This window comes from Tripterygium wilfordii, chromosome 17 (assembly GCF_013401445.1).
Source record: "Tripterygium wilfordii isolate XIE 37 chromosome 17, ASM1340144v1, whole genome shotgun sequence".
In the NCBI taxonomy this organism is placed as follows: Eukaryota; Viridiplantae; Streptophyta; class Magnoliopsida; order Celastrales; family Celastraceae; genus Tripterygium; species Tripterygium wilfordii.
In genome coordinates, this window is record NC_052248.1 from 1476035 (window position 1) to 1528738 (window position 52704).

At 37.7% G+C, this 52704-nt stretch overlaps 9 protein-coding genes and 1 non-coding gene across 16 annotated transcripts; 3 read left to right on the forward strand and 7 right to left on the reverse strand.

Annotated features, from left to right (window-relative positions):
* Positions 1–521: 521 nt before the first annotated feature.
* Positions 522–2397, reverse strand: LOC119983189 (protein SLOW WALKER 1). The gene has a single exon (XM_038826895.1). It carries the CDS (start codon positions 2304–2306, stop codon positions 726–728), a length of 1581 nt encoding a protein of 526 aa, XP_038682823.1. The 5' UTR covers positions 2307–2397; the 3' UTR covers positions 522–725.
* A 284-nt stretch (positions 2398–2681) lies between these two features.
* Positions 2682–4870, reverse strand: LOC119982122 (pentatricopeptide repeat-containing protein At2g22410, mitochondrial-like). Its single transcript, XM_038825329.1, has one exon. It carries the CDS (start codon positions 4803–4805, stop codon positions 2793–2795), a length of 2013 nt encoding a protein of 670 aa, XP_038681257.1. The 5' UTR covers positions 4806–4870; the 3' UTR covers positions 2682–2792.
* A 216-nt stretch (positions 4871–5086) lies between these two features.
* On the forward strand, positions 5087–13488 carry LOC119982752 (nodulin homeobox). 2 transcript variants are annotated; one of them, XM_038826283.1, is made up of 17 exons: positions 5087–5261; positions 5671–5735; positions 5843–5968; positions 6054–6212; positions 7380–7463; positions 7537–7665; positions 7882–8100; positions 8677–8808; positions 8926–9021; positions 9221–9382; positions 9654–9942; positions 10047–10172; positions 10267–10336; positions 11182–11245; positions 11596–12132; positions 12245–12279; positions 12769–13488. In XM_038826283.1, exons 2-17 carry the CDS (start codon positions 5694–5696, stop codon positions 13298–13300), a joined length of 2802 nt encoding a protein of 933 aa, XP_038682211.1. In that variant the 5' UTR covers positions 5087–5261; positions 5671–5693; the 3' UTR covers positions 13301–13488. The 2 variants fall into 2 exon arrangements, with proteins under 2 accessions (XP_038682211.1, XP_038682212.1); XM_038826284.1 differs by lacking the exons at positions 5087–5261; positions 5671–5735; positions 5843–5968 and having other exon boundaries at positions 6090–6212; positions 6304–7463.
* Positions 13489–13793: 305 nt separating this feature from the next.
* On the reverse strand, positions 13794–13870 carry TRNAA-UGC. The gene has a single exon. It is a non-coding gene; the product is annotated as a tRNA-Ala (tRNA).
* A 312-nt stretch (positions 13871–14182) lies between these two features.
* LOC119982912 (histone H2AX-like) lies at positions 14183–14941 on the reverse strand. The gene is made up of 2 exons (XM_038826514.1): positions 14689–14941; positions 14183–14602 (listed from the first exon to the last, which is right to left on the reverse strand). Exons 1-2 carry the CDS (start codon positions 14890–14892, stop codon positions 14381–14383), a joined length of 426 nt encoding a protein of 141 aa, XP_038682442.1. The 5' UTR covers positions 14893–14941; the 3' UTR covers positions 14183–14380.
* A 1137-nt stretch (positions 14942–16078) lies between these two features.
* Positions 16079–18014, reverse strand: LOC119983160 (protein VAPYRIN-LIKE-like). The gene has a single exon (XM_038826855.1). It carries the CDS (start codon positions 17740–17742, stop codon positions 16333–16335), a length of 1410 nt encoding a protein of 469 aa, XP_038682783.1. The 5' UTR covers positions 17743–18014; the 3' UTR covers positions 16079–16332.
* Positions 18015–22541: 4527 nt separating this feature from the next.
* LOC119981746 (zinc finger CCCH domain-containing protein 1-like) lies at positions 22542–24782 on the reverse strand. The gene is made up of 4 exons (XM_038824860.1): positions 24523–24782; positions 24144–24203; positions 23209–24035; positions 22542–22897 (listed from the first exon to the last, which is right to left on the reverse strand). Exons 2-4 carry the CDS (start codon positions 24184–24186, stop codon positions 22790–22792), a joined length of 978 nt encoding a protein of 325 aa, XP_038680788.1. The 5' UTR covers positions 24187–24203; positions 24523–24782; the 3' UTR covers positions 22542–22789.
* A 6343-nt stretch (positions 24783–31125) lies between these two features.
* LOC119982541 (gibberellin receptor GID1B-like) lies at positions 31126–33941 on the forward strand. Its single transcript, XM_038825987.1, has 2 exons — positions 31126–31731; positions 32446–33941. The coding sequence occupies exons 1-2, from the start codon at positions 31693–31695 to the stop codon at positions 33439–33441; spliced, it is 1035 nt and encodes a 344-aa protein (XP_038681915.1). The 5' UTR covers positions 31126–31692; the 3' UTR covers positions 33442–33941.
* Positions 33942–40371: 6430 nt separating this feature from the next.
* Positions 40372–46353, forward strand: LOC119982588 (LEC14B protein). 2 transcript variants are annotated; one of them, XM_038826056.1, is made up of 10 exons: positions 40372–40891; positions 41027–41544; positions 41878–41997; positions 42883–42960; positions 43122–43298; positions 43449–43526; positions 44637–44812; positions 45102–45263; positions 45490–45550; positions 45931–46353. In XM_038826056.1, exons 2-10 carry the CDS (start codon positions 41122–41124, stop codon positions 46120–46122), a joined length of 1467 nt encoding a protein of 488 aa, XP_038681984.1. In that variant the 5' UTR covers positions 40372–40891; positions 41027–41121; the 3' UTR covers positions 46123–46353. The 2 variants fall into 2 exon arrangements, with proteins under 2 accessions (XP_038681984.1, XP_038681983.1); XM_038826055.1 differs by having other exon boundaries at positions 40372–40582.
* Positions 46354–46765: 412 nt separating this feature from the next.
* Positions 46766–49695, reverse strand: LOC119982030 (receptor-like cytosolic serine/threonine-protein kinase RBK2). 5 transcript variants are annotated; one of them, XM_038825185.1, is made up of 7 exons: positions 49399–49695; positions 48566–48956; positions 48210–48464; positions 47931–48085; positions 47657–47733; positions 47437–47575; positions 46766–47347 (listed from the first exon to the last, which is right to left on the reverse strand). In XM_038825185.1, the coding sequence occupies exons 2-7, from the start codon at positions 48936–48938 to the stop codon at positions 47066–47068; spliced, it is 1281 nt and encodes a 426-aa protein (XP_038681113.1). In that variant the 5' UTR covers positions 48939–48956; positions 49399–49695; the 3' UTR covers positions 46766–47065. The 5 variants fall into 5 exon arrangements, with proteins under 5 accessions (XP_038681113.1, XP_038681112.1, XP_038681114.1 ...); XM_038825184.1 differs by having other exon boundaries at positions 47437–47572; positions 47654–47733; XM_038825186.1 differs by having other exon boundaries at positions 47437–47572; positions 47654–47733; positions 48210–48461; positions 49399–49694.
* Between the last annotated feature and the right edge of the window lie 3009 nt (positions 49696–52704).

A 52704-nucleotide genomic window follows, 5' to 3' on the forward strand; every position in this document is an offset into this window, starting at 1 on the left:
ACTTGAATTTGGCACAAGATCCATACAAAAACCAGCAGAACATGCAAAATGAAACCAAAACACTGGATACTCTCTCCAAACCACTTTGTCTTTCACCTTACTCCTCCCTAATTTATCAAACTACCTCAGCTTTTTATACAACTTAAGTATAAGTTCCCAACAAAATCATACCAAATAGTTCCAAAAGAACCATACGTAGATCCTTGAAAGCTAAAAGAACGCTGATCTGAAGCGAAAAAGAATATCAAAAATGGTACCTAAACTCCAGGTATTTTCTCCAAACCACTTTGTCTTTCACCTTCCTCCTCCCTAATTTATCAAACTACCTCAACTTTATACAACTTAAGGTCTATACACACAACGAAATCATACCAAATAGTTCCAACAGAACCATACCTGGATCCTTGAAAGCTAAAAGCAAACTGATCTGAAGCAAAAGTGAATGCCGATTGCGGTTTCAGAGAACAGCTGATTCTCCACTATATATACAGTTAATAGTTTCCACTCAAATATTCAAAAGATGGAATAAAGTCATGTATAGACCTTGAGGCAAAATTAATTTCAATGAAAATTCAGAATAAAGCAAACTGATTTAAGGCCTTGAAAAGAACCTAAATGTTACATTTTGGATAGCACAAAATTGTGAAATTCTCTCATCTAAAGGGAAAACCAAGTAATTTAATAAATCATAAGAACACTTCACCTATATGATGATGTTGAAATGTTCATCTTTTTCCAGCAATCCTTAATAAAGGAGAAATTATACCCTCTATTTCCTGCAAAGACTGTTGTATCCTTAGCTCCTCTTCAACTGATCGCTTAAGCTTTCTAATGTGATCCTTCAAGGTATCAGAGGCTCTAATATCTTCAGCCCTCATCTCAAGGACCTTCTTTGTCAAACCCATCAACAAACTGGCATATCTTGGGACTGTTGAGTACTTGTGCAAGAACAACAATAGCAACCCAAGCTCTTCCCCATCCAAATTGGAAACACATTTCAGCAACTTCCTCCTTGCCACCAATTCCTCCATTAGAGCCACCACATTCTCTGGATTCTTTGCAGCCAACACTGAAACCAGTGCTTCTTTATGCCTAAACTTCTTCAACAACTTATCATGCTCTGCAAGTTTCACCTTCTTTGGCCTCATCACCAAGTAATCCCCCTCAGATGGTTTCTCACTCTGGCCACGGTGGAAATATCGAAAATATGTAGGCCTCAAAACACGCCTCTCCGGCTCCTCTGAGCTCCCAAGACGCCAAAAATCATCCTTCACAGTCTCCCCATCTTCCTTCACTTTCCTCTTCCCAGCATATATAATTCCATTAGAGGTCCCAATCACTCGTGTCATAGAATCAGGTGAGAATGCAACAGACATAAGAGGAGCTGGAAATCTCATAGAATGGGTAACTTTCATGTTGGCATAGTCAAATACTTTCATGTAGCCATCCAAAGCGACACTCAAAATCCTGTATTGCTGTGACTCTTCTCCACTATCCTTACCAACTTTGCCCACACAGATGGAGGTAACAGTCTTGTTATGGCTCTCCATTGAATAGACCATCTTCCCTCCTCCAATCAGATCCCAAATCTTCACAGTATTACCACCAGCCGTAGCAATCAATCCTCCAGAGGGCAAGAAAATCACATCCTCTACAGGCTTTCCATGATTCACCTCCATTACAGACTTTGAATTCTCAACCCGCACATCCCAAACCTTCACAGTGTGATCATAAGACCCCGTGATGAACATGTCCCCATTGACTGGGTTACAATCGCCACACCTAACATAATCCTTGTGCCCCTGCAAGTCCAAAAGCACCTTCTCCTCAGCAACATCCCAATATTTGACGATTGCATCATCGCCGCCCGAGACCAAGTGGAGCTTATCTAAATGCGGGTACTTCACGAAGTGGACAGGACGGGCATGGGAACGAAGGTGACGGAGCGGGTTACGGGATTTGACATCGAAAACCTTAATGCGGCCTGAAAGGTCGGAGGCGGCAAGGAGGGCGCCGTCACAGCGGAAGGAGAGGGACGAAACGACGTCGGAGAAAGAGGAGATTGAGGAGGTTGGGGAGGGCAGGGAGAGAGATGAGTAGACGGACAAAGAGGCGGAGTGGGCAGCCGCGAAGAGGTGAGGTGAGGACGGGGAGAAGGATATGGAAGGAACGGAGGAGATGAGGTCTCCGATTTGGTGAGTCTTGAAGGAGGACCAGTACTTGGACTCTGGAGTTTTCGACGGAGTTCTTGATTTAGGTTTGAGTTTCGGTTTGGTGGGAAAGGTCTTGGAGGCTGATTCTGCCATAGTTGGAGTTGGAAACGAGCTGCAACAATGGAGGGTTTAAGAAGACTTTGGTTTTTAGGGTTTGGGGAATTCGTTTTCTACCTTAGGGCTTAGGCGCAGAGATCTTTGACGACGTCGTATTGGGATTGTTCCCTTTTATATCTTTTGGCATCCCTAAAAAAACATTTGATTTAAAAGAAAATAATAAAATATGTAGACAATTACAAATAAGAAAATAAGGAGTATAAGAAGGACAACGTTTTTACTCGTGGAAAGACTAAAGAGTTAAGACCAGCATAAACAGATTGCAGTCATCCTTCTTATTACAATTCAGCAGTTAAGACCAGCATAAACCATAACCTGCTACCCCTAAAATGTCAAGCAGCACTCCACAGCTTGTTCCAAGTACACAAAAGATCAAATAAATAAAAGAAGCAATGAGTTTTAAGCTACAGTGGATCAAATTTATATAAATTGATACATACAGAATCATCCTCTCAAATTTCATTAAATGAGAAGTGTTTGGTACATAGTTTCCAATTTGGACAACAATGTTATTTCACTTAATGCTTCATAGATCTCTTTGGACAGAGGATGTGATTTATCAGCAACAAAGAATTCATGAACCTTGCCCTCAACCTCTATCAAACTACACCCGGGAGTCTTCTTGACACCCCTCTCCCTCATCATACTTCTAACCATCCTCACATCACCCCATCTTCTCCCGTTTGCACAAATGTTGGCCAACAGAACATATACCCCACTATCTTCAGGATCCAAGCTTAAAAGTCTAGTCGCAGCAACCTTGGCCAGCTCAACATTCCCGTGCATACTACACGCGTTAAGAAGGGCACCCCAAGCAGCTTCGCTAGGTTCCATTGGCATTTTCATTATTAACTCATAAGCTTCTTCCAGGAACCCAGTTCGACCAAGTAAATCGATAAGGCAAGCATAATGTTCCCCTTTGGGAACTAACCCAAAATTTCTTTCCATGTTTTCGAAATAATCTCGGCCTTCAGTCACCAGTCCACCATGAGTGCATGCCGACAAGACACCCACAAAGGTAATGTCATCAGGCTTGACTCCAGCACTTGTCATTTCTCTAAAGACAGCAATGGCTTCTTTGGAATGACCATGGGAAGCATAGGCTGCAATAATGGAATTCCAAGATACCAAATTTCTCTCCGACATTTCACTAAAGATTTTTGCAGCTGCTCCTAGTATGCCACATTTGGCATACATGTCTACAAATGCATTTGAGAGAATCACACTAGGCTTTATCCTTTGATGATCCATATAGTAGTAGTAAATCCACTGACCTAATTCAGAATAACCCAATTGACCACAAGCCGAGAGCACACACACTAAAGTGCTCTCCATTGGAATCAAACCTGCCTCTACCATTTCATGAAATAATACTATGGCTTCCTTTGGCTGGTTATTTTGTGAATAACCTGCAATCATGGCATTCCATGATACCTCATTTCTCTCGGGCATCTCATCAAACAACTTTCTCGCATCATCCAACTCTCCAAATTTAGCGTACCCATTGACCATAGTTGTCCATGAGAAGACATCCCTAGCTTTCATGTTGTTAAAATTCTCTCTAGCTGCACTGAGGCAACCGCATTTCACGTACATATCTGAGATTGCATTCATCAAATTAATGCTACAAGTCACTTTCTTCATTTTTATATATTCATGTATAGATTTCCCAATTTCCAAACTCCCCTTTTGTGAGCAAGCCGCTATCACTGCAACCATAGTAACTTCATTAGGCTCTACATCGCTCATCAACATTGATTTAAACAGCTCCAAGGCCTCATTCACACAATTGTGAGTGGTGTACGCATCAATCATTGAGGTCCAAGAAAAAACATCCCTACAAGTCATTTCTTCGAATACTTTGCGAGCAGAACTCAAACGCCCAATAACTCCATAAAAATGGATCAATCCATTCTGCACCAGCGTATCAGAATCGAACCCCATCTTCCAAATTCTGCAATGAACGAACTTTCCTTCAAAATCTCTAAACAACTGCCCGCATGCCTTGAGAACAAAAACGAAGCTGCGGCTGTCCATTTCGACACTTTCATGAACCATTCGGAAGAAAAATGACAATCCTACAGCCGGCATTCTGGCCCTAGAGTAGCCTCTAATCATAGTATTCCACATATAAGTGTTGGGGTTTTCAATCCGGTTGAATAGAAGATCGGCATGACTCATGTCTCCAGAGTCGGACAGAGCACAAAAGGCTAAGACCCGGCTTAAAGGGAATGTATGAGTAATGAGACCCGTCCGAGTCATCTGTGCTTGAATTTGCTTTAGTTGGAACATGGAAGTGCAGGATTCCATGACTAAAAGAACTGGGTTCGTGATTATTACCTTGGTTTGGGACTTCCATTCGGGTTTCTTTGAAGAGGTTGAAGAGAAATTTTTGCAGGATTGAAGAAGAGTTCTGGATCTTACAGTAGAAAAACATATTTGGTGCTTCCGAACCCGTCTAGCAAGTGTTTTCATCCGAAGATGGATTTCAGCATGTCCACACGAAACCCCCTGTCGCTCGAAGCTAGACGAAGAAGAGGTAAGCGGGGCCAGGCCAGTGAAGGTGGGAGTCTGGGCCGTTTTACTTCAGGCCTGTGATTATGGGCCAAACCTAGTACCCAGTAATCAGCCCAATCTAATTTTCTAACGGGTTTGGATTTGGGCTCTAATATTAAATTAATAACCCAGCCCGATGGGGGGCCCAGGCCCAGCTCAATGATTTATCAGAGAGAGCTGGATGCAGAGAAAAACAGAAACGAAATGAGTGTAATAACGTAGAGCCTTCAGAGCTCTGAAATCAAATCTCTGCGTCTACGTGAACTCCCAAACAGCGAAAGCTAAAAAGCTGCGAATAATTCCTTCTGTATTTTTTTCTCTCTTTTTTTGGCGCTCAAATCTTGTTTTTCTGGAGCTCATCGAGACGGTTATAAGGTCAGCTACGTCAAACGATAATTTTGAGTTTAATTTTTTTTTTTGATTTATTTGCATCGTGAAGTTTGTATTACAGTCTCTGACAGTCTGCAGTTTAGGGTTTCAACGTTCAATTTTGAAAATCTAGGGTTTGTTGACGTGAATTCTTAAGCTTTCTTGTCGCACAGTTGTTGTTTTTCATGTGTATTTATTTGTATGAATGTTTACTGCAGTTGCCTCTCGCCTGCAAATTATTGTTTTTGCTGTTAATTCTCTGTTTTTGTATGTGCATGCGTGTGGTTGCTTTGATTTTATTCAATTAGTTGCAACTGTTGGACCTTGTAGCCGTTTGTGAAAATCAGTGGATATAAATTGGGCTATGTAATCTCAGGTGATACTGATTTGCTTAAATTCCGTTCAATTTTTTCAGTGTGTCGGCTCTTATTTTTGAGAATGAGGCAAGATAGGGAAGAATCATCACACAGCAATGAACAAGTAAGTCTTTATCGGCTGTATAGTAGTTTTATTATTTTGCACATCTGTTTGGTTCTTAGCTTTTTATTTTTTTAGAGATTAATTCAGATATTTGCTATCATGAACAGGCTATTGACTTGATTTCAGCCGTGAAAGAGTTGCATGGGCTTAGTTCACAGGAGCTTAATAAACTACTAAGGGACTCTGAAAATTTTATGATTCACCGTCTCACCGAGAACAGTGCATCATTAAAGGTAGAAATACAAAATTCTCTTGCCATCTTAGACATTTCCCTGTTTCTCATTTCTCATGTATTTCTATTTATTTATTTATTTCCAGATTGATGTGGAAAAACTTGCGGGTTTTCTTCCTTTGCACCTTATCGCAGTGCTTATATCTTCTGACAGAGATCAAACCCTGTTCAGATATTTACTATGTGGTATTCGGCTTTTGCATACCCTATGTGACCTGGCACCTCGGCATGCTAAACTTGAGCAGGTGGCCTTTGCTGATCCTTGCTAAAGTTCCTGATTTGTTTGGTTTATGTTGTTATCATCCTTTTTTGTTTTTGTTTTTGTGCTGTGAGCAGGCATACATTGCGGCACATATCCATAGATGTATGATTGTCTAAGTACAGGGGAGAATTTGAAACTGTATTTGTGGTTAACATTTGATGATATTTTTTTTCTTTTTGTTTTCATTTTCTGATGCTGATGATAGGATGGAGTATGTTAAGATTAGTTACTTTGTCATTCAACCAATAAGTTAACCAAACTTATTGGGTTGGGATGTTTTCACATCATTTATATATATTAACCAAACTTATTGGGTTGGAATGTTTTCACATCATTTATATATATTCTAACTCTCCCCCTCACATGTGGGTTGGACAATCCGACGATCTAGCAGTGCACAACAAACGAGGCCCAATCCTAGGGCTACTCTCATACAAGGCCCACACTTGGGGCAACAACAAATGGGGGTTTAAATTGTGGAATTTGAACCAAGACCTCCCGCTTTGAGACCATGTTAAGTTTAGTTATTTTGTCATTCAACCCAATAAGTTAACTTGTTGGGTTGGAACGTTTCACATCATTTATACATATTCTAACAGAGTATGGTGTAGCTGTCCATCTCCATGAGCCGACCTACACTCATGGTGAGACTTTAACTTTTAATGAATCTTTACACACACATTTCATCTTCTGAATGGAAATTGTTTAGAAACAAAACCGATGTCTATTATGCAGCTTATTCCTACGGCTATCCGTTGACTTGTTTGGAAGGAGAAGAAAAGCAGAATCTTTGAAGACAGAGAAACTTCTTTTGATATCTTCATGGATAGTTGGCTTGGCAAAGAAAAACTTTGGTGTAATGCTTATGTAGTCTGATGAGAACCTTTTTTATTTGTATTAGCATATCTATCTTGTAACTTGTTTGGTTTGCATCTCCTTGGCGTTCCTTTTTTTTTTCCTTACATTTGTCTGTTTTAGGGCATCCACTGTACTTGCTCATGGGGATCTTACTGAGAATAATGCTTGCTTCTTCTCTCCCACAGTTCACATTTGGAACTGATTTTTTCTTCTTGAAGTTTACTTTTGGGACTAATTTCGGAAAGAATAACATTATTTTCTTCTAATTTTATTTTCTGGTTACTGTCTACAGATTTTGCTTGATGATGTAAGAGTGTCGGACCATATGCTGGATCTGGTGTTATATTTACTAATTGTTCTTGGTGGTTACCAACAGGTATCTTTTGGTGCGTCCTCCAGGGCTATTTCTTCTGTAATGTTTATTACGTGAGACTTTTTTCGCATTGTAGGAAGATCATAATTCAAGCCCTGTGCCTCTCTTGCATTCTGCTCTTGTGGCAAGCACTTTATATCTTTTGACAGGGTTCATATCCTCACAATGGCAAGATATAGCCCTAGTATTGGTTGCACATCCAAAGGTAAAATGCTTGCTTTCCAATAGGGAAGATGAGTCTAATTATGGATTTTGCATGTCAACTGAATCTTTATCTTAGGACTTGTTTTTTTGATAGTTGCTATTCTGTTGGCTGAAGCCACTTTTCAGACTATAGCTGGTAGTAAAATCTGTTTTACATCTTTATGTTCTGTATGCTGAAAGATGTTTAAGCATATTCTCAGCATAGCTCCCGTTCCAGGTTGATATATTTATGGATGTAGCTTTTGGAGCAGTTCACAAAGCCATTAGGTTTCTTCATATCAAGCTTTCAGGTGAAGATGCTGAGTTTTGTATGAGATTGAGTCCAATTCCGGAACGAATAGTTAGCTATCTCTGCCAACAATGTGAAGCTTCTTTACAGCTTCTGCAGTCGCTTTGTCAACAGAAGGTGTTTCGGGAGCGCTTACTTAGGAATAAGGTTCTGAACTAGAACTCTCGACTCTATTTGTTTGGCACAAATTAATTTTTAGAAGAAATCAATTTTGTGTTTTCCGTAGTTTTTGATGCTAAAAGATTGGATTTTTATGTACCTTGAATTGGTGTGTAAGGATTGCTGGCCTACAAAGGCAGCAGGCACATGTTGAGGGGGCTCAATGGAATAGTTCCAGAAAATGGGACTTGAGGCCATCACTAAAATCTAAGTAATATAGATGCTTTTTTTTTCTGTGGTGTTAATTAGGGTTGGTTGAGGGTGGGGTTGAGAGGAGAGGACAGATTACTGGCTTAGAGAAACTAACATAGCCAGAGAAGCACAGGTATTCTGCATTCTAACATATTGATTGGGCAGAAAGAGATGTTTTTAATGTAAACAAATGAAGAACCTCACCATAATTTGTAACTTGTTATTGCAACGGTGATAGATTTGATGCAAATGTTTCTAAAGTTTTGGATTCTGTTTGATGACCTTTTCTTCTACGGGGACATTGTCTTCTCTATAATGGAATTTAGAGTCATTTGACAAATTATAAAATATATGGTTTTGATACTATTTCAGGAACTATGTCGACGGGGAGGTGTTCTTCATCTTGCTCATGCAGTCTTGAAGTTAAACATTGCACCGGCGTTCATAGAGTCTGCCACGGTTGTGGCTGCTGTATCTAGGCTTAAAGCTAAAGTCTTGTCTGTTGTAAGTCTCAAGATTTGAAAAGTTAAAGCGATGTTAGTGAACTATTGCTTCTATTTTTTCATAGCTAAATGAATAAACATAATTTATTGATCAAACTCCCAAATTCTCTTTATGAAGCTGTTGCATCTGTGTGAGGCAGAAAGTGTATCCTATCTTGATGAGGTTGCCAGTTCCACAGGAAGCATGGATTTGGCAAAATCTATTGCATTAGAGGTTTGTTTTCTGATGGTAATTTGAAATGTATCATGTTTAGATCAATATAAAGGTATTTTTAATAGATTAAGGCTTAGAAATCAAACCTGCGAATTCAGTGGTCTTTTCACTCCTACCAAAATAAAATTCTTTGAACAGAAGGATATTGACTACATGAGCAGTCCTTGATAACGCAGATTCTCTTTTTCTGTTTATGTAGGTTCTGGAAATATTGAAGACTGCACTTGGTAGAGATCCCAAACATCTCAGCACTTGTTCTGACATAAAGTACCCAATGGGGCTTTTGCAACTCAATGCGATGCGTTTAGCTGATATTTTCTCAGATGATTCAAATTTTCGATCTTACATTATGTCATACTTTGTAAGCTGTTACCACTTGACTTCTGATTCCATGCAACCCTCATAAATTACTGCAGTGACTTTACTTATAAACTATCTTAATCTGATGTCACGAACATGTACAAATTTCAATTATTGATTGGTTACACAGTTTGTCTTGTATTTGTATGAAAATTGTTTGTTTAAGTTACTGCATCATTTTCGTTGTAAATTTATGTGGGTGCCTAAGGAGTTGGTACATAATTTACGTTGTAAACTACCTTAACTGTCCTTTTCTTTTCTTTCGCCCACAGACTGAAGTGCTCACTGCTATGTTTTCACTCTCTCATGGAGATTTTTTATCTATGTGGTGTTCCTCTAAACTCCCAGTAAAGGAGGACGATGCTACGCTGGAGTATGATTTATTTGCAGCGGCTGGATGGGTTTTGGATACCTTTTCTTCAGACCTATCTGAGGCAATAAATTTAGAGATAACTTTAATTCCCAGCAACATTCAGCCAGGTTACTATGCGCATCAGAGAACATCATTGTTTGTCAAAGTGATTGCGAACCTTCATTGTTTTGTTCCCAACATCTGTGAAGGTCAATTTTCTGCCCAAAATTCTTGTGGATTATCAAGAGAAGTTTGATCTCCAATATTTCTTTTCGCTTTATTATTAAATTAAACCTTTAATTTCAATCCACAGAGCAGGAGAGGAACTACTTTCTGAACAAGTTCCTGGAGTGCTTGCAGATTGATCCATCTAAATCTTTACCTGGATTCTCCTTTACTTCTGGCACTCATAAAGCTGAGACTGTTTGTAGGAATCTGCGTAAGCACCATTCTCTTGTTTTAACTAGTTTTCCCCCCTTTCACAGTACATAATTACAAAATCTTTGTTCCTTATCTTTAACTTGTATGCCTAGGTTCGTTGTTAAGTCACGCGGAATCTTTAATTTCCAGTTATCTGAACGAGGATGATGTGCAGCTCTTAAGGTGGCTTGAGCTTCAACCTTTCTTCTTTCTGCCATTTTTCCACTTTATTGCTCAACTTTTGAAAGTTGCATGACTCCAAGTCAAATATTGTTATATTTGGAACTCAAAGTTTCTAGATGGATTCGCATGAGATTTTTAGCATTATGGCATGGCTTATATGATGAAAGACGACTAGTAATGGCTAACTAAATGGATAGGTTGGCAAATACATTGACATGACATTACTTATTGATTGATGCTGTGTTCTGGCCATAATATACAGGACTGAGAAGTTAGTATTTAGTCATAGTTGGGTGTTCTGAACAAGTATGTGTGTTCACTGCCATATCTTGAATTGACATGAACTCGATCAAAAGGACTGTGTCCTAAGGGGACTCTTCTACCGCTAGTTGCTCACTTATTGACCCACAGGGCAATTGAATGAAATAATCTATATCACTAGAAGATGAGATGTATGCAGCCTTACTCCCAAAATAATGGAGAGGTTGTTTTCAGGAATAAACCCAGTTGCAGTGCAACAACTTTACCGCTAGGTGAATGGGTCATGGAAGAATTGGCAAAAATACCTGATTGTGAGCGGGTTCTTTGGAACCGTAATTTGATTACAAGACCAGTCTGGTCTAGTGCCCAGTTTATTGTTTCAATCTCCTAGGTTGGTGCAAGGTTGATAACTATCGTTTTGAATTGACACACACCTCCCTCTCTCTCTCTCTCTCTCCATACATGTATTTGTATGTAGTTGGTGCACAAACGCATAAATATGTGAAAATTACATTTGATTTCTTGCTCCATGCACTACTGTTTCTTTTGTCCTTTCTTGTGATTAATTTTCTTCTGGGTTGCAGGGTATTTTTTAACCAACTACAATCACTGATTGCTCCTGTTGAAACTGAAGAAAATCAAATACAAGTAAAGTTTTTTGTCTGATAGTTATTTGTATTGTTCTGATGTTATATTCCTAAACATCTTCACTTTGGAAGGATGAAATTTCTTTAGTGTTAAATTGTGAATAATGTTCAAACTTCAATGGTGGAGCGAATTCAGATTAATGCTGGAATTTCATCATTAATTTAGTGATGATGGAGGAAAATCACGACATAAATTTTGTTCACGATGATTGCAAATTAATGTTAACGCTCGTTCAATTTTTATCTTTGACAGAGCATGGCTAATTCGGAGTTTGTCTTTCCATGTTCTTATATTATCTTTTCTCTTCGATCCTGATTTTGGGAACTGAAGTAAATTGTATTTTTCTATAGGAGGCTCAAAGTGCCGTGGGTTCATCACCTCAGCTAGGTAAAGGACCTCCAAATCTTGATATTAGAAATGGAAGCTTGAAAGAGGAAATGTCAGAGAATTCTGCTGTCCAGGAGAACCAAGTTAATGTAAAAAATGAGCCAGATGATGACGTGACGAGAGAAGATAGGAGGGAAGATGGAGATATATCTGGTGGGACTGACTCTGGAGTTTTGAGAGAGATTGACAGAGAGATAGTGCATGTTGAGACAAGTGGTTCGGATACAAGTTCCACAAGAGGGAAAAACTTTGTTGGTCAAACAGATAATGGTGAGTATCCAAAAGCAGGTGATTGTGGTAAGGAAAGTGGATTTGATGCTGCCAAAGAGGATGTAAATGTTGAGTCTGTTCAGTTTGGCGAGAAGCAGCCAAGAAAAAGGAAGCGAACTATAATGAATGATAAACAGATTTCACTAATGGAGAGGGCCCTACTGGATGAACCTGAAATGCAGCGAAATGCAGCTTCATTGCAGTCATGGGCTGATAAATTAACTCTTTATGTGCGTATTATACATCTCAACTTTCTATGTAATGTAATTTAATTTGATTGTTCATCCCTAGACCATGAAACATCTTGTTCCCTAGAAGTAACAGTGCTCTCTCTTTTCCCAGGGGTCTGAAGTTACACCTTCACAGATAAAGAATTGGTGAGTAGTAAGCCTTTTCGTTTCATATTAGTACATACTCCATCTTTTAGAGATTTTCTTTTTATGAGGTTAAAGTGCTTTCAGTAGTCAATATGATGTTCTTATGTTAAGGTGAATATTCCCATGGTTAGTATCCATACCATTTGGCTGTGTTATGGCTGTTACAATTTCTTCCATGAAGAAGTTAGAATTTTAAGTTTCTAGTTGTTGGCATCATTTATCTTTCGTATTTCTGTCTTGTTGCCTTGTTGTGATAGTCTGCTCATAAGCAAAAAAGATATGCTCTTTATCTTTTAATAGTAAGGGTGGAATCGTACTTTACTGAACTGGTAATGGTTCATTAGTTGTAGCAATGATAAAATATGCATTTTGGTTTCTTCTTTTTCATGGTATACAATATACCAATATGGGAAACTAGAGATCTCATGACACTACATTTCTGACTGTTGTCCTGACAGTTACTTACATGATTGAATCATTTATCGACAGGCTGAACAATCGGAAAGCAAGGCTAGCCCGTGCTGGGAAGGAAGCTCGTGCACCTGCGGAAGTTGAGAATTCTTTACCAGAAAAGCAAGGTGTGCCTTTGCTTGGGCATGCACTTGACTCAACTGAAAATCCTGATGAAGATTTGGTTCCATCAAGCGGGAGATGTCCTCGAAGCATGTCCAGAATTGGTCTTACTGAAAAATCAGAGAGTAACTTGAAAGAAGTTGTTGACACTGGTGCCGCCAGATTTCTTCGGTGCAAGCCAGGTCAGTATGTTCTACTTGTAGGTGGACAAGGGGAGGAGATTGGTAAGGGAAGGGTACATCAGGTGCATGGTCAATGGTCTGGAAAGAACTTGCAGGAATCTGAGACGTATGTTGTGGATGTTACTGAACTTAAGGCTGAGCGACGGGCAAGGCTTCCATACCCATCTGAAGTCTCGGGCACTTCATTCGAAGAGGCTGAAACAAACATAGGGGTAATGCGAGTTTTGTGGGATTCAAAGAAAATGTATGTATTGCAGTCACAATGAGCCTGCTAATAATACAAGTAAAGACTCCATTTTCATTAGTAGGCTTTTTGGTTACTGGCAGTCTGTCAGATCTACCCAACATAGGTTTTTTAGAGAATCTCGTAGCTTTAACTTATAATAGCGGTGGGTTAATGAATATTAGTGAACTCAAATAAAATGCTTCAGGATGACAAGGCTGGGATATCTTATCTTGGGTATGCTGAATAAGCTTAATCATCATTAGACATACATAGTCCTGGTATATTGACCGAGACCGTAACAGATGTATGCCCTAATTTTTTAGATGATGTTAATGACCAAAAATAACATTTATCCGACATTATATAGTAGGAGCAAAAAACTGAAGCGTTATGAATGGTCTTATTTTAAGTTAACAAATGTTTCTCTTTATTTTTGTGATTGATATTTGGTAGGAATTAATCATCATAGGATTTTTGTTTTTTTTAATTCATCATAGGGTTTTTGATTTAAATTAATGATGAAAAAATTTGAATGGAGATGCAGGGGATCGAACCCTGTATGTACCTCTCGCATGCAAAGCGAGCGCTCTACCATTTGAGCTACATCCCCAGACACCGTCGTTTACTTGCCGTACACCAAAATACGTATGCTGCAACAACCAGAATTCTAGCCATCTCAGAATACACCCAAGGCTGAAACAGGAGATCGAAACATTGAAAATATAATTGTTCAATTGTTGAACTCTGGTTCAGAACTCGGCAGTGAAAATTTAAAGCTGAAACATTGACACGAAATCAGGCAAAGGGAAACTCTCCGGCTACTGGTTCAAGCACTCCGATAGTGACAGTGTCATACTTTGAGCACTTTTCTCAACGGAGACCTAGAAATGAAATATGCCAAATATCACGATAAGAACAAAGATTTTCTAATAAAAAATTTGCAGGGGAAGTTCAAGTACTCTGTAAATTCATTGGTTCAAGAAAACAACAATGGAGATTTCTTTGAACAGAACAATGGAGATAACCGAGCATATATTTCATCCAGATATTGACCTAAAATGAGATTTACATATCAGAAACTAACACTACCAAAACCCAGAGATGAACAATTCAATTTCCCCTAAAACTCTTGAGATGCCGATCCGATCTCGCCCTTTCCTTTCCCGCTCTTCCTCGGCAACAGATTCTGGTGAATGTTAGGCAAAACGCCTCCATTAGCGATTGTGACAGAGCCCAACAACTTGCTCAACTCCTCATCGTTCCTCACCGCGAGCTGGATATGCCTCGGCACAATCCTGTTCTTCTTGTTATCCCTCGCAGCATTCCCTGCCAACTCCAAAACCTGCAAAGAAACACCGACAGAGAAACAACAGCGTCAATCATATGATTCAGGGAAAAGTAGAGATAAATGATTAAGGAGAGACAAACCTCTGCGGCGAGGTACTCAAGAACAGCTGAGAGGTAGACAGGCGAGCCAGATCCGACCCGTTCAGAATATTTTCCGGTCTTGAGGAAGCGAGCAATTCGACCAACCGGGAATTGGAGGCCCGCCTTCTGGGACCTGGAGACCGATTTGGTGGCCTTGGGCTTTCCCCGGCCTCCCCTGGTGGTGGTAGCAGCGGCAGAGCTCATCGTATGGAAACCTGGGAATTTCGAAAAATCGAAGAGTGAATAGTTCTGAATTGTGAAAGAAGCGGGAGACGTGCCTTGTACTTATAAGGATTTAGAGAAAGCGTTTTGATTGGTTAATTTGCTTTCACGCGGATCGCCAGCATGGACTACAAATTTTGGGATTTATTCGGGAAACTAAAAAGGTTTTCGTGGATAAATTTTATTGGTTGATGGTGGTTTCACCGGATTGCCAGCCCAGCAAAGATTTAGGGTGTGTTGGAAATGTTTTTATTTTTTGTTTCCAAAAACTTATTTTAAATTTAGATTTTGAAAATAATTTTAAGAAATAATGATGAAAACAAAATTTATTTGATAGAGGATTTTACACGGGAAAAAATAAAAGAATTTTAAAAAACATCAATCTTATTTGAATTTTAAAAAACAAAAAACAGTTTTGAACATTGTAACCAAACAGACCCTTAGCTTTATTTGATATTTTTGATTAATGGCGAGCAAATTGAAAATTTTGATGGCTTTTGGACGAGCACTGCTATAAGTCCTAGAATTGAAATCACTGGTGTATAGCCAATATTTAAAGTGTATGTAAGACCCATTACTAATGTGTGGCGTTGGGATGTTATCTTTTTTACATAACATTTGACACTAGTTCCTTGATATAAACCTTGTCCACTTGAAATCTCATGACTCGAGTGTCTTGATAATTCTTTCAACTTGTTTTTCTCTAAGCATATCTCATTGTTTACATAACGATCAACTTCGTTCAACACCCTAACAATGAAATTAAAAAGTGAAGAAATATGATCATGTTTCATTGTTGCCGCTACTAAAATTAGTTGCAACAGGTGAACAAAGGAATTGATATAACATGCAAAAGTATTATCATGCATTGTTAGTGTTTAAATCCATTAAATTGACCAGCATATTACTTGTTCCGCCGTAATCTTGATCTTGAATGTCACAACACTACATATTCAACCCCGAAAAAGTTTCAATCGCATGTCCATTTCAATTTACATATTTTGTTATCTTCTAAATTTTCTAAGTGATACCAAATACTTTTCGTTAGCGTAACTCATTTCACCGCACCGTAGTAGATCAAAATACAACACCGTCGTTATAGTTGCCAACAACATGTGGTAGTCCATTTGCAGATGTGATAGCATTGACATCAAAGAGTAAACCACAATTAACTTAAAAAAGAGTCGAAAATCTGAAAAATTTATCTCAAAGTGTACACTCCAATTGATTTGGATGCCATTGTTAGGCATCCCAATGAGAATCACATTTTTTTTTATCGGGGAAGGGGATGGGGCTTGAACTTGGGGTTCGAGATTACATACGATCATACTCGTCAACGGAGCTACTCGGGGTTCACCAAAATCACCTGTTTAAACAGTATTTACACGCAGAATTGAAATTCTCGAACAAACTGAACAGCAATCAAGCACGATCCTCGTGACACAAGGGGAGAGCAAAAGGAGCGGGAGTTTGAAAGCAATCCAAATTACGAGGAACCAAACCCTTTAGACTCTTCAAATTGGCTTTCGCTCCATGAGCGATCAACAACAGCGATACCTGCACCTGCCCTGCCTCCACCGCACAATGCAGCGGCGTGTACCCTGCATCATCAACAACGTCGATCTCTGCGCCGTGGCTGAGAAGGATCTTCACGCTCTCAACCCGACCCTTGAACGCTGCTCTGTGCAGAGGCGTCCACCCATTCTGGTCTCTTCCGTTCACCTTAGCTCCCTCGCTCAAGCAACTCTTCATTCCGTGAACGTCATCCACTCTCGCTGCTCGATGCAAAGCGTCTCCTAATTGCAGCAAATCGTACAGATTCGAGTGTCCGTTTTCCACTGCAATCATGAAAGCTGTCTTTCCTTCTTTGTTGACTGCGTATTTTGCGTAGCTGGAGCATTTCAACAAACACTCGGTGGCCTCCAAGTGCCCTTTCTCGGCAGCAAAGTGAAGCGCGGTCCACCCGTCGCAATCCGATAGGTCGGTGTTTCCTCCAATAGAGACGCAGTATCGAATCATCTCGACGTGGCCGGAACCCGCCGCCACGTGAATCGGTGTTCTACCGTGCCAATCTACTGAGTTTGCATCGATGTTTTTGTAATTCGTGATTAATACCTCCATCAGGTCTACTCTGTTCATCGCCGCTACTTCCTGTAGAACTCTATCAATTGTCTCGTCAATTATGCAACCAGAAGCGACCAAAACCCTAACAACGTCGATGCTTTCAGCCCTGACTGCTAGTGAGATCATGGATCGTCCATCGAGATCTTTGCTATTCACATCTCCACCGTTCTCGATCAAAACAGCGACCAATTTTTCATTAGCTGATGCCACAGCGGATCGTAGAGAGTTCGTGAGTTCTGATTCTGTACAACCACTGATTGCTTTGCTAAAAAGGGAATTAAGCTCTGGAACCTGTGTATTATTGAAGATGAGATAGTCGACGACATGGGGGCCCACGAAGGTGATGGGAATGGTAGCGTCTCTGAAGACGTGTGACCCAGGCTTGGCGAAAAGGCGGCGAAGATCGTCCTGATTAGCCTTGCCGGTGGGAAGCATGGATGATCGGACGTTAATGACGTCGGCAGTGGTGCGAATAGGGGGTTTATCGGACGGCTTGGAGAGGAGGAGGGTGTAGGACGAGGTAGAGAGGGGCTGAATTATAGAATATGGTTGATTGAAAGAGAAGAAAGATGGGTTTGAGGTGGTCAAGGAGACTCCTACTGACATGGTGTGCATGAGGTTGGTTAAACGGAATGTTACCGTGCTCTTTTGGCCTCTCCTGAATGTCAGTTCCACCTCCTTCACGTCTGGTTTCACCAGTCTGTCCATGACAATCGAAGTTGAGAGACTGGGGTTGGGTTTGTTCAATGGAGAGACGAGTGAAGAAATCACAGGGGAAGAAGACGAGGAAGGTGAGATGGTAGAGCTATTATTATGATTGTGTCATTATCAAGCAGATTACTTAAAAGGGTTGTTAATCTATTGTCGTGGTTGTTGGTTTAGGTGTTATATTGTGGGGTGACGAGGAAGTGGGGCTTTGACAATGACAGGATGCAAAGAGCTTCTTCTTGGCTTCATTTGAATATGAATCAGGACTTTTCAAAGGCACCATCAATGGAGGTACTTTTTATTTAGTCTGATTGATAAAGATCAACAGTAGCTAAGTCAATCATTTTTGGTTCTTTTGCGTCCTAGTGGGGCTGCGTTTCCTTCAAATTTGACGGCAATAGCATTTTGACAAAGCATCTCATGTTGGATTGTTTGGAACTGAAAGCCTATAAGCTTGGTTTTTTGTATTATACGTGCAAGATAATCTAGTATAAATTCACCAGTGAAGATATATATGATCATTGTGAAATAAGTGGTCATTTTTTATCTACAATAGCTGAGACCGAGCGCCATGGCGTGCACCCATTTTGTTAGGCTGAATGTCGCAAAATTGGTAATTGAGGAAGAAAATGTTTCCCAAAGTGATTTGGATATTCTTGGTGAGTAACAGAACTTTGTGATTCATGCTACTTTAATAATTCTCTGGTTATCTAATGGGAGTCCTGGTATAGATGCATTTGCAATCTTCTTTGGTTTTGTCTGCAAAATTATTTAGTCTTCATTGATAGTTGTCTAATTAGTCTTTTGCCATTTCACATAAGACGAGAGTCGACATTTTACCTTTCCTTGTAAATTCCAGTCTTTGACAAGCACATTATGAACATCATCTTGAAAACAGATATTAGAGCGGGATCCACTTTTTTGGGAATATGAGTCGAAGCAATAAGCAATAACAAGAATATCTTTAGTGGAACATATTTCACAATCCTTAGAGAGATAGTTCAATAATAGACTAAGGGATAAGTAATTCGATCCTAAAAATATATGGACCATTTTTAGGGACTTTGTATATCTGGTAAGAATTTACGAAACACTTTTTTGGTTGAGTCTTACAGAAAGCCGTATAAAGGCTCTTAAATTTATTCATCCTTTTCCTTAATTAATTGTCTGATTAACATTGAAAGTCATTAAAGCACTAAATTAGCTCAAAATGCTATTTGTGGTGTTATTCACTGCACTTACTTTCAAGTTTGAACAACAACTCTTTTTGATTGCTCCTGTTAATTTGTTTCTTATGTAATTTACTAAGGTACTCTAACAGCCTAACGTTTAATTTAAAGTTCTCCTACATCAATCTATAATACTTCTTTGTGGAGTGTGATCCCAATAAAATGGTTGTGTCTGATGGGGATAAAACTACAAGTTGAATCTGCCTTATGTCCTCAAGTATGCTACCATACTCATCTTATTTGATGCAAGATTGGCCACAACATAATGCTTATAGCGAGTCTAGCAGGTTTTGCTAGTCTAGTTTTTCTGTTCTGGTAGTTATGATTGAAGCATGCCATCCTCAATATTAGGTGCTCCAATGGATGACTTGATGGTCTTTTTTTAGAAGCACATATTCATTTAGGAACATTATGCCGGCAATATCAACCATTGAAAATGATGGCCACTTTGACTCAAGCCGTACAGCACATATAGAAACTGTGCAATATCTTACCCGACAGCATTCTTGAAAGTGGCATACTTGGGCAAAGACAGCCAGACGAATCAAAAAACACCATGGTGCAGTGGTGTTACATAATCAAGATTCCTCAAACGTTTAATTTGTTGAGATGTAATTTTCCATCATGTTTTTTAAAGAAATGATGCGCAAGAGTATGGCCCCTAATTATTTATTCACTTGCTCTTGAAATTATCGTAGGAAAATACATGATTATCTCTTGGTATTTAACTAACGATCAATGTCTGTGGTTTTGTATTCAGTTGATTATTATACTATATGGAGCTCACATTGTCATGTATCATAGACAACAGCTTGCTTGTTTGTAGCCATAAAAGACAAATTTAATTATTTATCATCAACTAGTTTATTGAATTTTATCAGTCATCTTAAAAGTTAATGCTATGTATAATTATATATTTTTCTCATCTTGCTTACGAATAATGCTGCAAATTGGTATTGTTATTTCGTGGTAGATAAGCATGCTGAATAATGATCTAATGGCTGTGAAGTACTTATTAAATTTTAGAATATCAAACAGCAATCAATTAATGATTGCTCAAAACTTCCAGATAAGTTTAATAGATATACTTCCCTGCATATTTGTCCCTAATATTTTTTTAGAAAGATGCAAGTAATTGCATCCACATAATGCATTATTGAATGGATTTCAATTATAGTCTTGATAGTTTGGAGGCATCACTCTTCTCCAGCTGTTTGCTTTTTTAGGCTCATTTCTTGATACCTTTTGTTTTTCAGTATATCCAGCCGTTCGAGTCCAACTCACCTTATGTACCATGAAAACAACAGTTCAAAGTTTATCAGACAGGTAACAATTTGTTAAACCATTTCATTATTTTAGTCTCACTAGACTTCCTTTTCCCCCCTTTTGCTTGAACAGACATATTTGCATCTGCTTCACTAAATTTTGTCTTTCTATATATGATCTTTATTCACATTTAAAAATCACTGAGGCAGCATGCTGGCTGTTCCGAGAGCAGAAAGCATCTTATCCTTGACTTTGTTCAGCCCTCAAATCTTATTTTGTGCTTAAATTCTGTATATCGTCTGCCAGTCTTTGCATTGACAACATTGAAATAAAGAAATGCCATTCATTTCTGATATATAATAGGATGATAAACTATATGCATTTGTTCGCTTTTGGCGCTTCAATAGAGGCATCAGCAACAACAGGTTTGTGTGCCAAAACCTTGGACACGAATTCAATATTGAATAGATAACCATAGCAAGCAGTGTCAAGAAGTAATTGCCTCATGTCACTTGGACGGTTAAGGCATAACGTGAACTGCTTTCAAAATTAAACTCTGATAAGTTTATGGAGAAAAACAAGGGTAGGTGAGTCACATCTTTGTCTTTAAATTCTTGACCGGGGACGAATTGAGGACCGTACCAGCTGAAGAGAACCAGTTCACGAGAACTTGTTCGTGTGCTTAATGGAATAAAGGGAAACTTCCCTTTTGTGTACAAAACTTGGATCCAGGGGTTCCGCTAGTTTTTGAGATGTGTCATATCATATTACATTATTTTTATTTTTAAAATTTTTAAATTTAAAATTTGTCTGATAGGGAATCGTAAAGCCCAAAATCCTGAAAGCTAGCCTCTTCAAGGATGGATGGTCAAGTATGGGAAAGGAATTATGTGGGGAGTTTGATCTTGAACCATTAATTCATAGCACGAGGACTGGATACCCCATCAAATGCGAGAAATTTATTTTTGGCTTCGTAGGCTTAGGTCAGAGTGTCGGGAACTCTCGGTGTTATTTTATTGTTAGAATTGAGTGTGAAGTTAAAATATGAAAACGATCCAATCAACCAAGGAATACCTTTTCAGTTTTGTCGGCTGATTTCATTCTAAGTACTTTCGTTATTCGTTTTCATAGTGATGCCATGGAGTCTCCACAATTAAATTAAACGGTCAAGTTTCATTTTTATCCTGATCAGAGAAAAATAATAATAAGCAACTCTTTACCATAATTTAGAATTTTCAAACCGTGTGTACTTTGCTTACGAAATTCATTCGATAAACTTGTTTTGGGATGATTGGGAGGCTTATGAAAAAGTGAGGTTGAGTGGTTGACCATTGATGTGCCTAGTCAAACCATGGAACTAAAGGCTGAACGAGCCCTCACAATACCTGCTTCCATTGGGCCGAGTGATTGGACCTAATTTCTCTCCAAGCCCGTCTACGCAGAAAGACTCACAAGACACGGATCAAAGAATCCAATTCGGCAATCCATCTTCTTCAAACCCTAGACCCAGACAATGTGGAGTTTGTATTTTTTATTTCCAAGGCAAGATGTACTCCATTGCTATCAAGAAGAAGAAAAAAAAGACATTCCTTCCATTTAAATCCACACTGATATTGTTATTAAAATACATACTAATATGACGTTCAAATTTTGACCCGTGAGATTGTGGAGGTAACTATATGAGGGGGGCAAAAAAAAAACACCCTATCAACTTTTTGGCATGATCAACAAGAAAATGAGTCCCATCACTAACACCTCAATTGAAAGTTGAAACCAATCATAAGCTCTAAAAAAATAAAAACTTTGACACCGGTAAATGACGTAAATTATTTAAGGCCTGACTGACCATACCGGCAGCAAATGAATTGTATTATGTAGAAAATATTTACCAGTGATAAGGGCAGAAGAAGCAGTTCTTAGAATTTAAATAGTTCAGAATGGATTCTAAAATGTGTATCAGAACGGCTCATCCAATCCCTCCCATTAACAGCTTGGTTACCGTAAAAGAGGGTATTTTCTCCAACCTATAATCCCGCCACTCCAACGACAGGCAAAGGCAAGGCAACAGACAGTCGAGAAAGTGAAATAGAAGACCTCAAGATGCCATACTTGACTAGATCCCAAGGGAGCAATGGAAACTAGATGCTGGTTGTGGTGGTGTTCAAGCAACCCATGGCAAGTGGGCGAATACGAAAACTTCGATCGGATGGCTGTTTACCAACTTATATTAAGGTCAAGCGAAGAAGAGAGAGTAATACTAATACTATTCTGAGTCTCTGACCATAAGAAATTATAGTGCAACTGAGAAAAAGTGTCGGAGTTCACCCATATTACCAATGCCGTATTACAGCCTCTCTACTCTACAAGACTACATCATTTCAAGATCAAGTCTGTTAATTATACTATGTTTGCTAACATTCTAGGACAGAAATGAGGAAATTTTAAATTATCTTAAAAACTAACAAGGAGCAGCAAACAGACATTATTGCTTGCATGGCAGCAAAGTAAAAAAGTTTCAAGCAGCCATGCCTACAAACATATAAAGTGAAGAATTACTTTTTACCCTCGGCAGCCATCCTCTTACGTATTTCATGAGCCGCATTGAATATTCCTAGAGTTGGCTTGTTGCATACAAAGCACTTCTTGTTCTTTGAATGATGCTGTCATCAAAATCATACACAAGTTAAGAACATCCAATCAAATAAAGAAATGTCGCACAGTAACAGCAAAAACATGGTTTCGAATGGAATGCAAAGTTTGTGTGTTAAGAACATGTATGGCACTCCAGTGCATGAGAAGTAAAAAGTAAAGACATAGAATCCAAAGGCATAATGAACTAATGAAGCATATGCACATGTGAGGAAAAGCCAAAATCTCGTATCATGGAAAGTAATCAAAGCTTCTGACTCTGAAAGCTTGCTGAGAAATCGGAATTCATAAAATGGGATCAATTTGCTATGCATCAGATTACCTTTAGTGCGCAATGCTCGCAGAAGTAGTGCTTGCAGTTAGTCACAACAGGATCCGAAAAGGGCTGCCTACAAATGAAACATGCAAAGGGTAGCTCATCATCTTCATCTTCATCTTCATCATTCTGATATGCAACCCCCTCATCCTCGTCATCCCCTCCGAGAGCCAAATTTCTCTTCCTTGCCTTCTCTGCTTCCTCCCATTCCTTCTCCATCTGCCATCCAGATTTGTAATCCCCTCGATCATGCATAAATTTGCACGAATCTCCATATCCACAATAACCAGTCTCTTTGTAATCCTTACAAATGTCTGGTTGATAATCAAACCTGGCAGAAACTCTAATGTGAGCAGAAGCTCGAAGAGGACCATGCGATCCACCAGCCTTTTCACTGGCAATAGTCTGCTCTCTTCGAAAACCAGCTTTGTGATCTGTATACCCATGAATCCCTTTATATAACTTCTCATCACCAGAGCTTTGTTTTTTCCCTTTCAAAGCCTCGTCAGCCTTTTTGAGAGCCCTTTCTCGGATAGCCCGTGCATCTTTCGAGAAATCAGTCTCAGTTTCTAGAGTTGCAGTTGCTTTGCTATCATTCTGAACCTGAATTTCCTTTGAAGATTCAAATTGAAAGATTGGCCTCTCAGGCTCTTTGTTTGCATCTGCAGATACAGAGCTTTTAGAGGATCCAGTCGAAAAATATAGTTTATTGTCGGGCTTTGGAGCCTTCTTCTGAGGATGCAACAAGAAGCTTTCAGTTTCTGAATCTTCTTCATCAACAGTTCTTTTCCTGATGTTTTTGCTCTTCGAAGGCTTCCTGAAAAAACTGCAAACTGAAAATAAAATAAAATCAAACCATTGTTGCACAGATCAAACAATAGCAATAGCAAAAGCAAAAGGGCGAAAAAGACACCAAAAACCCAATTTCGATATGTCTCTACCTTGTTCAGCCTTTTGAGGTTCAGGTTCACTTGAATCGGCCATATGCGTCTTTATGGTTCCTGGATAGAAGGTCATGTACATATCAATTGTGGTACTTACCCACCAAAACAAACAAAAATTACATAAAGCGACGATAACAGTCGGTCAAATCGGTGAATACTGATAACAGTAGTTCATATCAGTGGATACTCGACAAAATATCTTTCTTATTTTGCGAGTACGTGAGCAGATCGCGAAAGGCATGAAAATCATACGATATCATTAGCGTATCGTCCGTTGCAACTTGCAATGTGTCAGCCACAATTACAACCGCTCTTGGGGCGTTAATCGACATGAAAACAAATTGCCTAAAATAGAAGAAGAAGGTAAGATACGTGCCTTGTATTTAGTTGAACGGATTGGAACTGTTCTTCTGAGACAGGAAAGCCGAGAAACAGCCAGAAACGATGTGAATTAGGGTTTACGTTGCAGAGAACAAGTAAGAACTGCGCTGAACCTTCTGTAACAAAAACTGCAGCTACGGACGACGAATCACCCACGGATTAGGGTTAGAATTCCTGACTATGTCGCACATAAGGAGGAAGCTGAAGAGAGAAGATATGTATGCCGCAGAGCAGGAGAAACCGAGAAACTAGAAAGTAGAAGGAATGAGTGCGGGCTCCGATGAACACAGAAGGCCCAAGTTAAATTGGGCTCTAGGTCGGTTACACAAAAGGCCCATATCAAACTTGAAGTCACAGTCAAACCCAAGAGGCCAATGATCGGGCCTTCTCAATGACCAAGCCCCTAAAGTTCAATAGCTCTGCCTCTAGGTAATTCATTGGGGGAAAAGTTACCGACACCCCGTGGTTTGGTCAATTTGTAATTTTGTTACATCCATTGCCATTGAGTAATTATTTGGTGTTCTTGACACATCACTTCATATGTTTATGTGATGTATCAAAATCAATGAGACGGTACCCGAGAATATTAAAATACTTCTCTAATGAGATGTTGACACATGTCACCACACAGACTGAACAAGAGGAGATCGAGTTGGGGAGCATCTCAGTTAACCCAGATGTCACCTTGCTATTGCTATGTAGTCTACATTTAAAATAATAAATATGTCATCATAAAATATCAATTGAATGGAGAAATTATGTTATTTTCTATATTTTTAAAGTTTTAGTACTACATTAATTCAAAAAATCACTAAAAAAAAAGAAGAAGAATTTTCTTCTTTTAGTCTCGACAAAAAATGGACTATTAGCTGGCTCAATATATATAGTCCAATCCACCTCTCAAATCAACCATAACAAGCCAATTTTGAGTGACTCAACATAGACAAAAATTAAGCTGGGTGACATTGTTTTTAACTAACAAGGACAAAAAATTACAAAATATTTTCATGAAATCTTGTTCTTTTTCTCTATTAATCAAAATTAGGCACATAAAAATGTCAGAAAAAAAAATGTGTCTTAAACTAATTACCAAGAAACCAAAGCATCTGAACATGAATGGAACAAATATTTTGTACCAAGTAATCAACAACGCATGTGATTCCACTCTTTGGTTTATGCTTTGCAGTCAAAGGAAATGGACAGTGAACCCAACAATTATTACATAAAAAAGCTTCCTTCATTATATTCATTGTACTTAGTTTGGTCATATTCTGACAAAAAATTTTAAAAAGCGAAAGACAAAATTCAGTTTGTTCTTCTCCAAGAGAGAGAGAGACTAGTTATCCAATCCACCACATTCATTGAACGTAGTTTTTCCCAGTTAAAAAGGACTTCCTTTTAGACATTTAAAAAATAAAAAAAAATACATTTTCTCCATTTTTTCCCTTGTACTGGTTGGATACCCAAAGACAGCCCCCATTGTACGCACCGTTTTGTTTCTATATATATATTAATGTGGATTGTTGTTCATTAGTTATGTTTGTTAAGATAATGTAAGTTTTCCACATCTCCATCAATGATACCAAATTATCAAGATTTTTTTTTAGGGTTTAGAAAATATTCGATATTCAATAGGTAAGTTTGTACCAAAAAAAAAAGTATAATAGGAAAGTAATTACACTTTAAAATAATGGAAATTATTCTTTTAAAAAAAATTATATAAATGGGCCGGATCCCAATTTTCATATAATCCACAAAACTCGAAATTTTGGGCTTCGGCCCATGTTGAAGTTCTCTTTCTCTCTTTTCTTTATATAAGATTAAAAGGGTAAAAAAAATTCAAAAAGGCCCCATGTCATGCCCTACGAAAGAAATCTTAATATAAATAAAACAAAAAAGTAAAAAAAATCTGTTACTACTATTATTATTATTAATATTATTTATTTTGGGGGGCGTTGATTGTAATTGGTGGAAAGTTGGTTTTAATTTGAACACGTAAATCAAGAAAACCAAGTGCTTGGGTCTTTCATTGGTGGGGATTGACCCAAATCGGCACAACATTCCAAAAGCTGTTCCTAGTTGTTGACCTAACGCACTAAATGACAAATTAACTCCCCACCTTTGTGGGGCCCTTACGTTAAATAACTTAAATCCAAAATCAACTTAAGCAAGTGAATGAAGACTGTCAAGTGTATACACACACACACATATATAATATATATAAATATATATATAGTTCTCTAGAGATAGAGAGAGAGGGGGGGGGGGGGTAGTGGGAAAGCAACACGGCATCATGTTTGGTATAAGCGTGTGCGAGTATGTTTGTGTGACACATGCTTAGCCACCTCCATATAAGGACAACAGATGCATCCAAATACACAAGCACTAACCTTTTTCTTTTTTCAAAATATATATTCTTCTATATATATATAATTTATATTTGGGTACATGGATTCGTATATTTTTCCAGTAGAGTGTACACGGTCGGTTTTGGTCAATTTTTGTCGAATTTTATATATAAATTTAACCAATTGTTTGGTTGGTTATTGAGGATTTGATCGGTTTGTCGGTCAATCCTCATTAATTTACATTTGACAATAATCGATCAAATGATCAATTCGATTTAGCATGGTTTTTTTGGATATCCCTACTTTCCAAACACTAAATAAATTGTGGACACTGAATTTGAGTTTTTTTATACTATAATAATTCATTTTTCAACTAATTTGGATGTAAGTTGTACCACGTTAGGTTTTAGCTCAATTTATCCTGTTATCAGGTGATAAATTTTTATATGCACGAATCTGACTACTTAAGTTTAAACCCATATCGAATGTCCAAATGACAAGTTTGTTTGGTATCATTATCGATTAAAAAAATATTAATTTTTTTCAATATTTGAAAAAAAAAAAAAAAAACCTTGTGGGTAAAATTATAAGCAACAAACCACCACTATAAAAGACGAATTGTTGCGACAACAAATTAATCTATAGCATCGAGACCCTAAATAGACATAGAATCCACCATCAACAAATATCCACCATTATCATTGTCATGCATATAAACATCAACACATCCTAATAATGTAAATTACCTTTTTTGGTTCCCAATTGCATGCCTAGCCCATAGCCCCATATGCGAGGGTTAGTTTTTGATATTTTATTACATGCAATTGCCTTAAGAGAATCTCCCATAAACACCACTCATTGCAAAGCCACAAAGTCAATACCCCCATTTTTATCTTCAATTACAAATACTTTGACCATGTCCATTTAACTTTTTTTTAAAAAAATAAGCGGGATGAGAGATTTGAATTTGAGTATGTGGACGTACCATCAAATTGAGCATGCCTTAATCACCTCGATTGATGGGTTATTGACAACTATATACATATACATACACATGTATATTTTTATAGATGGATAAATATAGACTCAAAAAAAGATAGATAGACCAAGTCCAAGTCCCTCTCCTACACCCCATAGGCCCATATGAAAGACTACATGGAAATAATGGTAACTTCATTATCATAAGTGCTAGTGACTAGGGTTATCTAAGAAAATCACACCAAATAGAATCTATTTTCAATAATGGATCGAATGATCAATTAAATTTATATCTAAAAATTGATCGAAATCGATCATATACACCTCTACTAATGACCAACTTAATAAAAAGATATGATCAAACATTTAACAGAATCTTAGGATTTCCACATTTGTATGGACTTTCCACCTTCAAACCAACCAAAGCAATGTACTCCCCATAAAGTACCCAACACTCACTTTTCTTCACTTTTTTTCTTTTTTTTCCACACCGCATGTTTCCAAACACCCCAAAAAAAAATCCATCAATCAAACCACTCAAACAAAGCAGGTTAAGCCACGTGGCAAGCTCAGAGACCTTGATGACTATGATGGGGTATTCTAAAGTGGGTCCCATAGCGGGAGCCTTATGATGATCGTACCAGCTTGTTTTAAGCAGGAAGACTTTCGAGTCTGGTTGGTGTGTTTTCCACGAGGGACCCATCCAATTCATAGTGCGAGCTCTCTGGGCCGCCACGTGTCCAGTCCCAATCAAAGGTTGATGGACCAGATATACACTGCTCTACCAGAATACGACAAAATCCAATGCCCACGTCATATAATATATAGATAACTCCAGAACAGAAATAGAAAAAATTTAAAAACAAGAAATAAATTTTTTGAAAAGAAAGGCTCCGGCTCCTCGCAAAGTCTCTGCCAAATTACATGCCGTCACGCGACTTCCGCTAGAGGACAAAACAGGTGTCATTGTCAGTGGCAATTAAGGGGTTTGGAAGAGGAAAGGAGGGTAGTTCCGGGATTTGAATAGTTAGGGAAGGGTGGGGGTGGGTTTGGCAAAAAGGAGTCGAGAGGGAACATTTTGTCGCCAAGTGCCTTGGCGTGGGCCGCACGCAGGAAACTTGTCTCCTTTTTCTTTTCGTTTTGTTTTTTAGCGGAAATTCCCGATGAGGACAACTATGGCCACTGGCCAGACTTAACTAAAGGCTATCTCCAGTCCACGACTGATTTTCAATTTTTTGTTAGGATGATAAATAATTAAATATCACAACTAAAATTTTTTTTTTGTGTGGAAAATACCACTATTAATTTTCTTTTTCCAATATTTATACAAATTAATATATAAAACTCCCCTCAGCTTAAGTCCAACACGACTTTATCCTTTTATTAAAAAGATACTCAAGTGTTGAGCTGTTGGGCTTCACTCATAACTCATATCACTTGGTATTTTCAAACTTCCATGAGATATTATCGTTCTAACAAAAAAATTTATTGTTTAACTTTTTAAAAGAAAAAAAGAAGAAGGAGATTCAACATCTCAAAAGCGTGGGTTAAGTGAGGATACTAGCTACAATCTCAAAAAAGAATTAAATTTTATTATTTTAATAAAGTACCTAACAATTTGTGTTCCTTTTATTTTAAATAATTGTCAAGTAAGTAGAAATATATATATTCTATATTTCTATTGATGAGCCAATTTTTAAAGTACAAATGAGTAGGTACAACTATACAGTCTACACCCAATATACTCTTTTTTTTATTTGTACATGTATATTTCGGAACCTTTAAATATAAAAATAATAATGCATCGTGAATCATTTTGTGTAATTGCGTGGAAGCATTAAAAGTGAGCTTAAAGGCTTTTAATATGTGGAGAGACAAAACAAAAAATATATATTATTAAAACAATACTAAAGCCTTTAAAAAAAATTGTTAGATCTTATTTGTAGGGAGCATATCATCAAAAATTTAATCAATGAAATTCCGCATTAATTTTCATTTGAATTCTATTAATATTAAATTATTAATAACAAAATTGTCATTGATCTTAATGGTGTATTAGGCAATAGGATTGTCATAAGATGTTGCCCTTGGTACTGATAAGCATGGCATGCACAAGAGAACACGTAAGCTAGGGAGTCTCTAGAGTGTGTTCGGAATGACCTCTCCAACGCTCAATTTAATAAGCTATAAACTGAGAGTACTCGGTGATATGAGCTCTCTCTAGTAGTAAGTAAAGTGCATGAGTTAAAAGTTGGGGATCGTTTTAAATGAGTTAGATGAGTTTTAGTTTTGGTAGGAGTAGTTGTTCTCTCTTTCGTCTCACGTGAATTTATAGGAAAGTGAGTCATGTGTTGATTTTCCTATGGTGTTTAGTCATCATAGGTTACCGAGGATACATGCTTGTTATCACGCCGAGGGGGCATCTTGATATTGTCGTTATGCTCTCACTTCGACTATTTTACCTTATGTTGGCTTTTTTGATATCTTCTCTTCAATTGGTGTCCTCGATTTTAAATTGGTCGGTGACCGAAGATACTTTACTTCCCTAATTGATGAGAGCTCGACTCTACGTGTCACGTGTCAATCTCTAAGCAAGGGACACTTTGATAATATCAAAATATATAATTCAACTTCTGAAATTTGAGATGAAGTTTTTTTTTTTGTTGTTGTTGTTGTTGAGACCTTGATTTTTGAGAATCATGCTACCTTTTTGGTAATGTTTTCTCTTTATTATGGTTCAATATTTAGAGATGACCGTGATACATTTATCATGGTAATTTGGGTGTTCATAAGTGGTATGCACCGGTGTTGATTTCTCCTAAGCTTCATTTATAAAATTAGTCAAACATCATGTGCCACCCACTTTGATATTCATTTTTTTTTTTAAAATTCCACAAAATATTTACCATCCCAAACTAAAAATATTATGAGTTCAAATGGAGAGGACCAGATAATTTCATGAAATAAAAATCACGAAGAGAAAGTAAAAATATTCTCATAGCGGAACTATAAATTTCTCCGAGCGGACAAATTTATAAATGAGAAAACCAACTCCCATGGGGTGTAGGTAGTCAAAAAGTGGGGGTGTCAATAGCCAAAAATGTTCCCATTAAACCTCCAGGTTCACAGGTGACTAAACTCTAATAAATTTGGAATATAGATAATAATTATAATAATTAAATATTATATCAGGAAAAAAAAGAAATTTATTATGTGTATATATATATAATAACTATATCTAGACTCTAGTAGACGTAGAGTAACAGTAATACAAAGCTGTTAAAGATAGAGATAGAGAGAGGGGGAGATGGTAGGACCCACGAAAACAGTTTAATTCAGCCGTCCGATTTGTCGTCTCTATCATCTCCGTCCACTATCGTCGCTCCTCCCTTCTTTGTGTGGTTTTGACTCTCCATTTTCTTCTCTCTTTTTATTATCCGCTCTCACTGATAATCTGCAACGCAACACGTATATCAATCTCTCTCTCACTCTCTCTCTGTGTGTTCTTTGTTCTCTTATTTTATATAAACGGACAGTCTCTTCCTTGTTCAGAACTCTAAAACGAGGAATCAATCAGAGGTAAGAGAGTACAAAAGGACGACCCCGTACTGTAGATGCATAGATAGTTAGATATATAGCGGTTTTACAAAGCTGAGTTTACTGGTTTCTTCATTCACATCTATCAAATCGAACTTTCTCAGTTTCTCCTGTGAATTGACTCGGGTGAGAACTCTATAGTTGTTATGAGGGTTTGGGTTTGAAGATCTTCTTCTTTCACTTCTGGGTTTGTTCTTACTTAGGCTCTTTTTATTGGGGCGTTTTGGGCTGAAACGCCATCCATGGCGGGTAGTAATGAAGTCAATCTCAGTGAATCGAAGGTATTATTCTACACAATTTCTTCTTCTGCCGTTTGATATAGTTTTTGTTTTTTTTTTTTATGATGTGGGGGCTCAAATGGTGATTCTGTTTCATGGGTGTTTCTTCTTTTGATGTTTTTGTTGTCATCTTTTGTGGGTTTTCTTTTTTTGTTTCTAGTTGGTTGAAGTTGTGGGAATTGACTCTCTTTGAAGGGGGAAAACAAGGGTTTGGATTTGAATTAAAGAATTTGAGCTGCTTTGGAGGCTAATTACGCTGTTTTCTTTCAAGCTTTGCAGTGTTTGTTATGAGTTTTCCTGTCAGCTAGCAGTGAATGAGTTTGTTTAATTCACTTTCCTTCATTCTCTTTTCTATGTTGGTTTTTGACTCTCTTGTTCTACAAAGCTGAGGATTGAGCATTTTCAGTTCAACTTGGAGAGAGAAAAGCTTAGAACATAAGACTTTGAGGAGGATCTTCAGTTGTGTTGAGGCCCACCTGTCTAGTTTCCTTTGTGGTTCTGATTCTGATTTCTTCATTCAACCTTGGTAATTTGTTGTGTGGGGTTTTGAGGGTGTTCTTTACTTCCTGTTTTGGCTCTGTTGGAACTCTTCTAATCCATTCATCCATGATCTTCAAGACGCATTAGACTAATCTAGTTCTCGCAATAGTTTATAAATTCTCTATACAGCTATTTTTGGATACTACTTCTAATTCCCTGTTCTGCTCTTTCTTGTAGAGGGTTGTTCCCCTGAACACATGGGTCCTCATTTCCAATTTCAAGCTCGCTTACAATCTTCTTCGCCGTCCTGATGGAACTTTCAACCGGGATTTGGCGGAGTTCCTTGAACGTAAAGTTCCCGCCAATACGATTCCTGTGGATGGGGTTTTCTCTTTTGATCATGTTGATAAAGCCACTGGCCTCCTTAATCGGATCTACCAACCAGCTCCTGCAAATGAGGCACAGTGGTGCGCTATAGAGCTCGAAAAGCCCTTGAGCACCACTGAGATTGTTCCAGTCATACTATTCTTCCATGGTGGAAGCTTCACCCATTCCTCCGCCAGTAGTGCTATTTATGATACCTTTTGTCGTCGCCTTGTGAGCGTTTGCAAGGCTGTTGTGGTGTCTGTTAATTATCGCCGATCACCTGAGCATCGGTTCCCATGTGCGTATGACGATGGTTGGACAGCTCTTAAGTGGGTTAAATCCAGGATATGGCTCCAAAGTGGAAAGGATCCAAAAGTTCATGTATACTTGGCCGGAGATAGTTCAGGAGGGAATATAGCTCACCATGTAGCAGTCAGGGCAGCAGAAGAAGATGTGGAAGTATTGGGTAATATCCTCCTTCACCCAATGTTTGGTGGGCAGCAGAGAACAGAATCAGAGAAGAGATTGGATGGGAAGTACTTTGTTACAACCCAGGACCGGGACTGGTACTGGAGAGCATTTCTCCCTGAAGGTGAAGATAGGGACCATCCAGCATGCAACCCCTTTGGTCCTCGAGGCAAGAACATAGAAGGACTCAAGTTCCCTAAGAGTCTTGTTGTTGTGGCTGGTTTGGATCTTATTCAAGACTGGCAGTTAGCATATGTTGAAGGACTGCAGAAATACGAGTTTCAAGTGAAGCTTCTTCATCTAAAGCAGGCAACCATTGGGTTCTATTTCTTGCCAAATAATGAGCACTTCTACACTCTCATGGATGAGATGAAGAACTTTGTGAATCCCAACTGTTAATAGAACTACTTGACCTTACTTACTGGCAGCCATACATAACTGATGCTTGACTTTTCACTTGGGTCTTTTTATTTTCCCCTTTTGGCAGTGACGGTGTGTAGAGCTATAAGATTCTGTAGTATTAGTTCTTACTTTTGTTACTATTCGCGGTGGTGATACCAGAGTTCTGCTCCTTCTGGGACTGGTTTCATGGAATGCGGTTACCAGTTTATCTGAGAAGGCCAGTTTCAATAATTCCCGAGGATCGGAGCTCGTCCATTGGATTGGACTGAACCACCAGATACAAAGCTTACCCCAGTTAGCTTCCCAGCCAAGAAGACAGGAATGGAGAAGTGTGGGGGTAATGGTTGATTAATTTTTTTTTTTGTTTAACTAAACTGGCTATCAGAAGCACTAATGTCAAAAACATGGAATGGAACATATCCACCCTGTTTATGATCTTTTGTATGTCATATACTTTGTGTTCTATAACTCTATAAAGAATTTTGTTTGCACATTAACGAGTTTTCTTCTGTCTTATACTGTTCTGATTGTTGAAGTGTATTTCTAAAGGTTTCTGCATGAACTGTGAAGAGCCTTTACGTGCATTTCTTATCCCACTACTGGGCAGAATCCAATAAGGTCGATTTATATTAAAGATATTGAGATTGGTGCATAATTTTTGTTTGCTTGTGGAATCCTACTTTGATAAACTGCTGCTTTTGTGTCCCATTAAGGATTTAAACCTCAAATCTGCTTGGTATAGTGTTAGATTTGAATGTGAAAGAAGTGAAAAGAAGTTGAAAAAAAGGGAACTTTCTTGGTCATTTCCACTAAAAAAGGTCACAAGAGACTATCCAATGGCATGGCAACTCCTCCAAATGTCCAACAAAGCCAAGACCCAACAAAACAAAATCAAAATTTGTGTGAGAGAAGGGAGAAGAAACAAGAAAAAAATGATTGATCCATTGGGACCAGAATAGTGCATATCATTATCTTTCAACATCAAACTTTGATTATCTATTGTCAGCTACTGATAGGCATAATTGATGGATTTTGTTTGGAGTTTGGGATAAAAGCAAACACATGAAATTTGGCTTTGTTTTTGATGGTCATCAACTAGTGGTTGGGAGTTTTGGATGTATTATAAGGAACAACTTTGAATATTGAAAACCCAACATTTTTTTTCTTCTAATTTTCTTTTCTTTCTTTTTTTTTTTAAAAAAATTTAAGCTTTAGAGTGTTAAATAGGGCACTAAGTGGTAGAAACAGCTAAGGTTTGGACAATGACATGGAGCCCTGTCTTTACTTGACTTTCTAGGGGCATTTGCTTAGAATATAGTGCTTTTGGTCTGAACCTGTCAATCAGCCAAAAATATTCACTTTATTCTTCTTCTTCTTCTTCTTCGTTATTTCTTTGTTAAGATTTTGATGGTTGTTTTTTTTTTAAAATTTCTGTCTTATTATGAAATGTCCCTTCTAGATTAGATGCTTATAGGTTAATGAAATTATTCTCTAATACTACATCCATGGAGGCAATGTCAACAAATGGGTTTTATTTAATGGGTGATTACAGACAAAAACCTTAATTAGTTGGTCGGTATCTCCACTGTTTAACGTATTTAATCAAATTTTGGTGGGTCATTAGTTTCGGTCTCTGTGTTCACACTACCAACATCTTCTCTCTTTCTAGGTTTATGTTTTTTGTTGATTGATTAGTTTATCATTATATTACCAAATCATAGATTTCTTGATTCCCTGTGTTGATTTCAAAACCTAATTGGAGTTGACCAAAGCTGGAACTCGTTTTGGGTATGGGTTAGGGATTTGCTTTTCAAATAAAGGTGTTGCAACTCGAAGGGAGTGATTGGGAGACAAAGTTGACGGCATTAACTATTGCAAAAAGCAAGAGCTCTTAGGTTTAACTCTCATGTCTAACAAATTTCTATAGTCATCTCCATGGATCAAAGGTCCTATAATTGCCTGATGCGTGTGAGATGGGAGGAGTCACGTGCCCGCGATTTCTCATATAAGATAGGATTCAATATGACCGTGTCTTGGATGAGTTGCTCATTAAAAATAAAATAAAATAATGGTGGTGCAGCTTAAAGAAAAATGTTTGTTCATTGGAATGGTTTAGGTATTATCCCACAATGCTGACAAGAATATGATAACAAGAAAACATGGAAAATTAAAAAGTAGATGATGTTGAAAGGCAATAACTCAAGAATATAAGACAAGAGAACAGGACAAATGGGTGCCACCTTATTAGCACATGAATTTAAACTTTCAAGCATGAAAGAATCCATGACTGTAATACATACATACATATATATATATAAAAGTAATAATTGAAGGATAAAAATGCAGTTGATTTCACATGCACAAAAATGAAGTTTCCAGAAGCAATGCCAGCCAAACCAAGAAAAACCAAGACTCTGTTTATAGGCATGGAGTCAAAAGCCATTATGGTCCAATCCAACAATCATGAAAGACAAAAGCTTTAAACAACAAACTTTGTTTTTTTTTACTTGGTCTAGTCAAGGAATGGTCGGTGTCTGATCTTGGGTTCCGTCTTGAAGATCTGACCACAACCCCCCCCCCCTCTTCATTTCTGGCATAAGCTTTGGAGCACCAAAAAGGGAAAGACCTGTGTTCAAACAAAAGCCATAGAAAAAAAAATGTAGAATAGTCAGATGAAGGAAAAAAAAAACCCAGTAAAAACATGGCAGGAATTTATTACTGACCACAACTACTTCTTTGCCTAACAATAGACAAAAGTCATTCCACCACCAGCAACCATGTCGGATTGATTTAATCTTCTGCTGTTTCTTTCTGTCAAATTTTGCACATGGTTACGGTAACATTTCTCAAAGAATTCTGCTTAGATTCCCTATTCAATGAAAGCAACAAACTGTGTACAAATAAATGCTCCATAGCTAAACAGGGGGAGAGCAACAAAATTCATCAATCTTGAACTTTTATTAGCTTCCTGGTCTGCAAAGTGTATATGCATCATGCTAGCCTCCCACCCGTGTAATCCTTAAAATCAATCACCCAGTGATTTTGCAGCTTAAATAAAGTAACTCTAAGAATAGCAATATGAGTTCATTTTCCACAATTGAACCAGAAAAAAAAACAAAAAAAGACGGAAAAAGGGGGAAAAAAGAGAGTTTTTGAGGTATGTCAGCTAAATCAACATGCCAAGTTGGCATGAGCAGATTTGTCAGACCCACTTCAAAAGACCAAGTCAACAAAACTACTCTCAAACTTTGATATGGAATCAATAATTTCCAATAGATAGTGGCTAAGAGCCATGCATATGGGAGGAAAAAGTAAGTTGCTTACAGTAGCTGAAAAGGAGCTTCAGACAAAATAAGAAGAGAACTAGACATGACTAATTTACATGGCTATGGCAAAACCAATCTGCACAATTTCATTCAATGCATTGCATGGTTCATCTGGAATGAGGAGCAACTCTGGCAGGAAAGTCTACACCAGTTTCTGCCTGAAAGTTTCCCCGTACCAAAAAAAGGCATATTTTGAATTCAGATTTGGATTTAGTCAGTGCAGATGCCTGAGGGATTGTCAATCAGAGACAGATGACCAAGAAGGCACAAGGATAAAAGATAAGACTTGTGCATGCAAAGAAGACATTCTATGAAAAACATTCATAAGACTTGCTTCTACCTTGGCCTTAATTCTAAATCTTCCCCAAGGTTAGCAAAGCCCTGTAAATACTAGATTGGTTCTCCAAGAATTATAAATCATGATTTGGTATACTTTACACCTAAGATCCAGAACAACAACCGAGCAATTGAAAATATCAACAAACTGGTTTAATGCACGTCAATTGTGATGACACTCTCGCATTACCTTCGAGGCACCAACAAACAAACTAGTTCTGCTAAATGAGAAATAATAACTCACCGCCTATAAATCAACTCTCTAATTTTATCACTCTGAAACAAATGTAAGAGCTGCCTCTCCTCTATGTCCCTGTAAATTGACACAAAATTTGATCTGATAAAGCGCAAGCACTAAGCCATGCAGGTTTCAGTTAACTTAGGTATCATCGTCATCAAACCAGCAATGCTCATCAGACAACGGTCAAATAGATGTGCAACCAATTAAAAACCACAAAAAGTAAGGTTATATAAAGGGTAATCTTTGTTTTCTTTCACCGCGTTGCTCTCACTAATCATGTCTTTACTTTTATGTACATCAACTCTCTCATACTCTGCTAGGATGTAACAATCCAAGAAGCCAGGAACCAATGACTTGGTAGAAAGTTGTCAATAGAAAACATAGATTAACATAGATAGGAAGCAACGGCCAGTTATATGTTAATAGAATCATGCATCAATTCCTCTGTCAATTTTCTTTTGATCATTCTGTTGTTATTCATAACAATTTTCTCAGCCTTATGTTGGAATGCCCGGTTTAATTTTCAGCCAAGCACCCAGCATCAAGTCATTCTGTCTATCTCCTTTAAAATCCAATAATCCATGTCAGCCAAGGGCACAAAGTCCCAGTTTAAACCAATCCAAACCCTATTAACATTTGTTCCCTTGAACTCTTCACATCATTTGATAAGCCAGTTCACATGTTGTTGGAAAGGTTATTAGTAAGAATGCAACTATTCACTTTCATAAGCAAATATTCAGTACTTCAGTCTTAGTTTAACTAGATACTTCAATGGAGCAAACAGCAAAGGAAGCCTTACTTGAGGTGAGGGAAAACCCAGTCTAAAGCTTTCCACTGAACCAAAACTTTTGCATTTGTATCACTATCCTGTTTCTATTACTTCCATCCACAGGTTTTATGAACTTCCTCTTCTTTTCTGAACATCTACAGCTTATAATTTTCTCATTTCCAGTACCATAGCAATAACATCAATACCTCATCATGCCGATAGCATCTTAGACGATTTTCTTTTGTCTTAACTTCAATCAAATCTACAATTACCTTAAATTAAGTATTTTTGTTTATTAACCCATATTTTCTAGCGTTGTTGCATCCCTACCAGGCCACCACTCAGATTCCCGTCTATGCTACTTTCATTCTTCGAGCATGTTTACGCACGTAAATATGAAAAATTGCAGAAATTACAACATAAGAAAATATCACTTAATTAAGAGATGGGACAAATTACATCCGACTATGAGATCATACACTTAGCAAGGTTAAAAATCAGGTGAAACAAAAGGTGAAAGGTACTAATTGTAGCTAAAGTTTATAGTTACATATCTCTATAATTCCGATTGAGATCTTATGTGAGTTCCATGTTCAGGCGAAACATTGCCAGTTTTATATTATCCAAGAAAATATCATAAAAGTGATATCCTGAATTTCCCAACTGAATGGGATGATGAGAAAGAAAACACAGAGATCTGCAAAGCCACAAACCACAACAGAGTTAAAAGTTAAAAACAGAAACAGAAGCACACAGCACAAACATATTAAGATGATATAGATGATGCTACAAGTGGGAGTTTGATGCAAATACCAAGGATGTGGTACTCCAAAATTAAGCATTTCCAGTGCACGAACTAGTGTCCAGAAACATTTGTGGCAAATGAGACATCAGTATATAGTCTGCAATGCCCTTGGCATATTCTTCTAGCATCATAGGAATTTCGGACTCTGGTTGCCTTCTCCAATTAAATACCTGAATAAGTATAGATGACATGCAGTAATTAGAAAGAAAAAAAAAAGACTTCAAATCATGGTATAAGCCTGTGGATGAATACAAATCCCCTAAGGATTTAAAATCTACTTCTATTAGCATTGTAGAGTCCCATGGTTAATGAGCAGATTTGATATCTCACTGAGATCAAATCAGCCACGCTGTTTCCAATACCAATAAGAGGTATCCAAAAACATCCACAAGCAGACGTGGATAATAATACATGTAATGAAATATAGAACAATGCAATCTGCTTGAAAAGTGCATATACTTCATAATTTGTGTTCGAACTCCAAAGGAAGTCAGTATCCTTAACACATCAAGCTCAGCAAATTCAAAAGGAAATTACTAGCTCCCACATACTGACATGCGAAACATGCACAAAACATCAAAAAAGAATCAAGATTTTGATAAAAATCGTTAGGAATAAAAGCAGCGCATTCACGCAATTCACATAGCATACACCAAAACCCCCCACATGCATAGAAACTGGAATCCAGCACAAAATAGATAGATGCAGAAAATTTTAACCAAGCACGCGAAGTTAACTTTCGGAATGCAAGGAATATGCAAATTTGATCCGTGAACACTCATCTCTAGTGCCAATTGAGGCCCCAAATCCAACTGCTTCAATAGCTCAACAAACGCAGAACCTCAATAACTTTATCAAAATCCTCCTCATATCGAACCAACTTGTTTGGCAAAAGCGAACATCTTTGCTCAGATTCTCCCTAGCCATGACATCAGCGTAAGATAGCGTGTCGCTGAAGAGGCCGATGATGCTGGGGAATGCGCCGGTCTTCTGCGAGGGCGTTTGGTCGCAGAGTTCGCGGGAGAAAGGGAATGGGGTTTTGGTTCTGGGTTTAACGCCGGATCAAGAAGCTCCACTTGGGCTCCATCAAAGATTTTGAATTTGCTTTGGGCTGATAAGGCCCGGCTCATATAACTTTAGTTTTAATGGGCCCATAACGAAACTCTCATCGGGTTTATTCCCGAAAACCATCCTATATCATCCACGTTTCGAAAGAAGATGCAATTGCGTGTGCATTATTAAAAGCACGACACTCACTCTTCCCAATCCGAACGGGACCTTCTTAGGTCCACCCTATTTTCATCCACCTTTTGTCCACCTTCATCAAACACCATTAAATCTAAAAAATATCGTCGAGATGCTCACCTGAGTAAAGACTCTAATAACCTTTAAAGAGTTATTTAGAGGAGGTGGATGGTCACTCTTTCATAAGAGTGGACCTTAGTAATTTCCAATCCGAACGATCTACTGCCAAATCAGTCATCTTTCACCCACCACAAACCAAACTGGTCTCTGTGTTTCATTGATTTCGTCTCATCTTGGCCTCAAATCAAGCTCAATTTCGGAGCAAAAGATGTCTGACTTCTCTTCATCTTTGAATTATCAACGTAGCTTTGTAAGTGTGCGTTGACTTGTTGATAAGGGGAGAGGTGGAGCTGAAAGTAAGTTCGATTTCGATGTTTTTTTTTATGTTTGAAATTAAGGGTTTTGAGGAGGATGTTCTGGGTTTGTTTGATTTGGGTGATACAGATGATTGGATTTTATTACATGTTGAATGGAAAATGGCTCACTTATGATGGAGAAACTTGGTGGTTGTAGTCCCCCTTCTATTGGTGAATGTTATTTATGTTATTACATGGATTTTGCTTTGTTGAAATGATGTATTAAAGTCCAGTTTGTGTCTCGAAAGGACCTAATCTCATGTTACTCAGAATTTAGAAGGAAGAAAAGGATCGGTCTTTGTTTTAAAGGTATTATTTCACTTGTTATGTATGTAAGCTTGATTATTGCAAGCTTATTTTGGCGAAAACTGAAGTAACCTTATTGATCAATGTCAATACTACATTTTTAGAATTTAGGTAAGAATGAAAGTGTTTCGTTTGCAGGATTGGCGAGGTTATACTTAACTGAGGTTGGTATTAAGATTCAACATTTTGGTGAAGCTCCTGCAATGAAAGCTCCCTAGTTTTTGTAAAGTAAGATGTATGATAGTTGGGCCTTGTCAGACCAAATGGGTTATGGTATGAGTAGATTGGAGATAGATTCCGAAACTTGTGATGGTGGCAAGCACATCAATGAAACTGGTAGCAGTGGAAGAAAAAATAGACCGTTGAACAATTTAGACCATGAAGTTGCCCAGCTCACCAGGCTGAGATCAGAACCCCATGAAGGGCTGTGTGCAGCTATACCTGGGAGGCCGAGATTACCTGTGTCCACAGTGAAGATGTTGGCTGGCCGAGAAGCCAATCATTCTGGACGTAGTCGGTTTTCAACAGCTGATCGTTGCCATATGCTAAGCCGATATTTGCCTGTTAATGGTCCTTGGATTTTGGATGAGATGACCAGCAGAGCCTATGTTTCGCAGTTCTCTGTTGACGGCTCTTTGTTTGTTGCGGCATTTCAGGTTTTGTGCTTATTATTATAGATTGAACCTGTTTTTGGGAAATTTTGTCAATTTCGGACCTCCTTAACATGGAAACTTCTTTGGTTACGAATTTGGGAAGAAGGAAGAAATGGATCAGAAAACCATTTTCTTAAAATAACTGTCTCAAATTTTCTTTGAAGTCTTTGGATGCATTTTCAACTTGAGTCTGGGTTTTCTGCGAACAAATTAGTGGAGAATTTTATTTCCTTGTGCTTTGTAGTTAGTGAAGTCCCTCACTCCCTTGGTATTCTGTAACCAACTATTAAGTGCTTTTCTGTATAAATTTTTTGTTTCATTGCATTTTTATTTCAGGGAAGTCAAATTAGAGTGTACGATGTGGAGAATGAATGGAAACTTCGGAAGAACATTCTTGCGAAAAATTTACGTTGGGCAATCACTGATACTTCTCTTTCCCCAGATCAGCGTTTTCTTGTGAGTTTCTCTCCTGATTTGTTTAGAGGGCACTTAATCGATGTCCTTATGATTCCAATACTATCTTGTTTTTATCATAATTTATGGTTTTCCATTTTGGCCACAATGAAATGTATGATACATGGTTTTGATTACTGGATTGAGAGGAATTTCCAGAAATCCTACTTTGACTTATACATGGTGCTCTGGCTTTACTTCTTGATTTCGATAAATAAATAAATGCACTTTTGAGAGTATAATTCACGTAGTTATCCCAGACGATTGTTGAAGAGGAGTGGAAAAGTGATACTAAGATTTTAACTTTAGGATGTATCCGTCAATATCTTACATCAAAATAATATCCCTTATTGCCTTCTACTTGCATTAATTGGGATACTCTTTCTTATGTTACAGTTTTAGTTGTTTGGTTTTGTCAAATGAAGAAAGCTATTGAATAGTTGCTAGCGAGAGGATTTACCAAACTATTGTAGATTCAAATGGATTGGCATCAGGATGCCGGTGTGACTCAGCTTTTACTTTGATCTCAAATGTGGCCTTCTCTAAAATAGAATTCTTAGAATTTAAGGGTATGTGTTAATATCAAATATGAAGTATCTAATGACTTGTACTAAACTAATGAGAAAGGGAAATCAAAATCCATGAACAGAATATTTACAATTTTAGAACATTGGATTTTGGACATTATGATGCTGTTCTTTCTTAAAAGTCTCAGATATAGAATTGATCTCTTTATCCCTTGTAAAATGTGGCATCTGTTTCATCATTCATGTTAATTATTTTAATTTCTTTCATTGTTATTCCTTCATATTGATTGTTTGGTTGTTTATTTCATAAATCTAAGATGTTTCTTTTATGCGACATTCAATATCTACATTCCTGTTGCAGGTATATTCCAGCATGTCTCCTGTTGTCCATATTGTTGATGTGGGTTCTAGGGAAATAGAGTCGTATGCGAATGTTACGGTATGACGTAGTGAGGGACCCCAGTACTGTAATAGAATGTTTGATGGGGGCTGGGAGCTCCAATCGAGTATTTCTTTGTTTTGTTTTGGTCTTACCTAGATTGAGCTTTTGGATCTTTCCACAATATATTGATTCATCCTCGAATTGCATGTGCTTTGTAGGAGATCCATGATGGTTTGGACTTTTCCACTGCTGATAATAGAGGCCATGCTTTTGGAATTTTTTCTGTGAAATTTTCAACTGATGGACGAGAACTTGTCGCTGGAAGTAACGATGACTCTATATATGTTTATGATCTTGAAACGAATAGGCTCTCTCTTCGAATTCATGCCCACAAGGTATCTCTCTCTTGAGTCTCTTCCCTTTTCCTACCTGACCACCCAGTCTCAGATTCCCCATCAACCTTGTATCTAATATAGTGAGCTCAATCTGAGTGTGAACATAAATATTGGTAGTTTTGAAGTTTGTTTTTGTGTTTCAAATTGCAGTCCGATGTTAACACTGTATGTTTTGCTGATGAAAGTGGCCACCTTATCTACTCTGGGAGCGATGACAACCTTTGCAAGGTAACTTCATTTTCTCTTTTTAGTAACAAGATTTAAAGAATTTTTTTTCCCTTTCGTAACTTTCATTTCTTTTTGTCTGGCTGGTAACTTTCATTTAAGTTGACTATAGTTGGTGGTGCATTATATGTGAGTTGAGTGTAGATTGACCTTTTACTTACTATTTCTCCTAGACAGGCTGGTAAGTGGTTTACTGGTTTGCATAAGCTTTGTGGAGGAAAACTGAATTGTTTATGATATAGCTATAGTCACTAGTACTGTGACAGTTCTACTCATAGTTATTTAAAGGATTTTCTTAATCATGATTGCATCATGTCTCAATAAACTCCAAAACTTATAGACCTTGTCCTTTTGTAGTTACATTCATGTTCGTTTTCCATCCCCCTCCATCATCGCTGTAATGTTCATTTTCATATTGTTTGTGAGATAAAGAACAGGATCCAATACATTCACTTCAGCATTTTCCTTTGTTAAGGAATGTTAAAAGTGTTACTTGTATATGGAGTGGCTTTGAAATCAGGAGCACTTATATGAATCGATTGCATTTAGAATTCATTGGATGCATGATGGGCTTCAAATTGAAGGTTGTAGTGCACTTTGAAAATTAGTGAAGAAGACGTTTTAAAGGGAGTGGGTAGCCTGCATTCCATGACATTGCAAGTGCCTCGCCAGGGCATTACCAAGCCACAAATGCATTCCATGTCATGGTAGGAAGAACTTCATCAAGCATCACTTGGTAATTTATGTCGCCTCACAAAGGCATTACCCCTTTTGACATTGAAAGTGCCTATACAATTTTAAGGTTGACAAACAAATAATGTTCATAGAATCTATGAGATTACAATGGTGATTGGAGCCACTACAATCTATTGAGCCTACTGTCGTAAACAAATGATATTGGGTGGTGTTGGCAAAGGATGTAAATGGCCCCCCTTATTCATTGAACTTCCTATTTTGTGCCGTCCATATTTCTTTCAATAGGCCCTGTTGGCTGACTGAATAGATTTGTTCATTAAAAGGGAAAGAAACGGAGGCATACATGCATTAATTTGATATATTAGTTTTTTTTTTTTTTTTTTTGGATCTTTTATGAACACTTGTAAACTTCTACAGGTGTGGGATAGACGCTGCTTCCGAGCTAGAGGGAAGCCTGCAGGGGTCCTACTGGGACACCTAGAAGGCATTACGTGTATTGACAGCCGTGGAGATGGTCGTTATTTTATCTCAAATGGTAAAGATCAGTCTATCAAGCTTTGGGATGTTCGAAGAATGAGCTCCTCTACTACTTGGTATGCTCACTTTTTGGTTTCTCTCTTGAGAGTGCAAGCCCATTGATGATGCATGTATTAAATTTCATCTTCCTTGACCTTTAATGTCTTATTTCTACAGTCTACCTTGTCAATTCAACATCTTCACATGCAAAAATTTTTGTGTTATGAGAATAGCATGTAAATGGGTCATCTTCTGTCGAATGTTCTCCGCTGTTGACTGATTTTTTTTAATATTTTTTTTTTAAAATTTGTAAAGGAGAGTTGGGCAACATTGAGTAACTATGGTCTTATCTTTTTTCAATCTCAGTAATTTAGGACGACCAAGGAATCATGAATGGGACTACAGGTGGATGGATTACCCTACTGAATCAAGAGATTGGAAACACCCCGCTGATCAGTCGGTGGCTACATATAAAGGGCATTCTGTTTTGCGTACTCTTATTCGGTGCTACTTTTCCCCAGCTTATAGGTGAGGAAAATTTGTTTTTTATTTTCATCCGAGGGTTGTGAACACGCTGGGCTGGTGCTAGTATAGGACTTGATTCAGAAACCTAATATATATAATTAGTCACAAAGCGAGTTTAAAATAATATTTGGCTGCTTTGTGAACATGTCGATTTGGATTTCACCTGCATTTGACTGGTTTTGGAAACTTCAATTGACAATGTTTTGATCTCCTTGATTGCTCTTTGCAGCACTGGCCAGAAGTATATCTACACTGGATCTCACGATTCTTCTGTTTATATTTATGACTTGGTGAGTGTTCAAGTACTAGTACTGGTTTTCCTTATCTGGATGCCCTTGCATTAGCGTAATTGTGAATTGAAGATTAAATTGGATAGCCAGCAGACGCAAACAATTCCAGTGTTGTCCACCCTCTTTGGTATTTCAATTGGGTAGTGAATGAATTGCTATGCATCAATGATGTGAATTAATGGTCATCATATTAAAAGTTGAGCTCAAAAGAACATGAAGATCTTCAATCTGGGTACTTTTTGAGCACAAGCATATCTTAGCAATATGACCCGAACGAATGGTACTTAATTCTTATGGAATGTAGAAGTCTGTGGTGCCTGCTCTTATCTAGTGCTTTTGACCATTTTTATGTTCTCCGTTTAACTTGGTTCTCTATTCAGGTAAGCGGAGACCAAGTTGCAGTTCTCAAGCATCATAAATCGGCTGTGAGAGATTGTAATTGGCACCCGTATTATCCAATGCTGGTTAGCTCCTCTTGGGACGGGGAAGTTGTCAAGTGGGAATTCCCTGGAAATGGAGAACCCTCTGTAAGCAGGAAGAGATATTGGAGTAGTCATTCTTACTGGGATTAGTGCTATCTTGATGCAAAGCTTCTATGATACAGTGATGGTTGTAACCAAATAAAGGTGTGGTTTTATGCAGAAAATTGTAATTTCTTTGTACATGTATCTCATAATGAAACTCTCTCTTTATTTTTTTAATAAGTTCCAGAATAATCACTGGAACAATATCTATGTTCATATGTTTCCAATAAACAATATCTATGTTTTCGGTCAATATTCCACTACTTTGCTTGTTATCTACTTGTCTGTCTAATTATGTTATTCATTCATCCAAAGTGTTTTCTACTTTATTTGATTGAATCAACAGGTCCCGGTGTTGTTGTTGCTTGCGTTTACTTCATACTGTGTGACAGTTGACAGCACTCAAAGACCCATTTTACCTTAAAACATTCCAAGGATCTGTTCACTTTATCAATGACCGAATCGGATCTGATGTATCATAAGGGATTTACCTTTTCTATTGATTGGATTAAAAACAATGAGGCATTGAATGAATCGAAAAAGAGATCTTTGTTGGTTCTACCTCCTATTTTTTATGAAGGGGATGAATCTTTTTATCAAAGGATCAGGAAAAAAAAGGGTTCGGATCTCTTGTGGGAATGATTTGGAAGATCCACGTTTCTAACTTCAAAAATATCAATCACCCACAACGTTTTGACTCAAAAAAATCTCTGAAAACAGTCTAATTCGAATGCAATACATTCCTTCAACTTTGTCCCACAAAATTTCTTTCTTTCTCAACTACTTGTGTAACTGTTTTCCAGCTCTTCTATATTTGTACAATAAACATTCTATCATTTGCTTTTGTTTTGCTATAAAAAAGGAATACTTTTTGCTCTATACAAGTATTATTTGTGTGCTGCTACTGTATGTATGAGGCTGTTCAGCAAGGTTGTAAAAAAGTCTGTATCGATGATCATCGGCTACTGATTTTCAGTATCGAAATGATGAATCAAGTGATCATCATCAATTTCTTGAGTGTTTCTGCGCTTGAGAGTTCTTCATGGAAAGTTTTGCAGAGAAATGGTACTTGGGATGTCTTCAAGTAGCTTAAGTTGCCATTTAAGAGCTGCACAACCTGACTCATATGAGGCCGTCTTATCGGAGACTGTTGTATGCATAAAGAAGCAACCAAGAGCATAATACCCATCTGCCGAGCATTGTAACTACCATTAATGGCCAGAGAGGGGTCGGTTAGGTCTCTGATATCGTTCTTCTTCAGTAAAGGTTTCGCCTGAAATGAGTGTAAGAATCAACGATTATCCATCTAATATGATGCGTTGATGCAGCGTAAAAAGTGAGAATGGGACGAGAAAAACATACCCACAGGACAAGGCTTTGTTGTGAGTAGTCTAGAGCTCGGCGACCAGTGGCTAGTTCCAGGAGCAGCACTCCAAACGCGAAGACATCGGTCTTTTCATCTACTATGCCATGCATTAAGAACTCAGGAGCAAGATAACTGCAATTGTGAAAAAGTTCGTAAATGGAACATATTATAAAGAGGCAACCAGCAGAGAAGGAATGTCTTGTTTTTACAAACCCAAATGTGCCTTCAAATTTGGCAACATAATGGTGAGTCCAATGCTCCGGTAGCCATTTCGCGAGTCCAAAATCACAAATCTGAACCACAAGCACCGGCCATTATTCAAATCATGGAATACCAAACATTCATTAAAAACTATGTAATGTATCTCTTTTATTACATAGGACCAACATCTCTCCGAACCCACCTAGCCAAAACTAGTTTACGACCAGTTGTGAACCATCTACCATATTCAACACTTAACACCAAAAAAAAAAGAGTTCTGTAAGCGTACCTGAGGCTCAAAATCCTCTGTGAGCAAAATATTGGCAGCCTTGATATCTCTGTGGATAATCCTCCTTTGACAACCCTCATGAAGATATAATAAACCCTCTGCCGTCCCTAAAGCAATCTTATACCTAATATGCCATTTTAGTTTCTCCTTCGACCCTGTGAAATTCAGCGAATCTTTACTCAGACTAACTCTCAAACACATTGACATACACATACAGCTGCATAAATTAACTGTAAACATTCAAAGCTGACAAATCTCCAAAAGGTACTATTAACTAACCGTACAACAATGAAGCTAAGCTTCCATGAGCAGACAATTCAAGGACTAAATGCATTCCTCCTTCAATGCCATAACCAATTAACTTAGCTGTATTAGGATGGTTCACATGTGCCATAATCCCAAGCTCCGACAAAAAGTCCCCGGTCATCTCATCCTGTGTGCCTTTAGTTAGCCGTTTAATTGCTACATATTGCCCATTTTGGAGACATCCCATGTAAACCTCAGCATAACCTCCCTTCCCAATCATATTCTCTACTAATAAAAATCAAGTTAGGACCAAAACTTCCCCAAATTGTATGAAACTTCAAATTTTATGCTTGATATGGAAAATTTCAAAATGTCAGAAAATCGAAAACCTGGATTGAAATTGTTGGTTGCAGCTTGAAGCTCTGATAGAGTGAAATTTCTACTGCCAGACTTGGAGTTACACATATTGGTTTTAGCAAAAAGATCAGGTGCCACCACAACATTTTCTCTCATACTACTGCTCCTCGTGATTGATAAGAGTTTGAGGACACTGAGAGATTGTAAAGATCCAACAGATTTCTTTGTTCCACCTCTCAATAATTGCATGAAACCTCGCCATCTAGACGCATGTTTTGATTTATTTTCAGCTTTTGAGTATGAGGAGGAGGATCGATCTTTCGAAGAACTTGTTTCGAAGTCTTCGCTCCTAAAATAGTCCTCAAGAACTCCTGTAGGAGAATTAGAATCCACCTTCTTCTCCATATTCACATATCACAAAACCTGCAAAAATAAAAATCAACATTCCACCTAACTCATATTTGAAAACTGCGAAAAAGATGATAACTTTACCATCAACGAAAACAGAGACACAAATTAGAGCAATTGGGTTTGCTTATCCAGTATGAGATTCATTGCAGAAGACCCATTTCAGGAAAAAAAAAACATTGAATAAAGGGGAAAAAAGAATTGAAAAACAGAACGTGAGTCAAAATGAACAAACTTAAAGTCTTGAAGAGACAGACACAAAGCAACAAGAACCCAAAAAAAAGTGTGAAAAAGACAAAACAATTTTTGAAGAGGAAAGGAACCTAAAGAAAGAAAAAGCTGAAAGTGAAAAACCAATCATACGTAGTAACAATGGCATCAGATAACTTGTTTGAGATCATATAACTAATTCTCAAGGAAAACCCAATAGAAGAAGAAGAAGCAAGAGCAGACTTACCCTTTTTGTGATAGGAAGCTGAAAGTTGTGGGAGAGATTGAGAGAGAAAACAGAAGAGAAACGGCGAGGGAAACCAGAAAGAACACAGGACATAATAATAAATTCCACAATTACTCTTACCCTACACAGCCTTTTCAATACACCGGTAGAACCCATAATGATTCCATTATTTTTAAGGAAAGAACAAATTGAGTTATTAAATTGCGAGGAGTAAAGAAAACATGGATTTTTTTTTTTTTTTTTTTTTGTGGAATTCAGAGGAAGGAAGATCTCCAGGGATTCCTTTCCTTTCCCTGTGGAAGTTGCTTATTGTTGGTCAGAGCACGGTACTGTTAGGTCTGTTTTGTTCTCCCTCTGAAGTGGCACGTGGCGTTAATGAAGCACGTGCACTTTGATACATACATAAACCACGGTTCTGTTGAAATAAATAAAAAAATGGAAATAAAAGGCTAATTTATTCTATATACTAATATATACAATTCTAATTTTTGTTCTTGTTTCACATTTTAGGGGGATTGGTACAAGAAAATCCCACACATATACATCAATTGTCTCTTATTAAGTTGTATCAATGTGGAGAATGGGAGATAGCCTGGTTGGTCAGGTTGTCTGCCCAGGATCTTGAGGTCCAGGGTTCTATTCTCATCAGGGGGTTTAGGATTTGGGTAGTTTTCCATCCGCTGTGGTGGCCTTCATGCCCCTCGGGCATGGCTTAGCGTGTGTGTGGCCTGTGGGCCTTTCAAAAAAAAAAGAAGAAGTGTTGTATCAATGTGTGTAGTTTTGGGTTCGATTCTCAGGCTTAGCGTGTGTGTGGTCTGTGGGTCTTTCAAAAAAAAAAAAGAAGTTGTATCAATGTGTGTAGTTTTGGGTTCGATTCCCACCGAGAGCAATATCTTGTAGTCACTCAGTGAGTTTTGGTCTAACTTAGAGCATCTACAGCGGTGCTTGTAATATCAAACACTCCAAAACCATTATCTCTCTTCTCATTTATCCTGCATGACACAATTTAATTGGATGATTGAATCCCATAATATGCACTATTCATCAACACTTCATACATTCCAACACTCCATACTCACTTTCTCTATATTCTCTCTCTTCCTTTTCATATCTCTTTATTCATTTTCATCTTCTTTCTCTTCCTTTTCATCACCTCTCTCTTCCTTTTCATCAACTATATACATACTCCAACTCTTAAGTATCCTTTTTCCACAACTAAATTTTCAAATGTCATTTTTCACCCATTGTGTGCATATAGCGCTATACTTATAAAAAAGTAGCATTTCAAGTACTTGAAATACACTCCATTATACCTATTGTGAACATCTAGTACTTAACTTATCAAGAAAGTATCATCTCAAGTACTTTAAAATCATCCCATTGTGGATGCTTTTACTTTGTGGTCGGGTGATAAATTTGTTTGTGTAAATCTAGTGACTCAAGTTTAAACTCATATTAGATGTTGGAAGGATAACGATTACCAAAAACAACTTGTTAACAAATCATTTTTATTACAATTTACAAGCATATTGATAGATCAACCTTTAAGTGTTTTGTTTATGATTTCATAATACAACAAAGCAATTGAGTTAATAGAGAAGTCAATGAATTGTAAGGTATTGGCTTCAATGATAATAGTAATTATAAAAGCACAGCACTATGCGTCATTCCATACAAAAATAAGAAAGGAATTGAGATTGTAGAAATGATTGTAGACATTCTTCACCTCCAAATCAAGAGACTCTCATGATCAATCATTACAAACTATAAATATTTCTCTATACGACATCGTTTTCGCCTATACCTTTACCATTGCTTCTTCTCTAAGCTTAAGTATATAATTAATTATAAGTAATAAGGGTTTAAGGTGGATATCTTGATTAATGAAGAAGCAGTGTCAACATTAATTTTGTCGGTTTGTTTTTATGATTGGTGGCTTATTATTATTATTATTCCATCTTACGTCAAAGTTTATTTTGAAATATATATATATTTATATATACAAAGCTATCTCAACAACTATAGTAAAATTAAGAGAATTTTTTTTGTACAAATTGCCGATTTAAATCAACATCTACATGTTTTGTTACATATCTAAGTCCATACTCCATATCCTTTTTTAGGTGCATGTGTTTGTGCCTAATTAGAAAACAACCTTGACCAATAAACTAACCTAAACGTGGGGCTAATCGTAATTATGTTAGGCGGCAATGATTTTTTTTATTTGGTAATCGAGAAAGATACCATACAAGTTTGTCATTTGAACATCGGATATGAGACTATGATCAGACCGTCAGGCCTACGCATAAAGACTTATAAAAATCTCACATCGCTTGGGTTAACCCAAACAATGTGGTTTATAAGGAAAGTCTCACTTCTCTCTATTAACGAGTCATTTTACTTAGACCTAAGTACCAAAGGGTAATGGTTGAGGAAGAACAAAGTCGTAAAATCTCACAAGCCAAACAATGTGATTTATAAGGAAATTCTTACTTTCTCTCCATCAACGAGACTTTTCTTAGGGCCTAAGCACCAAAGTGTGATGACATAAGAAGAACAGTGCGAGCCCAACGTATCCTCAAGATTTGGTAAACCCAAAGCGAAAAATATCTTTGAAATGTGTGGATTGAAATTTCTAACACCGCATGTGTTGGGGAATTAACCCCAGGATCCGTCACAACGTCCGTCGCAAAATATTTCAGTCACAAACAAATCGTCGTAGAAATCATCACGGATTCCGTCACTAATTTCCATCGCAAAAGACCGTCACAAATTTTTTACGACGAAGGTTTTAGTGATTGAATTTTTTCCGTCATTGATTCCGTCACAAAACTGGATAGCGACGGAATTTACTTGTTTTGCGAGAGAATATTCCGTCACAAAACATGCAATTTCTTGTAGTGTCTACAGAACTATCAACACACCAAAGAGAAATTGAGCTTGAGATAACACAATATTTACGTGAAAAACTCCAAACCGGAGAAAAAAATCATGGGTATTGTTAGAGACAACCAGAGAAACTTTCGCTACATGAAATTGTTACAATAATATTCTCAGTGACCTCTCTCTATCCAAAAACCCTAGAGATTTTTCATAAGCCCTAATTCAGTCTAATCCTAATTAAACTATAATTACTAATTCTAATCTAACTAGGGTCTAATTTTATTGATCAATTCCAATAACACGTACATACAAAAGTTTCTCGCTTGACCACAATTACAAGTTAGGCAAACCCAGATCGCAATAGTTATAATCAATGATATGCTGATGTTGTAATTATTAAAGAAAAAGAGAGCATCATGACGT

Coding starts and splice junctions, on each gene's coding strand:
- LOC119983189 (XM_038826895.1), bottom strand. CDS start 2,306: ATGGCAGAATCAGCCTCCAAGACCTTTCCCACCAAACCGAAACTCAAA.
- LOC119982122 (XM_038825329.1), bottom strand. CDS start 4,805: ATGAAAACACTTGCTAGACGGGTTCGGAAGCACCAAATATGTTTTTCT.
- LOC119982752 (XM_038826283.1), top strand. CDS start 5,694: ATGAGGCAAGATAGGGAAGAATCATCACACAGCAATGAACAA. Junction 9,383..9,653: donor CTTACATTATGTCATACTTT/GTAAGCTGTTAC, acceptor TTTCGCCCACAG/ACTGAAGTGCTCACTGCTAT. Junction 9,943..10,046: donor TGTTCCCAACATCTGTGAAG/GTCAATTTTCTG, acceptor TTCAATCCACAG/AGCAGGAGAGGAACTACTTT.
- LOC119982912 (XM_038826514.1), bottom strand. CDS start 14,892: ATGAGCTCTGCCGCTGCTACCACCACCAGGGGAGGCCGGGGAAAGCCC. Junction 14,603..14,688: donor TTGAGTACCTCGCCGCAGAG/GTTTGTCTCTCC, acceptor GTTTCTTTGCAG/GTTTTGGAGTTGGCAGGGAA.
- LOC119983160 (XM_038826855.1), bottom strand. CDS start 17,742: ATGGACAGACTGGTGAAACCAGACGTGAAGGAGGTGGAACTGACATTC.
- LOC119981746 (XM_038824860.1), bottom strand. CDS start 24,186: ATGGCCGATTCAAGTGAACCTGAACCTCAAAAGGCTGAACAAG. Junction 24,036..24,143: donor ACCTCAAAAGGCTGAACAAG/GTAGAGACATAT, acceptor TTTTATTTTCAG/TTTGCAGTTTTTTCAGGAAG. Junction 22,898..23,208: donor GCGAGCATTGCGCACTAAAG/GTAATCTGATGC, acceptor TTTTGATGACAG/CATCATTCAAAGAACAAGAA.
- LOC119982541 (XM_038825987.1), top strand. CDS start 31,693: ATGGCGGGTAGTAATGAAGTCAATCTCAGTGAATCGAAG. Junction 31,732..32,445: donor TCAATCTCAGTGAATCGAAG/GTATTATTCTAC, acceptor TCTTTCTTGTAG/AGGGTTGTTCCCCTGAACAC.
- LOC119982588 (XM_038826056.1), top strand. CDS start 41,122: ATGTATGATAGTTGGGCCTTGTCAGACCAAATGGGTTATGGTATGAGT. Junction 41,545..41,877: donor TGTTTGTTGCGGCATTTCAG/GTTTTGTGCTTA, acceptor TTTTTATTTCAG/GGAAGTCAAATTAGAGTGTA. Junction 42,961..43,121: donor AGTCGTATGCGAATGTTACG/GTATGACGTAGT, acceptor TGTGCTTTGTAG/GAGATCCATGATGGTTTGGA.
- LOC119982030 (XM_038825183.1), bottom strand. CDS start 48,938: ATGGAGAAGAAGGTGGATTCTAATTCTCCTACAGGAGTTCTTGAGGAC. Junction 48,086..48,209: donor CTTAGCTTCATTGTTGTACG/GTTAGTTAATAG, acceptor TGAATTTCACAG/GGTCGAAGGAGAAACTAAAA. Junction 47,348..47,436: donor AACAAAGCCTTGTCCTGTGG/GTATGTTTTTCT, acceptor CACTCATTTCAG/GCGAAACCTTTACTGAAGAA.